Source organism: Triticum aestivum, chromosome 6A, assembly GCF_018294505.1.
Source record: "Triticum aestivum cultivar Chinese Spring chromosome 6A, IWGSC CS RefSeq v2.1, whole genome shotgun sequence".
Taxonomy (NCBI): Eukaryota; Viridiplantae; Streptophyta; class Magnoliopsida; order Poales; family Poaceae; genus Triticum; species Triticum aestivum.
This window is the reverse complement of record NC_057809.1, coordinates 276,926,179-276,998,267: the sequence shown is the minus strand read 5'-3', so window position 1 is coordinate 276,998,267 and position 72,089 is coordinate 276,926,179.

Sequence of the window (72,089 nt, the reverse complement as noted above, 5' to 3'; positions counted from 1 at the left end):
AAGAGCAATACATTTGTGCATGAACTAACAGTGTTGGTAAGAATTTAGGTGAATACCCTGATCTTGTTAGTTAGCTGTTTGTAACTAACATCATACACTCTTTTAATGATGATCAATAGATTGTTGTTTCCATCAAAAGACAAAATATTCCAAGAATGGCATGCTGTTTATAAATTTTCGGTTTACTGAAGGGTGAGCGAGGTTGGAGGACACGAGGGTGTATTATTCTAGGGTGGTGTCGGAGGATGCAGGGAGCAAACTGCCGCACTTAGAGCACCCAGGGCCCACCCCTCCCCCACTTTGTGCCCCTTGCCAGGACCCAAGAAAGTAGAAAAAGGTCAGCTGTCTGTCAGGACCCCGACTCAATGCCACATCGATCTAGCATGTAACACCTCATATCACTTTGCGGCATCACGCACGGTATTCCCACGGGTGTCGCCTTACCTTTGCCCGGGACCGTTTGCGTCTTTTGGCACACGTATATGATAGTGTCGCTAGCATCCATATGATAAGGAGCCCGGGCTGACATGGCTAGTCGTAAATCCAAAGTGGCACAGACTTACAGGGACATGCATCCATGACCCAGCATCGAACGTGTCGGTCATCAGCGAGTGAAACCAGGCTGTAGCACTGGGCTAGCAGGACTCCGGTGAACCGGGCTGTAGCGGGCTATCAGGACTCCGGTATTCATCGCGTGACATTTCCCCGAAGGGACAGACACAGGAACGAAGAAGGACACATGTCGGCCAGCCTAAGTGTTCCGGAGCAGTAGCAAGCTACCATGGCTCGGTGGAAACACTAGGAGACATTTCCCGGTAAGAGAGGCTACTAAAGATAAACAACTAGATTGTCAGATCCCACACATACCAAGCATTTCAATCATACACACAATATGCTCGATATGTGCAAATACAACAAGGCATCACAACATGACTCTATGACTCAAGTATTTATTCAATAGGCTCCGAGGAGCGAGATATTACAAACAGGGGTCCCACGACCCAACATTCAGAGCATACAAGTCAAAGCACAAGCGGAAGCTATCATGTCTGAGTACAGACATCTAGAAATGAAAAAGGCTGAGAAGCCTGACTATCTACCAGATCCTGCCGAGGGCACAAGATCGTAGCTGAGGTAACAAGCTAAACGTCGAAGTCCACGTGGAACTACTAGTGAGACTGAAGTCTCTCTTCAAAAACATAAAATAGGCAAACGTGAGTACAAATGTACCCAGCAAGACTTACATCAGAACTAACTACATATGCATCATTATCAACAAAGGGTTGGTGGGGTTTAACTGCAGCAAGCCAGCTTTGACTCGGTGGCTATCCTGAACTACGACTGCAAGTAACTCTTTTGAGGTGGCGCACACGAGTCCACATATTCACCATATCAATACACCACTATGGATCCGCTCCCGTCTCCCTACGAGAACGCCATCCATAGCACTCACGCCTATCTTGCGTATTTTAGAGTATCCACTTTCACTTGTCTATGAACTGATATAAGCAACCCAGAAGTCCTTTTCCGCGGACACGGCTATTCGAATAGATGATGTTAACCCTGCAGGGGTGTACTTCTTCATACATGTTTCCACCACTTAGCGTCTGCACACGACATGTGCTCGGCAGACTTCAAGCGAAAGCCGACGTGGGTGTAGACCACGACCTACCTAAACACTCAAGTCTCTAGTCCAGGTTTATCGCCTATTCGGGTTCCATCCATGAGGAGATCCGGCCGGAGTTTCGCTCACAGCCCCAAACGATGTGAACAGGGTTCCCGAGATACCAAATGGGCATCCGGTACACCGTGCCACGTACCTACCGCATCACAGCCCACCCCTACGGTCAGCGCTGTCCACGGCCTCCAGTAAGCTACAAACACCAGAAACTACTTGCAACTCCTGGACAGAGGACTAGGGTGAATAAGAAGTCGAGCGGGGTCATATTTCAGGGCCCAATGTATGGTAGTAGCTGAGTCATGGATCACAAACACAGAACTCAGTTCCTAAGGACGGCTTCAATGAGACAACCCACCATGTACTCCTACATGGCCTCTCACCGCTACCTTTACCAAATCGTGTTCACACACTTAGCTCACACACAGTAGGACATGTTCACACACCTCTGATTATCCCCGATGAATCAGACCTGACTCAACTCTAAGCAGTAGCAGGCATGACAAATAAACATGAATGAGTAGGCACAACAGGGCTCAAACAACTCCTACTCATGCTAGTGGGTTTCATCTATTTACTGTGGCAATGACAGGTCATGCAAAGGATAAAGGGGTTCAGCTACCGCAGCAAGTAACAGATGAATCGTGTTGTCCTAATGCAGTAAAAGAGAGCAGGAGCGAGAGAGTAGGATTGTATCGGAATGAACAAGGGGGTTTTGCTTGCCTGGCACTTCTGAAGATAATATTGAGTCTTCATCAGTGTCAACGATCACATCATCGGTATCACGTCTATCGAGAGGGGACAAATACCGGCAACATAGAAGGGAACACAATCAATGCAATGCACAATATGATGCATGATCATGACATGGCAAAATGAATGTGTTTGAGCTAATGCAACTAGCAACAGATTAAATGAAGTTGGTTTGAATACAAGATTCAAATTTAAACTCCATATGTGATTATTCAAATGTCATTTAATTGATTTGTGCTATACAGCAGCTATAAGTTGTTCTAACATGCATGAAAATGGTGCAGATGGATTCCTTGAATTTTTCTGATAATTTTTCATATATAAATTATTTAATTTGGAGTTACGGTTAATTTTCTATGAATTTTAGAAGTTTATACAATTTTCTGGATTTTCTGATTTATTTTAAATCCAGAAAATCATTTAATGCGTCAGCATGACATCACCTTGACGTCATCAGGTCAACGGGGCAGATTCAGGTCAAACCTGACCAGTGGGGTCCACTGGTCAGTGACACAACTAATTAACCAAGTTAGTTAGCCTTAAGTTAATTCTAACTAAACTGTTTGTGGGGCCGGGGCCCACTGGTCAGCGACTAATCAGCTAACTAACCTAGGTTAATTAGTGTTAAACTAATACTAACTAAAATGTCAGGGGGGGGTGGCCCACACGTCAGTGACACACGGGGAAGGTCAAACCTGGGTCAACTCGCCGGAGTTGACCCGCGACTCGTCGCCGGCGGAGCCAGAGACGGCGGAGGGGTGCGGGTTTCCTCCTCCGGCGACCAAATGGCCGGCGGAGAGCGTCTACGTGACGCGGGCGCTCGTCCGCGTCGAGTAGTGGCAGCGGCTGGGCCTAAGATGGCCGGAGTCGTCACCGGCGTCGAGCGTGGCGGTCGCCGGAGCTCGGGCGAGCTCGGGGTTGACGCTACGGTGGCCGGGGAGGCTCGTGCGGGGCACCTACGTGTTCCAGGCAGCGCGGGGAGGAAGCTGAGCACGACAGCCGGGCCACTAGGTGGCCGGAGGCACGTCGGCGGCGATCACAGACGGCGGCGGGTTTCGGTCATCAAGGGGGCGACGGCTACGGCAACCAAACGAAGAGGGAAAGAGGGGGAAACGGTGGCGGGGCTCACAGGGGTTGCGACGGTGGCCTCGGGGAGCTTGGGGAGGCGTCGGAGGCGGCGAATCGCCAGCGGTGAGCTTCGGTGGCCGGCGACGGAACGGCGATGGTGGCGGCGTTGCAGGGCTTCCGGAGGGCCGTGGGTCGGTGGAGAGGGAAGAGGGGGTCGAGGCGGAGCCTCGGGGCTAGTCGGGGGAGCGAGGGAGGCCCGGTGGCCATGGTTATGGCGAGCGGCGGCGACGGGCTCCGCTCGGTGAGGAGAACAGAGGAGGAGGAGGGGGTCCAGAGAGCAAGGGAGAAGTGAGAGGGGGTCGGGGCTGCGTGGCGTCGCGGGAGGGAACCAGGGGAGGAGGAGGCAGCCAGGCAGGGAGGAGGTGGCCGGGGCGCGTGGCCGCGCGCGCCGGGCGCGTGCCCGTCCTCCTGGCAGAGGAGGAAGGCGACAGGGGAGGGAGGCGACGGTGGGCTGGGCCAGCGGGAGGAGCTGGCCAGCTGGGCCGGCTACAGGTAAGTGGCCCAGGTAGGCTTCTGTTCTTTTTATTTTTTTCTTCTGTTTTGTTTTATTTAATTTATTTTGCCACTGTTTTGAATTTAAAATAATTCAAACAATGCCAAAAACTCCTCTGAATATTTTATATTGCTAAATGGACTTTTCCAAAAGCTTATAAAATATATCAGGGGTATTTAAAATTATATTCTAATTATATGAATATAATTCAAATTCAAATAGCTAATGAATTAAATCCAAAGTCCCAAAAATAATTCCTTAAAAATGTTCAATATTTTGGTTGGGACCAGAACCCTTACCAAAAATTATCAAACATTTAAGAAGAGCATTTTGGAGCAATGAATGAGATTTCTAGGGTTTTTGCCCCTCTTTTATTTAAGTTTTTGAGGCTTCCAAAATTCCCTCAGTTCAAATTTTCAGAATTTAAACATGATGCACACATGAGCTAGCCTAGAGCACTACCAGCAGCTAGGGATGTGACAACTCACCCCCACTAAACAAGAATCTCGTCTCGAGATTCAAGCGTAGGGTAAGGTGAAGGGTAAACGCAACTAGTATAATCTTCACGATCCAGGGTGCACTTCAGTTGAACGTTGATTCATTCACCATCTTTGACTCGAGGTCTTGCTTTGAGAAATCCTGCCAACATGACATGGAGGGAAGAAGGAGACTCTAGAAGGGCCGATCTTCTCGAAGATCGAACAACTCACGGAATGAGACATAGGACCATCTCCCGGGTTGAGACACGAGATACACATCAAGAGGGGTGGAAAGAAACGGATGACGAAGGTTCACTAGGTAGACAACAATTCCACACTTAAGAAGGTGGTAAACGATTGTCAATGTAGCGAGGAGTTGAGTTGCCATGATACCATAACGATACACCTTAGGGAAGGTGACTCGAAGATATATCCCCTTAAGTGGCAAAAAGAATTACTTTTGATACCGAGATCATTGAAACTCTTTATACCAGCCTAAGGCAATTCTTGAGTGATCGTTTGGAGGGGGTCGGTAGAATGGCATACTCGGACTTGGATGATGTGGATTACCTTGTTGAAGACAACGCAATGGATGATTTTTGCTTATCACCGGAAATGGAAGAGACCCATGGTAGAATGGCCCATTGGCGGTGCAAGCTGGGAACAAAATGCAAATGATGGGAATGATTCTGATAACTGAGGAAGAACCCAACAATAAAGAGTGAATTCACTGGTTGAAAAGGTCATAGCATTGCCGAGGAAACTGAGAGGAATCCCAGTTAGTGCCGATGATAACACTTCTCAGATTTCACCCTTGGCGGGGCCAAGGAGATAAAATCTGGATGATCGACCGAGAGACATTTAGCACTCCGCTTCTAATGTTCTCCTTGATGTGCTAGTGTAACCCATTCATAGATATGGTTTGATATCTAGAACATCAAGTAAAAAGGTCGGACTTCGGGAGCACAAGAATCCATAAGGAACAACTAGGGAGGTAAATCCTACAAAATCCTTATGGGGAGGTGGCCAACTTCCTCAATCAAGATATTATAATAACAGGTCTTTCGGCTGGGTGTGTTGGCCACGACATCCACTTTACCGGTTATCGCGCGACCAATATTATAATTCTTGGGAAATATTCCAACCATCATATCTGCCTGAGATTCAGATCTGGTTGGGGTCAGGATATTCCAGACTCATCGAGTCTAGGAAGAAAAACGAAAGTTTGCAACACAAATCGACGAGATGACGTTGCGAGATTCTCGAGAAATGAACTACGATAGTAAGCTCCAAAACATGAGCTGGTTCTGCTACAACATGTGAACACGATGTCCAAGACAAGCATGACCACAAAGTAGTCTTATAATAAAACACTACCGAGTTCAGGAAGGGGAACCATCATTAATGACATCGAAGTCTCCATGCGTGGAAGTCCAAAGAGTTCACCTTGGACAGACTCCTTTATCTTTGAACAACTCAATCAGTGGCTTGGTGTGCTAGGATATACATATAGAATGGAGGTTGCAAATCTCCAGACCATAGAATACTTCGCACGTATGCATGACTGACTTGGGATGATTCCAGACGAAGCAAAACTAACTTTCTCAAATTCACGGCGGCAACTTTCACCAAATGCACGTGTATAAGAGGAAGTCACTCCTTTCATCAAACAAATACTTCATGAGCTAGCATGAAGAAAATGCTTTCAAAAGTTTCCAACACTAGCTTAATGTTCAACAAAATCATGGAGGAGATAAGGATGTTGTCAATGGGCTCAACAACAATTCATCTAGGTTTCCTTTTAAAAGGAATTCCATAGTTAAGTGAACACGGTGATAGCATTGGTCATACCAAAGATGTAATGGTGCATGCTCGGGGGATCAACCACGAATAAGACAACATTACGAGCATCGTTGGTACTGATTTGATTTGACGATAGCCCACACTCAAATCAAAGAATTGATAAGACAATAGGTCCAGCAACTGATCACAGGGACCAATCAATGAAAATATCATCTTTCTTCAACACACACTACACAAGAATATCCCTTTGGAACAAACTAAGTTAGGCAAGCTTTTATCTTCCAATTCTCCAAGTTGTTGTCTAGCTTAACCAACTAGCTCAGGGATATCCAACACAGATTCTTGGAGAAAGGGTGGTTCACAAGAAACCAACTTGATCACGAGCTCAACATAACAGTCAGGGGACAACCTGGTAATACTTCCGAGAAGATATTCGGAAAATCACGAACCACTGGTATGTTACTAAGCTTGAGAACAGTCTTGCTTTTGAGGGCAAGACGACATGATCAAATGAGTGAGGACTTGAAATAATTCCTAACTCATTGGTCGAGGAGTGCACCAGAAAGATGGACAAGGTAGCACGATCAATCTTAGAATGATGATTCACTAACCAACACGCTAAGAATGAGGTTATCGTCCATTTAACTACCAAGCAACGAGGTTGCTGGGAGTATTGATTTCACACACCATAATTCATTTGTCGGTATTCCGGTTGCATCAACACGAGGGCCGAGGAATGACTAATGATGGTGAGAAGTATCACTACGTCAAAATTCATGAGAGTTGGTGCAGTTCTCATGACAATTCTGACATAAAGGGGGTAATACTCCAAGGTAGAACAGAACCAAAAGCTGGATTGGCATTTGATCTGCGGAATACAACTACTTTGACCCAATCCTAGATATGGATGAGGTACTGGAGTTTGTTTCTCCAAGTCATTCAGGATAGAATGGCTTGACGGACCACAAGAGTAATAGGCATCGATAAACGAACGCACGCATACTCTTGACTATCAATTGATAGACGAGGGCCAGAAAACAACTAAAGAGGGACAACTCAAATGAACATATGATTTTCCAAGTTGTGGATGCATGGACTAGCATGTCGAACGAATTCAACATATTTCTTCCGGATAACCCATGCAGAAAGGTAGAACTGGCAGAGTCACAATATATAATGGAGAACTCATCAAGAGCACTCTGGTTGTGATCGTTCAGTTCAACGAGGAACATCTGCCATAAGTAGTTCATGGTATTTGGAAGAGGAAGATACCACGGACTTCGAGGACTATCGCAAAGTTACTAATATCCTGAAGGAACTAGCAAACACTATCAACATGAAGTAAGTAGAGTGGATCTCGGGTTCAGAACCCAGGAATAGAATACCTACTAACTAAATGGCATCACGGGATGCTTTCGATAATGACGGCCAGAATCATCACACTGGAACACAATCATGGCTAAATTACTAGATGACTCCCTAAACACCTAGGGCCATAATAGTAACTCCAACATAATGTCAAGGCAATAGGATACCTCAACTCAACAATTAGTGTGATTGAGCTGGCATAAAGGAGCATCGAAACCAGAGGAAAAGGATTTTGCAAATGCATCAGACTATTTAGAAACCTGGAATGACTCGGACAGCATAACGGCTGTAAATGCTCAGAAAAAATTTGAGACATTCACAAAAATGGTGGCATAACCACTCAGAAGCACAATATCAGGGTCTCGAGATCAATAATTAACATATAGAGGTAGAAACTGAACTCAAGCTTAAATCCAACAATCTTATAAGTCTAAGGATTAGTAACACGTGATCCTAATAGAAAGAAGAGATAGCCTAGTTCTTAATCCCCGTAGAAGAGAAGATGACTCAGATCAGAAGGCCATGAGGTATAAGGAGTAAAAAGAGCCATACGTTCCAACCCACAATCAATTCCCTTATATAACTAAAGAATTTCTAGACTCAACTTCGACCAGTTTGGCTTGGTAATCCTACAGGCAGTCAAGCTCTGATACCAACGCTGTCAGGACCCCGACTCAATGCCACATCGATCTAGCATGTAACACCTCATATCACTTTGCGGCATCACGCACGGTATTCCCACGGGTGTCGCCTTACCTTTGCCCGGGACCGTTTGCGTCTTTTGGCACACGTATATGATAGTGTCGCTAGCATCCATATGATAAGGAGCCCGGGCTGACATGGCTAGTCGTAAATCCAAAGTGGCACAGACTTACAGGGACAGGCATCCATGACCCAGCATCGAACGTGTCGGTCATCAGCGAGTGAAACCAGGCTATAGCACTGGGCTAGCAGGACTCCGGTGAACCGGGCTGTAGCGGGCTAACAGGACTCCGGTATTCATCGCGTGACATTTCCCCGAAGGGACAGACACAGGAACGAAGAAGGACACATGTCGGCCAGCCTAAGTGTTCCGGAGCAGTAGCAAGCTACCATGGCTCGGTGGAAACACTAGGAGACATTTCCCGGTAAGAGAGGCTACTAAAGATAAACAACTAGATTGTCAGATCCCACACATACCAAGCATTTCAATACATACACACAATATGCTCGATATGTGCAAATACAACAAGGCATCACAACATGACTCTATGACTCAAGTATTTATTCAATAGGCTCCGAGGAGCGAGATATTACAAACAGGGGTCCCACGACCCAACATTCAGAGCATACAAGTCAAAGCACAAGCGGAAGCTATCATGTCTGAGTACAGACATCTAGAAATGAAAAAGGCTGAGAAGCCTGACTATCTACCAGATCCTGCCGAGGGCACAAGATCGTAGCTGAGGTAACAAGCTAAACGTCGAAGTCCACGTGGAACTACTAGTGAGACTGAAGTCTCTCTGCAAAAACATAAAATAGGCAAACGTGAGTACAAATGTACCCAGCAAGACTTACATCAGAACTAACTACATATGCATCATTATCAACAAAGGGGTGGTGGGGTTTAACTGCAGCAAGCCAGCTTTGACTCGGTGGCTATCCTGAACTACGACTGCAAGTAACTCTTTTGAGGTGGCGCACACGAGTCCACATATTCACCATATCAATACACCACTATGGATCCGCTCCTGTCTCCCTACGAGAACGCCATCCATAGCACTCACGCTTATCTTGCGTATTTTAGAGTATCCACTTTCACTTGTCTATGAACTGATATAAGCAACCCAGAAGTCCTTTTCCGCGGACACGGCTATTCGAATAGATGATGTTAACCCTGCAGGGGTGTACTTCTTCATACATGTTTCCACCACTTAGCGTCTGCACACGACATGTGCTCGGCAGACTTCAAGCGAAAGCCGACGTGGGTGTAGACCACGACCTACCTAAACACTCAAGTCTCTAGTCCAGGTTTATCGCCTATTCGGGTTCCATCCATGAGGAGATCCGGCCGGAGTTTCGCTCACAGCCCCAAACGATGTGAACAGGGTTCCCGAGATACCAAACGGGCATCCGGTACACCGTGCCACGTACCTACCGCATCACAGCCCACCCCTACGGTCAACGCTGTCCACGGCCTCCAGTAAGCTACAAACACCAGAAACTACTTGCAACTCCTGGACAGAGGACTAGGGTGAATAAGAAGTCGAGCGGGGTCATATTTCAGGGCCCAATGTATGGTAGTAGCTGAGTCATGGATCACAAACACAGAACTCAGTTCCTAAGGACGGCTTCAATGAGACAACCACCATGTACTCCTACATGGCCTCTCACCGCTACCTTTACCAAATCGTGTTCACACACTTAGCTCACACACAGCAGGACATGTTCACACACCTCTGATTCATCCCCGATGAATCAGACCTGACTCAACTCTAAGCAGTAGCAGGCATGACAAACAAACATGAATGAGTAGGCACAACAGGGCTCAAACAACTCCTACTCATGCTAGTGGGTTTCATCTATTTACTGTGGCAATGACAGGTCATGCAAGGATAAAGGGGTTCAACTACCGCAGCATGTAACAGTTGAATCGGTGTTGTCCTAATGCAGTAAAAGAGAGCAGGAGCGAGAGAGTGGGATTGTATCGGAATGAACAAGTGGGTTTTGCTTGCCTGGCACTTCTGAAGATAACATTGAGTCTTCATCAGTGTCAACGATCACATCATCGGTATCGCGTCTATCGAGAGGGGACAAATACCGGCAACACAGAAGGGAACACAATCAATGCAATGCACAATATGATGCATGATCATGACATGGCAAAATGAATGTGTTTTGAGCTAATGCAACTAGCAACAGATTAAATGAAGTTGGTTTGAATACAAGATTCAAATTTAAACTCCATATGTGATTATTCAAATGCCATTTAATTGATTTGTGCTAAACAGCAACTATAAGTTGTTCTAACATGCATGAAAATGGTACAGATGGATTCCTTGAATTTTTCTGATAATTTTTCATATATAATTTATTTAATTTGGAGTTACGGTTAATTTTCTATGAATTTTAGAAGTTTATACAATTTTCTGGATTTTCTGATTTATTTTAAATCCAGAAAATCATTTAATGCGTCAGCATGACATCACCTTGACGTTATCAGGTCAACGGGGCAGATTCAGGTCAAACCTGACCAGTGGGGTCCACTGGTCAGTGACACAACTAATTAACCAAGTTAATTAGCCTTAAGTTAATTCTAACTAAACTGTTTGTGGGGCCGGGGCCCACTGGTCAGCGACTAATCAGCTAACTAACCTAGGTTAATTAGTGTTAAACTAATACTAACTAAAATGTCAGGGGGGGTGGCCCACACGTCAGTGACACACGGGGAAGGTCAAACCTGGGTCAACTCGCCGGAGTTGACCCACGACTCGTCGCCGGCGGAGCCAGAGACGGCGGAGGGGTGCGGGTTTCCTCCTCCGGCGACCAAGTGGCCGGCGGAGAGCATCTACGTGATGCGGGCGCTCGTCCGCGTCGAGTAGTGGCAGCGGCTGGGCCTAAGATGGCCGGAGTCGTCACCGGCGTCGAGCGTGGCGGTCGCCGGAGCTCGGGCGAGCTCGGGGTTGACGCTACGGTGGCCGGGGAGGCTCGTGCGGGGCACCTACGTGTTCCAGGCAGCGCGGGGAGGAAGCTGAGCACGACAGCCGGGCCACTAGGTGGCCGGAGGCACGTCGGCGGCGATCACAGATGGCGGCGGGTTTCGGTCATCAAGGGGGCGACGGCTACGGCAACCAAACGAAGAGGGAAAGAGGGGGAAACGGTGGCGGAGGTCACAGGGGTTGCGACGGTGGCCTCGGGGAGCTCGCGGAGGCGTCGGAGGCGGCGAATCGCCAGCGGTGAGCTTCGGTGGCCGGCGACGGAACTGCGATGGTGGCGGCATTGCAGGGCTTCCGGAGGGCCGTGGGTCGGTGGAGAGGGAAGAGGGGGTCGAGGCAGAGCCTCTGGGCTAGTCGGGGGAGCGAGGGAGGCCCGGTGGCCGTGGTTATGGCGAGCGGCGGCGACGGGCTCCGCTCGGTGAGGAGAACAGAGGAGGAGGAGGGGGTCCAGAGAGCAAGGGAGAAGTGAGAGGGGGTCAGGGCTGCGTGGCGTCGCGGGAGGGAACCAGGGGAGGAGGAGGCAGCCAGGCAGGGAGGAGGTGGCCGGGGCGCGTGGCCGCGCGCGCCGGGCGCGTGCTCGTCCTCCTGGCAGAGGAGGAAGGCGACAGGGGAGGGAGGCGGCGGTGGGCTGGGCCAGCGGGAGGAGCTGGCCAGCTGGGCCGGCTACAGGTAAGTGGCCCAGGTAGGCTTCTGTTCTTTTTATTTTTTTTCTTCTGTTTTGTTTTATTTAATTTATTTTGCCACTTTTTTGAATTTAAAATAATTCAAACAATGCCAAAAACTCCTCTGAATATTTTATATTGCTAAATGGACTTTTCCAAAAGCTTATAAAATATATCAGGGGTATTTAAAATTATATTCTAATTATATGAATATAATTCAAATTCAAATAGCTAATGAATTAAATCCAAAGTCCCAAAAATAATTCCTTAAAAATGTTCAATATTTTGGTTGGGACCAGAACCCTTCCCAAAAATTATCAAACATTTAAGAAGAGCATTTTGGAGCAATGAATGAGATTTCTAGGGTTTTTGCCCCTCTTTTATTTAAGTTTTTGAGGCTTCCAAAATTCCCTCAGTTCAAATTTTCAGAATTTAAACATGATGCACACATGAGCTAGCCTAGAGCACTACCAGCAGCTAGGGATGTGACACTGTCCCTCAAACTCATTCCATATATGGAGAAGAAATGAGGTTGTTCAGACAGTCTGCTACATCAGACACGGCTCACGTCAGACCCGGTTTTTTTTCTTTATTATCTCTCCATCCCAACCAATAATATGCTTGTGATCCATAATTTGGGGGACCTGACCGCATGGGTAGACAAATGAGGTTCAAAGTGGACACGTCCAGACATTGTTCGGATGTGTCAGCTGACATACAGGGGGTGGGTCATATTTTCCCAGTCCAATTGTAGATGTTTTTATCCGTTTAGTATGAGAGGTTAGGATAAATCAAACCATAACTTCTTAACGATACGTGCGTTGCACGTGCACGCTTACTATAATGCAGAAAACAACAACTGGCACTTGGCACCATGTTAATTGGTTAGTACCAAAAAATGAAATAAAATGACTATAAAATGAGTATAAAACATCCAAGATTGATAATATAACAACATGGAACAATCAAAAATTATAGATACATTGGAGATGTATCACATGTGTCGGTTACCCTTGATGAAAGCACTTCCATGGCGTGTCATTTATTGTGATGGAAGTGAGCACTTCTGTCATGATACTTTTGGTATTGTTATGGAACACTTCTACGATAGCACATGTATGACTATCTTGATTCTCTCATAAAATCGTCATGGATGTACATGCATGACAGAAAATGTGACCTACTGTGACAAACACGTATCCTCACGGAAGTGTATTTTTTTGTAGCAGAAAGCCACCCTTGTCGGGCAGGAGAGCCTAGCCAGGTCGAGGTCGCGCCTAAGGACAAGTCCAGTTCGCCCTGGCAAGGTTGTCGGGGCCGCTAGGACCAGGACGCACCAAGCTCCTTTGTCAAGAAACCTTCACCAAGACGCCACTACTCCACCTCATCGCATCCAAATCATTAATCAGTGCGGTGTCAAAGTTTCAAGCAACCAGGTGGATCCTACCAAGCACGTGGCAGCATGATAAAGAAGAGGTTAGCTTTATTGACACCCGTCTAGAGGACGCGTCACGCTAATAAGAAGAGGCAGATAAACGGCGTGACAGGCTTGCCGGGCTTCAACCTCAACATGACACCTAGCAGTGCATTTAATGCACTTTGTCCTAACTGCCAGAGTTAGGTATGATAACACTATTAGCTATCTAATCACATCTAAATGATTGTTTTTCCATTGTGGTCGCCCCTTTGATGACCCACAAGTATAGGGGATAAATTGTTGCTATTTCCGATAAGTAAGAGTGTCGAACCCAACAAGGAGCAGAAGGAAATGACAAGTGGTTTTCAGCAAGGTAATGTCTGCAAGTGCTGAAATTGTAAGTAGTAGAGTAGTTTGGTAGCAAGATAATTTGTAACGAGCAAGTAACGATAATATCAAAAGTGCAGCAAGGTATCCCAATCCTTTTGAGTCAAAGGACAGGCCAAAATGGTTTCTTATGACAAGCAAAGTGTTCTTGAGGGTACACGAGATTTTCATCTAGTCACTTTCACCATGTTAGTTTGATTCGCTACTTTGATAATTCGATATGTGGGTGGGCCGGTGCTTAGGTGCTGTTCTTACTTATAAAAACCTCCTACTTATGATTAACCCTCCTGCAAGCATCCGTGACTACGACAAAAGTATTAAGAATAAATTCTAACCATAGCATTAAACTTTTGGATCCAATCGGTCCCTTACAGAATAGTGCATAAACTGGGGTTTGAGCTTCTGTCACTCTCGCAACCCATCATCTAATTGGTACTCCACAATGCATTCCCTTAGGCCAAAATATGGTGAATAGTCATGTAGTCGACGTTCACATGAGACCACTAAGGGAATCACAACATACATGCTATCAAAATATCAAACACATATCAAGTTCACATGATTACTTGCAACATGATTTCTCCTGTGACCTCAAGAACAAAAGTAACTACTCACAAATGATAATTATGCTCAAGATCAGAGGGGTATTAAATAGCATAATGGATCTGAACATAAATTCTTCCACCAAATAAACCATATAGTAATCAACTACACGATGTAATCAACACTACTAGTCACCCACAAGCACCAATCTATAGTTCTGGATTGAATACAAGAGATGAACTAGGGTTTGAGATGAGATGGTGTTGTTGAAGATGTTGATGGATATTTCCCTCCCCAAGATGGGAGAGCTGTTGGTGATGATGATGACTACGATTTCCCCATTTGGGAGGGAAGTTCCCCTAGCGGAATCGCTCTGCCAGAGGGCAAAAGTGCTCCTACCGAAGTTCCGCCACGAGACGGCGGTGCTCTGTCCCGAAAGTCCTCTCCCTATTTTTTTCTTGGTCAAAATGACTTATATACCAGAAGATGGGTGCTGGAGGTGGGCCTGGGTGAGCACAACCCACCAGGGCACGCCTGGCTCCCTGGCATGCCCAGGTGGGTTGTGCCCACCTGGTGGGCCTCCTCTGGTACTTATTTGCTCCAATATTCTTCATATATTCCATAAAAATTCTCCGTGAAGTTTCAGCTTGTTTGGAGTTGTGTAGAATAGGTTGCCTGACGTAGCTTTTCAAGGTCCAGATTTCCAGCTGCCGAAATTTTCCCTCTTGGTGTATACCTTACATATTATGAGAGAAAAGGCATTAGAATTACTAGAAAAAGCAATATTATGGATAAAAACATCATAAATAACAGTAGGAAAACATGGTGCAAAATGGATGTATCAACTCCCCCAAGCTAAACCTCGCTTGTCCTTAAGCGAAAACCAAAATCGAAAAACATGTGCACGTGCTTAGAGAGAGAGAGAGAGAGGTGTCGATAAAAACAAAATACGGACATAGAAGCATCATTTTCATTATTATAATAGCAACAAACTTAAACATAAGACTTTTATCAAAGAATTTTTATCATAGACTTCTCGTGAATAAGTGATAATTCATCACACTATTGAAGTATAAAGTAAAAACTCTATTAGAAACCAACAAAATATGTTCTCAGTCAACTTACAACTATAGTACATCATCTTTTCAGGAAGGGTCACATGTCGGATAGAGGCAAAGGTGTCCCGTCTTTCGATGAGATGGTGGCTATCATTTTGGAGGAAGTCGACTTTGACGATCCGACTATGAATGTGCGAGGATGTCGCGCCTTAGCAATCGCTAAACCAACTCCGAGAGGTTATTGACCACGCCGGAGCACGATCAACCTGACCACGAAGGTCTATTTCCTGCAGGCAAACGAAGAACAAGCAAGAAACTGAGATTGCAATATGGATATTGCGAATATAAGATGAAAGCTTTATTGATCAAGGTGGGGTTCTCTGATGCCTTTGTTTGGTCGTTGAACTCAAAAGAAGTACTCAAAGTTGCAGCTCTTCACTCTCCGGCTTCTGCGCCGGCTGCTGGGGCCCGCCGGCTGGTGGGTCCCGCCGGCTACCGGCTCCTTGGTCGATAGGCAGGCCCCACTGTCCAGGGCCTTGTCGGTGGCTGGTTACTATTGCTCAATCTTGGTGACGAGGGCTTTGCCGAGGTAAGCGTGGCTACAGTGCTGTCGTCCGGCAGGTGACCACTGTAGCCTCACCGCGTCTTGTCTCCTTAATGGGGCGTCTCCTTCGAGGGGGTGGCAAGCCGGCTGGAGAGAGCCGGCTCCATCTTGGGCCGACTGGGGGAGGCCAGGCCGCCTTCGGGTGTCTCTGCTCGAAGGGGCCCACCGCCCGTGGGTCGTACTGGTAGCCCGTCGTGGATGACATCAGGGTCAACGTGGCAATAGTGTTGCGCCGAACGGGTCATGGCCACCCGAACGGCGCACTGTGCCAGGCGCGCTCTGGGATTCGGGGGTGGCAGGCTTCACTGTTGCCACGCCCTGTCACATCGCCGTTATGTGGATGCAGACTTCGAGGGTACGGTCTTGACCGCTTTATGGGAGCCGGCTCCTTGGAGTCGGCCTTCTCGCAGCCGGCTCCTCGGAGCCGGCCCTCCCGCGGATTTCTTCATGAGGGTTGAAGTCGGCCCGCCTTCCAATAGACGGCCTGGGAGACAGCCGGCCAGGGGAAGGCGGCCCCATGTCTTGGATTCTTGAGAGCCAGATGGGCTCGTAATTTTTTCAGAAAGGCCAGGGGGAGCCGGCTAGGCTACCCGTGGTCACTTACTCCGACAGCCCATACCCTATACTCAATTATCTTTTAGTGATGAAGAAGGAGGTGGTGGTGATGATGTAGAGGGTTTGCCTTTCTTCCTTAGCTTGAGGGTGGAATTTTCCACCTTCAATTCACTGACCTCCTGCTCGAGCTCTAGTACCCTCTTACATAGGTCCTGCTTGCATTCCTGCAAAAGGCGAAAAGGTATAAACTGAACCTTAGGCCTCTTTGCTTTATTGGGGAGGATTGACTTCTTGATTTCCACATGCATGTCCCCAGGTTGAGGTAGCAGAGGTTTGTCTTCATCTGAGCTCGTCTCACGCTTCTCCCTAGGATAATAGTCTTCCTCTTACTTCGTGGTCCAGCCATAATGCTCCACATCCCCATAGGACTTGGAGTTTGTGATGGAATCAGCAGCATAGCTCTCACCCTCGGAGTCTTGGGACGACATATTTTCAGATTTGACAAGAAAGAAGCAAGAAAAGAAAACAGAAGATTTCTCTGTGATACGGTGCTCAACAGGTTCGAGGGGTATATAAAGATTTTTTTTCTTGGGAAACAAGCAAGATGTAGAAAAACGGAGTCGGGAAGGTACCCCAGGTGGGCACAACCCACCTGGGCGCGCCTGGCGCCCTGGTGTCTTGTGCCCACCAGGGTACGCTTCCTGGAAATTTCTTATTTTCCTATTTTTCTAAATATTCCAAAACTGACAAAAAATATTTTTGCGAAATTTTCAGAGTCCGTTTACTTACCGTATCACGTACCTCCTTATTTTCACGATTCCAGAGTGTTCCGGAAGGACTCTTTTATGTGTTCTTCTGGTGTCATAGTTTGGATAATATTACTTTTAACATTAACGGGTGTACCTGAGATATAATGTTTTATTCATTGCCCGTTAACAACCTTCGGGTTAGTACCTTTGTCATTATTTATTTTGATGGCTCCAGAACGATAAACCTCCTCGATGACATAGGGGCCTTCCCATTTCGAGAGGAGTTTTCCTGCAAAGAATCTGAAACGAGAGTTGTACAAAAGAACATATTCTCCTACTTTAAACTCACGCTTTTGGATTCTCTTTTCATGCCATCTTTTGACTTTTTTCTTTAAAAAATTTGGCATTTTCATAAGCTTGGGTTCTCCATTCATCTAATGAGCTAATATCAAATAACCTCTTTTCACCGGCAAGTTTGAAATCATAGCTGAGTTCTTTGATTGCCTAATATGCTTTATGTTCTAATTTTCAAGAGGCAAATGACAATATTATGCATAAACCATTTTATAAGAAGACATACCCATAGGATTTTTATATGCTTCTCTATAAGCCCAAAGTGCATCATCTAATTTCTTAGACCAATTCTTCCTGGACCTATTGACAGTCCTTTGCAAGATTAATTTTATTTCTCTATTGCTAAGTTCAACTTGACCACTAGACTAGGGATGATAAGGTGATGCAATTCTATGGTTAACATCATACTTGGCAAGCACTTTATGAAAAGCACCATGAATAAAGTGTGAACCACCATCAGTCATTAAGTATCTAGGGACTCCAAACCATGGGAAAGTAACTTTCTTAAGCATTTTAATAGAGGTGTTGTGATCAACACTACTGGTTGGAATAGCTTCTACCCATGAGTAACATAATCAACAGCAACCAAAATATGTGTATACCCATTAGATGAAGGAAAAGGTCCCATGTAATCAAATCCCCAAACATCAAATGGTTCAACAACAAGTGAATAATTCATAGGCATTTCTTGAACTTACCGATATTACCTATTCTTTGGCATTCATCACAAGATAAGACGAACTTACGGGCATCCTTGAAAAGAGTAGGCCAATAAAATCTAGATTGCAATACCTTGTGAGCAGTTCTGTCTCCAGCATGATGCCCTCCATAAACTTCATAGTGACACTTCCGTAGGATTTGTCCCTGCTCATGCTCAGGTACACAAGTCTAATAACACCATCTACTCCTTCTTTATAAAGATGTGGGTCATCCTAAAAGTAGTGTCTTAAATCATAGAAGATTTTTTTTCTTTTGTTGATATGTAAAACTAGGTGGTAAATATTTAACAACTATGTAATTAGAATAGTCAGCATACCATGGAGTGGTGTGAGTAAAATTTATTGCAGCTAACTGCTCATCAGGATAAGTATTATCAATAGGTAGTTGGTCATCAGACACATTTTCAAGCCTAGACAAGTTATCAGCTACGGGGTTCTCAACTCCTTTTCTATCAGTGATATGTAAATCAAATTCTTGTAGCAAGAGAACCCATCGAATAAGACTAGGTTTAGCATCTTTCTTTTCCATAAGATATTTAATAGCAGCATTGTCGGTGTGAACAATTACTTTTGAATCAACAATGTAAGGTCTAAATTTATCACAAGCAAACACCACTGCTAAGAATTCTTTTTCAGTAGTAACATAATTCCATTGAGCACTGCCTAGAGTTTTACTAGCATAATGAATAACATTCAGCTTCTTATCAACTCTTTGTCATGGAACAACACCAACAACATAATCACTAGCATCACACATAATTTCAAAAGGCAAGTTCCAATCAGGTGGTTGAACAATAGGTGCAGAAATTAAGGCTTTCTTGAGTGTTTCAAAGGCTTCTATACAATCATCATCAAAAACAAAAGGAATGTCCTTTTGCAAAAGATTCGTAAGAGGCCTAGAAATTTTAGAGAAGTCTTTGATAAATCTCCTATAGAAACCAGCATGACCTAGGAAACTACAAATACGTTTGATATCTTTACAACATGGCATTTTCTCAATTGTATCAACCTTAGCTTTGTCCACTTCAATACCTCTTTCAAAAATTTTATGACCCAAGACAATGCCTTCATTAACCATAAAGTGGCACTTTTCCCCTGTCAAGACAAGATTTGTTTGTTCACATCTCTGCAAAACTCGATCAAGATTGCTCAAATCAAAAGAATTCCCATAAACAGAGAAATCATCCATGAAAACCTCAACAATCTTTTCACAAAAGTTAGAGAATATAGCAGTCATGCATCTTTGAAAGGTAGCAGGTGCATTGCATAAATCAAAATGCATACATCTATAAGCATGAGTTCCAAAGGTACAAGTAAAAGTGGTCTTTTCTTGATCAGGTTGAGAAACAGGTATTTGTGAAAAACAGAATATCCATCAAGGAAGCAAAAATGTGTGTGATTAGATAATCTTTCTAGCATTTGATCGATAAAAGGCAGAGGGTAATGATCTGTTCAAGTTGCTTTGTTTAATTTTCTAAAATCAATTACCATTCTATAACCTATAACAGTTCTTTGTGGAATAAGTTCATTCTTATCATTAGGAACAACAGTAATACCTCCCTTTTGAGGGACACAGTGAACATGACTTACCCGTCTACTATCAGCTATAGGCTAGATTATACCTGCTTCCAAAAGTTTAATATTTCCATTCTTACCACTTCTTTCATCTTCGGATTTAACCGACGTTGGTGATCAACAACGGGTTTAGCATCAGGTTCCCTATTAATTTTGTGCTGACATAGAGTGCGACTAATGCCCTTTAAATCATCAAGACTATATCCAATAGCAGCTCGGTGCTTCCTTAGAACTTCCAATAATCTTTCTTCTTCATGTTCTGAAAGGTTAGCACTAATAATAACAGGATATATCTTCTTTTCATCAAGATAAGCAAATTTCAAAGTGTTTGGCAATTGTTTTAATTCATACACAGGATCACCTTTAGGTGGATGAGGACCTCCTAGAGTTTCAATAGGCAAATTGTGTTTAAGAAGAGGACGTTGTTCAAAGAAAATCTTATCTATTTCATTTCATTGATGCATATGTAAATCATTTTCATGTTCTAGCAAATATTGTTCTAGTGGATCAGTAGGAGGCACAACAATAGAAGCAAGACCAATTAATTCATCTTTACTAGGCAATTCTTTTTCATGAAGTTTTCTACTAAACTTGGAAAAATTAAACCCATGAGACTCATCACCGAAACTAACACCGACAATTTGTTTCTCACATTCTATTTTAGCATTAATGGTGTTCAAGAAAGGTCTACCAAAGATAATGGGACATAAGTCATCTTGTGGGGAACCAAGAACAAGAAAGTCAGTAGGGTATTTTATTTTCTCACACAAGACTTCAACATCTCTAACAATCCCAATTGGTGATATAGTGTCTCTATTAGCAAGTTTGATAGTAACATCTATGTCTTCTATCTCTGCGGGTGCAATGTCATTCATAATTTCTTGATATAAGGAATAAGGAATAGCACTCATGCTAGAACCTATGTCACATAAACCATGATAACAGTGATCTCCTATTGTAACTGAGACAACGGGTGAGGGAGTCCTGGATTAGGGGGTGTTCGGGTAGCCGGACTATACCTTCAGACGGACTCCTAGACTATGAAGATACAAGATTGAAGACTTCGTCCCGTGTCCGGATGGGACTTTTCTTGGCGTGGAAGGCAAGCTTGGCGATGCGGATATTCAAGATCTCCTACCATTGTAACCGACTTTATGTAACCCTAACCCTATCCGGTGTCTGTATAAACCAAAGGGTTGTAGTCCGTAGGCAATCAACTCCATATACAACAATCATACCATAGGCTAGCTTCTAGGGTTTAGCCTCCTTGATCTCGTGGTAGATCTACTCTTGTACTACCCATATCATCAATATTAATCAAGCAGGATGTAGGGTTTTACCTCCATCAAGAGGGCCCAAACCTGGGTAAAACATCGTGTTCCCTGCCTCCTGTTACCATCTGGCCTAGACGCACAGTTCGGGACCCCCTACCCGAGATCCGCCGGTTTTGACACCGACATTGGTGCTTTCATTGAGAGTTCCTCTGTGTCGTCGCCTTTAGGCCCGATGGCTCCTTTGATCATCAACAACGATACGGTCCAGGGTGAGACTTTTCTCCCCGGATAGATCTTCGTGTTCGGCAGCTTCGCTCTGCGGGCCAATTCGCTCGGCCACCTTGAGCAGATCGAAAGCTACGCCCCTGGCCATCAGGTCAGGTTTGGAAGCCTAAACTACACGGCTGACATCCACGGGGACTTGATCTTCGACGGATTCGAGCCACAGCCAAGCGCGCCGCACTATCTCGATGGGCAGGATGTAGCCCTACCGCCGAACAACGCCTTGGAGGCCGCACACGCATCGGTTTCGACCATTGATTCGGAGCATACTGCGCCGATCGAGGATCAGCGGTTGGACGCTGCCTCAGGGGCTGCGATCTCAGAGGCGATCGAGCCAAACTCCAGCCCCGCACTCCGCATGGCCCATGACTCCGAGAAGCCGGATTCCTCTCCGAACTCCGAGCCCCCCGCGCCCCTGCCGATCGAATCCGATTGAGTGCCGATAATGGAGTTCACCGCCGTGGACATCTTTCAGCATTCGCCTTTTGGCGACATCCTGAATTCTCTTAAGTCTCTCTCTTTATCAGGAGAGCCCTGGCCGGACTACGGTCAGCGAGGGTGGGATACTGACGATGAGGAAATTCAAAGCCCACCCACCACCCACTTTGTAGCCACTGTCGACGATCTAACCGACATGCTTGACTTCAGCTCCGAAGAGATCGACGGCATGGACGACGATGTAGGAGACGAACAGGAACCAGCACCTGTAGGGCGCTGGAAGGCCACCTCGTCATATGACATATATATGGTGGACACTCCAAACGATGGAGATGGCGATGGAACAGTGGGGGATGACGCCCCCAAGAAACAGCCAAAGCGCCGGCGTCAGCGCCGCCGCTCTAAATCCCGCCAAAGCAAAAACGGTGATTCCGGCACGGGAGATAATACTACCCTGGATAGCGCCGAAGAACACCCACCTCAGCAAGATTCGGCACAGGAAGATGGAGAAGCCAGCCCTCATGAGAGAGCAGCAGACCGAGAGGTCGAGGATGATAACTATACGCCTCCCTCCGAAGACGAGGCAAGCCTCGATGATGACGAATTCGTCATACCATCAGACCCCACCGAACAAGAGCGTTTTAAACACAGGCTTTTAGCCACGGCAAGCGGCCTCAAGAAAAAGCAGCAACAGCTTAGAGCTACCCAAGATTTGCTAGCTGACAGATGGACTGAAGTCCTTGCGGCAGAAGAGTATGAACTCGAACGCCCCTCCAAGAGTTACCCGAAGCGCAGGCCGCTACCCCGATCAGAGGAGGAAGCACCTACATCACCAGTGCATGACATGGCAGACCGGCCACCTCGCGGCCGCGACAGAGAGGCCTCTCGGCCCTCCGCCCAAGCCATGCCCCAACGCCGCTCAACTAAGGCACGGGAAAATGCGCCTGACCTGCGAGATATACTGGAGGATAAGGCAAGACAAACAAGATCGATCTACGGATCGCGCAGGCACCCTACGAACTGTGACAATGATCTTCACTCCGGATACAACAAATCCGGCCGGGCCGAACACAACAGACATAGCTCTTCCGAGCTGCGTTGTAATATAGCCCAGTACAGAGGCGCCGCACACCCGCTATGCTTCACGAATGAAGTAATGGATCATAAAATCCCAGAGGGTTTCAAACCCGTAAACATCGAATCATACGATGGCACAACAGAGCCGGCGGTATGGATCGAGGATTATCTCCTTCACATCCACATGGCACGTGGCGATGATCTACACGCCATCAAATATCTCCCGCTCAAACTTAAAGGACCGGCCCGACATTGGCTTAATAGCTTGCCAGTAGACTCAATCGGTTCTTGGGAGGACCTGGAAGCCGCATTCCTCGACAACTTCCAGGGCACTAACGTGAGACCGCCGGATGCCGACGACTTAAGCCACATGAGTCGGCAGCCAGAAGAATCGGCCAGACAATTCTGGACACGGTTCCTAACAAAGAAGAACCAGATAGTCGACTATCCGGACGCAGAGGCCCTAGCAGCCTTCAAGCATAACATCCGCGACGAGTGGCTTGCCCGGCACCTGGGACAGGAAAAGCCGAAATCCATGGCAGCCCTCACGACACTCATGACCCGCTTTTGCGCGGGAGAAGACAGCTGGCTAGCTCACAGTAACAACTTGTCAAAGAACCCTGGTAATTCGGATACCAAGGACAAAAGTGGTACGACACGTCGGAATAAGCAAAAAACGCCGCATTAACAGCGACAACAATGAAGTCACGGCAGTCAATGCCGGATTCAAAGGCTATAAATCCGGTCAGCGGAAAAAGCCATTCAAAAAGAATACTCAGGGCCCGTCCAGTTTGGACCGAATACTCGATCGCTTGTGCCAGATACATGGCACCCCCGAAAGGCCAGCCAATCACACTAACAGGGATTGTTGGGTGTTCAAGCAGGCAGGCAAGTTAACGGCCGAAAACAGAGACAAGGAGTTGCACAGCGACGACGAGGAGCCCAAGACGCCGAACAACAATGGACAGAAGGGCTTTCCCCCACAAGTGCGGACGGTGAACATGATATACGCAACCCACATTCCCAAGCGGGAGCGGAAGCGTGCGCTACGGGACGTATACGCGATAGAGCCAGTCGCCCCAAAGTTCAACCCATGGTCCTCCTGCCCGATCACTTTTGATCGAAGGGACCATCCCACTAGCATCCGTCATGGCGGCTTCGCCGCATTGGTTCTCGACCCAATCATCGACGGATTTCATCTCACAAGAGTCCTCATGGACGGCGACAGTAGCCTGAACCTGCTTTATCAGGATACAATGCGGAAAATGGGCATAGATCCCTCAAGGATTAAGCCCACAAGAACGACCTTTAAAGGCGTTATACCAGGAGTAGAAGCCAACTGTACAGGCTCAGTAACACTTGACGTGGTCTTCGGATCCCCGGACAATTTCCGAAGCGAAGAGTTAATCTTCGATATAGTCCCATTTCGCAGTGGCTATCATGCCCTGCTCGGACAAACCGCATTCGCAAAGTTCAATGCGGTGCCACACTATGCATATCTCAAGCTCAAGATTCCAGGCCCTCGAGGAGTAATTACGGTCAACGGAAACACTGAACGCTCCCTCCGTACGGAGGAGCATACGGCGGCTCTCGCAGCGGAGGTACAAAGTAGCCTTATTAGGCAATTCTCCAGTCCGGCCATTAAAAAGCCAGACACTGCCAAGCGCGCCCAGAGTAACCCACAGCAGGACCGCCTGGCACACTCTGAGCAAGCGTAGCAACGTGGCCCCAACCCCAGCTTTCGCGGCATAGCGGAACCAGTACCACGCGTACATAACTACGCCCTTGAAATACCATGGGCACAGGGGAAGGGGCACAATAATTGCACGCCCAGAATACGGCTTAAAACGTACTAGGGGCTGCCAGATTCTTTTTTTTATTTTTTTCTTACTTTCAGGACTCCATACTTCGGACGACCTGTTCGGCAATTCGACTGCCACACAAACGATGCAAGATCCAGGGAGGCAGACAAGCCATGCCGCATTATGGAACTCCCAGGTGGTCTCTGTTACGAGCGGTATACCTGTTTTAAATACAACTCCGTGGCCTGCCCCTGGTCAGGACATACTGAATAGTCCAATATCTTTTGCTTACCGCACTATTTGTATCGTTCGGCTTTGATAAATAGCCTGTCTATAAACAATGCATAGCTTTTGTCTATTTTCTGCATTACTCTCTTTTATATATGTTCATTAATGACATGTTGCACCCGTACACTGTGGTACGACAAGTACGCCAGGGGCTTCAGTACCCTTTAATATGGTGTGAGAAGTCCGTACGCTTTCACAAGTGCGGCACCTCGAACTTATAGCACTATATGCATCGGCTCCGAATCATGATTTGGGTCAATAGTTGGGTTTGCCCGGCTCCTATGTATTGGTGCCTTACGTTCCGCTATATCGGCTAAGGTAGCACTAGGAGAACCACTACGATTGTGCCCCTGTTGAGCTGGGTTAAGCACCTCAGTGGAGAAAGCTAAAATTGACTGTCATGATGAGGCAAGAGACCGGTCGCTGTTCGAGAGGTTTTTTCGAGTCCCTAAAGACTTATGCTGCTTCGAGCGAGCAGCCGGATTTGTCCGGCCAAGGCGTGGATAGCGCCCCGAACTCGATCTTCCGAACTAGGGGCTTCACCGAAATTTAAAATTATAAAGTTCTATGGCTAAGTGAGAGTGTTCAAGCATTATAGTCCGATTGCCTGGTTCGTTGTGCTGAGCGCCTCCCTCGAAGGACCCAACTATGGGAAAAAGAGCGCTCAGGTTTATCCCGAACACCCCAGCACTAGTGGCATGGGGGCAGAAGCCGACGACTGGCCATCTCTCAATTTTTTGATAAACGGCCGCACACAAAAAAATATTTAAAATTCAACAAGCATTGCTTAAGCGCCTATGAACAAGTTTTCAGTGCACATGATAAAAACGAGCGAGTTTATTCAAAAATTACATCCTTGGTACATTCATCCGCCACAAGGTGGGCACCCACAAGAACATCCTTGTAATAGTTCTCGGGCTTGTGATGCTCCTTCCCCGGCGGCGGCCCGTCCTTCACAAGCTTCTCGCCGTCCAGCTTACCCCAGTGCACCTTTGCACGGGCAAGGGCCCAACGGGCACCTTCGATGCAGACGGAGTGCTTGATGACCTCGAGCCTTGGACAGGCCTCCACAAGCCGCCGCACCAGCCCGAAGTAGCTCCCAGGCAGGGCCTCTCCCTGCCACAGCCGAACTATGAAACCCTTCATGGCCTGTTCGGCCGCCTTGTGGAGCTCGACCAGCTGTTTCAGCTGGTCGCTCAAGGGCACAGGGTGTCCGGCCTCAACATACTGAGACCAGAACACCTTCTCCGTCGAGCTGGCCTCTTTAGCTCGGTAGAATGCAGCGGCGTCGGATATGCTGCGGGGAAGATCTGTGAATGCCCCTGGAGAACTCCAGATTCGGGTAAGTAACAAGTAGTTTACTTTTATATTTCTTCTTTGCATAAAGAATGCCTTACCCGCTGCTATCTTCTTAATATCCTCCAACTCTTGGAGGGCCTTTTGGGCTTCGGCCTTGGCAGACTTGGCAGTCTCAAGGGCCGCCGCAAGCTCGGATGCTTGGGTCTTTGACTCAAGCTCCAAACTCTCATGTTTTTTCATGAGAGCCTAAAGCTCTTGCTGCACCTCGCCGACCTGAGCCCCAAGTTTCTCTCGCTCGGTGCGCTCGGCGGCCGTTTTCTTTTCGCCCTCGGACAGCGCCTGCTTGAGGGTCGCCACCTCAGTCGTGGCCCCTATAATAAGAAGTGCAATCCTGTTATTTTTTGCAATCACGCCTCTCTATAGGCATTTTTTCTGTAAGGTATTTCCTACCTTCTTTTTCCTCAAGCTGCCGCTTGGCAAGGCCGAGCTCTTGCTCGGTCCGCTTGAGGTCCTATTTCAGTACACCCACCTCCGCAGTCAGTGCGGCGGTGGATAGCAGCGAAGCCTGCACACGCATATTGACTCTTTATTGTTAGACTCCTGCGAAATTTAATAGATCCTTTATTCGGCTTTTCTTTCCGAATGCCAAACAGAGCATCAGGGGCTACTGTCTATGCGGTACTGTATATTTTTTTTTTTACTTACCTTCTGGATCAACGTACTCATAATAGTACGGTGCTCCTCGTCGATGGAGGCGCTGTCAAGCACCTCAAGCAGATTGTCCGGCACCTCCGGTTGGACGGAGGCCGCTGGCTCAGAAGGCTTGCTCCTCTTGGAAGGAGTTCGCCTACCGCGGTCCGGAACTGTTGAAGATTCCGGCGTGGTGTCCGGCACAAAGCCGGACTTGGAGCCCTGGGGGGGTCTTGTCCCCTTTACTCCTGGAGTCCGGGAGGTCGCCTTGCGGCTCCTCCAGGACCACCTCCTCCTGCCCCGGAGCTCATTGTGACGCCACTTCGGCGTCATCCGTAGTGTGGGGGGAGACAGCGGGCGGAACTAAGTTCACGTCCGATGAATCCAGGGAGCCGCTCGACGAGTCGTTGAGTTCGGCCCGGGGCGGGCTGCATAATTATGTTCGACATTAGGGAAGGCTGTGCAACAAAGCAACGTCATGAGTTACTCTGATATCCAAATACTTACGATTTCGTCGGACGCTTGGCCCTATCTGGCCACTCCTCTCCGTCCTCTTCAGCGTCGGGGGAGTAGTTCGGCGGAGGGGTCTTCCTCTTCCTGGACCCTTCGGCCTCCTCCATTGGGGCGGCCTTCCTTTTCTTTCCTCCCCCCGCTGGAGGGGGAGAGTGTTCTTCTTCCTCCTCCTCGTTCTCACGGGAGGAGAGCGTCTCGGACTCGTCGGATGATGAGTCCGACACTGCCACATTGCGGGTACTCTTTCGAGTCCCCGTGGCCTTCTTCTTCTTGGCCTTCTTCTCCGGCACCACATAAGGCGCCAGAACCAGCAGCTTCACTAGGAGAGCAGGGGCTGGGTCTTCGGGCAAGGGAGCCGGACAGTTAATCAATCCGGACTGCGCCTGCCAAGCCTGTCAAAGGTGAGGGAGTTTAGACCCCACATAGAGTCAAACTATGAAAAAAGCTTAACATCCTGTAAAAGGTGAAAATAGCTTACCTCACTAGCATGACGCCGCGAGCTGTATCTTCGGTCCTCGGAAGCGGATGTGGGAGCCTCGGCGCCTTTGGTTAGCACCTTCCAGACGTCTTCATATGTTGTGTCGAAGAGCCTGTTAAGGGTTTGGTGCTGCGCCGGGTCGAACTCCCATAGATTAAAGTCCCGTTGTTGACACGGGAGGATCTGGCGGATGAGCATAACCTGGACTACATTGACGAACTTGATCTTCTTGCTCACAAGGGACTGGATGCATGTCTGCAGTCCGGTCACCTCTTTTTCATCGCCCCACAAGAGTCCCGTCTCTTTCCAGGACATAAGCCGCGTGGGGGGTCCGGATCGGAACTCGAAGGCTGCTTCCATTTCGGATCACGCGGCTCGGTGATGTAAAACCACCACGATTGCCACCCCTTCAGGGTCTCCACGAAGGAGCCCTCGAGCCATAGGACGTTGGCCATCTTGCCCGCCATGGCGCCTCCGCACTCCGCCTGGCTGCCGCGCACCACCTTGGGCTTGACGTTGAAGGTCTTGAGCCAGAGAACGAAATGGGGGCGGGTGCGGAGGAAAGCCTCGCACACGACAATAAACGCCGAGATGTTGAGGATGAAATTCGGGGCCAGATCGTGGAAATCCAGGCCGTAGTAAAACATGAGCCCCCGGACAAATGGGTGGAGTGGAAAACCCAGTCCGCGGAGGAAGTGGGGAAGGAATACTACCCTCTTTTGGGGCCTTGGGGTGGGAAGAAGCTGCCCCTTCTCGGGAAGCCGGTGCGCGATGTCTTTGGACAAGTATCCGGCCTTCCTTAGCTTTTTGACATGGCCCTCCGTGACGGAGGAGACCATCCACTTGCCTCCCGCTCCGGACAATGCTGGAGAAGGTTGAGGTGAGAAGTGCGGGCTTGGGCGCTGGAGCTCGAGTGCGCAGGAGATGGGTAGGCAAAGGAGGAAGAAGGCGTAGGTAAAAAGGCGGATCCTTATCCCCTTATATGGGCGGATGCGATTGTGCGTCCCCACCAGCCTAGTAAAACTCGCTTGCCTCCCAAGCACCGTGATAACTGGCACGGTTGGGTTACCCACGTCCGTATTGATGAGAATCCCGTAAAGGGGGTACACGATATCTGCTTTGACAAGACGTACCAAGGAAACCGCCTCGCAAAACACGTTGAGGTGGAAAAGTGAAAATGATTCGAGTGAAGGACTTGGTTGTAGTGTGTTGACGCACTGCGGAATATGTCAGCAGATTTGATTTGTGTTAATATTATTCTTTCTATGGCAATATATGGAAGCTTATTTTGCAGAGCCGGACACTACTCTTGGTGTTTACAATCTTCTATGAAGGACATGGAGGAGGAACCCGCCTTGCAATGCCGAAGACAATTTTCGCGCCGGACTCGTCGTCATTGAAGCCTGGTTCAGGGGCAACTGAGGGAGTCCTGGATTAGGGGGTGTTCGGGTAGCCGGACTATACCTTCAGCCGGACTCCTGGACTATGAAGATACAAGATTGAAGACTTCGTCCCGTGTCCGGATGGGACTTTCCTTGGCGTGGAAGGCAAGCTTGGCGATGCGGATATTCAAGATCTCCTACCATTGTAACCGACTTTATGTAACCCTAACCCTATCCGGTGTCTATATAAACCAGAGGGTTGTAGTCCGTAGGCAATCAACTCCATACACAACAATCATACCATAGGCTAGCTTCTAGGGTTTAGCCTCCTTGATCTCGTGGTAGATCTACTCTTGTACTACCCATATCATCAATATTAATCAAGCAGGAGTAGGGTATTACCTCCATCGAGAGGGCCCGAACCGGGGTAAAACAAAGTGTCCCCTGTCTCCTGTTACCCTCCGGCCTAGACGCACAGTTCGGGACCCCCTAGCCAAGATCCGCCGGTTTTGACACCGACAACGGGCATGCCAGGAACAGGTATATGTTTATCCTTTTTATCATGTTTTGCAATTCTAGCAGCTTCTGCATAGAAGTAGATAACATGCCCATCTACATTTCTTCCAAGAGATCCTTAACCATAGCAATACTAGGTTCTACTTTAATTTGTTCATCGGGTTTAGGTGTTCTAATATAGCTTTTGTTGACTACAATTGAAACTTTGGCATGTTCCTTTATCCTAACAGGGAAAAGTGGTTTCTTAATATAAGCAGTAGGAACAACTAGATCAACATTATAAATTATAGTTTCTTCTTTAACTGGTATTGGTTCTTTAATTTGTTATTTAATAGGTGGGTGATATTTAAACCACTTCTCTTTAGGGAGACCAACGTGAGTAGCAAATGATTCACAAAAGGAAGCTACTATCTCAGAGTCAAGTCCATATTTAGTGATAAATTTTTCAAAAGCATCGGTATTCATAAAAGATTTAGCACAATCATACTTAAGTTTAATATTTGACTCTTTACCTTTGTCGAGTTCCCAATCTTTAGAGTTGCATTTAATTCTTTCCAAAAGACCCCACCGGAATTCAATAGCCTTCTTCATAAAAAAACCAGCACAAGAAGTATCAAGCGTGGTTTGATCATTACGAGAAAGTCGAGCATAAAAATTCTGGATAATAATTTCTCTTGAGAGCTCATGATTGGGGCATCAATATAACATTGAATTCAGCCTCCCCCAAGCTAGAGAGATACTTTCTCCTTCACGAGGCCAAAAATTATATATATAATTCCGATCACAATGAACTAGGTGCATAGGATAATTTTTTTGATGGAACTCCAGTTTCAATCAATTCCAATTCCAGGATCCAATATCATCGCATAGCCTATACCATGCCAATGCTTTTCTCGTCAAAGATAAAGGGAAAACCTTCTTCATAACTTCATCTCTGGCTAAACCTGCAAGCTTGAACAATCAACAAATTTGTTCTACATATATCAAGTGCATATCAGGATGTTCGGTTCCGTCTCCTGCATAAGGATTAGCTAGCAGTTGTTCTATCATACCCGAAGAAATTCATATTCAATATTTTCAATAGGTGCAGTAGGTTGAGGGGTAGTGTAACATCCCAAATTTGCAATTTGGAATGTTATACACTAGATCATCATGCATATCATATTTTCTTGCATTTTGGTTTATCCTAGAAATTTCACGCAACTCAAGGACCTTCGGAGAGAGTTGGAGATTTCGTTATTTTCATATTTGAGTTTTCTCAAATTTTGAAAAGAGGATCATTTGATTTATTTATTTCATCTTCAATTATTTTCCTATATCAAAAATAAGAGAGGGAATAATATGACTTTCCCAAATTTAGGAAAAATGAAGATTTAATGAATAAATCAAATTTTGGTTTTTCCGGAGTTTTATTTGCATTTTATTTGGATAGGGAAAAATGCGCGTTTTCAAAAATTGCATTTTAGGTCCGGAGAAAAGTTCATTTTGTGCGCGAAAACCATTTTGGATAGGGAAAATTTACTTTAGGTTTTTCGGAGTTCGTTTAGTTTCTTTTTCTTTTGTTTTCTGTGCGCGAAAACCGTTTAAAAAAAAGGGAGCCTCCCGCCAGGCCAGCCGGGCCAAAGGCCCAACCAGCCGGCCACCGCCCCAGCCTCCCTGCGCGCGTGCACCAGGCGTAGGCCGCCGCCTCACCTCGTCCTAGCTGAGTCCGGTTGCACTCTTGGCTAGCCCCCTTTCCTTATTTCGTTTTCCTTTTTCCTTCTCTTTTTCTTGCCCCCTACCCCAAGTCTCCTCTCCCCTCACCAATATAAATACCCCAACACCCCCCCTCCAAATCATCAAATCAAACCCCAAGCCCCAAGCCCCAAGCCACGCCCCACCCCGCGCCCTACACCACGCCACCCCACACCCGCGCCACCCCCTTGCCCACGCCGCCGCCGCACCTTGCCCACGCCGCCGCCGCCCTACGCCACGCCGCCGGAGCCTCTCGCCGGAGACCTCGCCGGAGGTTGCCCACGTATCTTTTCCTCGGATCGTTTTCTTCTAATCGTTCCGACTCTTTTCTTCTCCTCTGATTCGTTTTCTAGATCGGTTTTTTGTTTCGGTTTTCTTCTCCGAAACCCTAGATCGGATTCGTTTTCTTTTCCGATTTAGTTGCCTTTGGACCGTTCGCTGGACCGTTCGTCCTAACGAACGTGATCACCGGATTCTTCTAGGTTAACGAATGTCCGTTCGTATAACCGTTCTTCTTTTTCTTCTCATCGGATTTATTCCGCGATCGCGATCTCAGATCCGATCTTCGTTCTAGTTTATCTTCTCGCTCGTTTATCGGAATCAGGTGATTCAAGCGCCTGGAGTTTCATTTCGAAACCGCCGTTCCATCTAATCAACTTAAACAAGTTTTTGCCCCGGTAAAATTTGACCTAGTTTCAACTTGCTAGAACCGAGTTGTTTTCTTCCGCCGTTTGTTTTCCGTCGTTTGTTCGGTTCGTTCTTTCTTTGCAACCGGAGTTCTTAAGTTGAACTTTCTGGTTCGATCTCTTGTTCGATTTTTACCTGTGCATTGGATGAGTACTTATTGTGTGCTTGTTGTTTGTCTGCGATTAGATCACCCGGATTGCGCCGCCTGTAACTTCAAAACCCTAGGTCTCGCGGATCATCAGCAAGGCAAGTAACACTTTGATCATACCTTTTCTACAACCCAGTTTTATTGCATTAGATCAATCCTCACACATTGCATGACTAGGATCTAATTAAATTGTGGGATGGGAAGTAGATGAGGTAGTACCTATTACCTGTTTATTATGAAACCTTTGGGAGTTACTTCTACGTTTGCTTATTATGCCATGCTATGCTAGTAGACGTGGATTGGGTGAGTGATATCCATGACAGATGTGAGTTTGTTAATTTTAATGGTTTATCTAAGGTGGCAACTTAAACACACATCTGGGTGGATTGAGGCACCTGATGTCTATCAGGACTTGCCTGTTTTTTTTTCGGACCGCCACCCAGGCTCAAAGGGATCATAAGATAATTCATGCTAGAAACTTCCGTGTGCAGCCACATGCTACTATGGGCTCTGGCATTGTTGACTAAGTTGTGCGAACTCTTACGGGGTGGACTAGCAGATGTAGGGGTTGTAGGTGGTACGGTCTACCCCACATGTAAGGTGCTAGCGCTTCCGAAAGACTGTGTCTCGGTCATCCGTCTTCTCAAACACCATGTAGTGCGAGAAACCAAACGGAGGCGATCGAGTCTTGTGGGGAAAAGTGCGCAAACCTCTACAGAGTGTACAAACTAATCATGATTAGCCATGTCCCCGGTTATGGACAACTTGAGTATCTAGTACTTGAATATCATGTGAATCTCATCATGTTACTTCTAATTAATGTTGTTGGGTTTTAATTGTTCACATAATTGGGATCGGAATGCTGTCAACCATTCTCGATGTTTAACAACCACCATGATAGTTAAATAAATCTATTCCTTTGCAGTTGGGAAAAATTGGCTTTACGCAAAATTGTAACCATAGAGCTTTCCACCAGCCATATATGCATATAGTATAGTTGTTTCATTCCATTACTCTCTATGTGTTACATTGCCAGCATATTCCATGTGCTGACCCGTTTTCGGGCTGCAACTTCTCATGTTGCAGACTTTTCAGACGACGAGTAAGGTGCTTTTAGGTCGTGGTTCTATACTCAGTGATGCCGTTGGAGTTGATGGACCCATTTATCTTCCGAGTCTTCCGCTGTTATTGACACTAGATGGCCTTAAGCCATTTTTATTGTAATAAGTTCTTTTTGGGACAATGATGTAATAAGTGTGTGATTGCCACTCTGCTATAAATCCTTCGATGTACTGTGTGGTGTCAGCATTACTGATCCAGGGATGACACCTGAGCACAGAGCGCTTGATCCATTCGGGTCGGGTCGCGACAGAGATTGTATCAGAGCACACGCTGAATATAGGACACGACCACTAAGTTAAAGCCATAGATCACCATTCTCTTCTCATTTTCTAACTCCTCATATTTTCTACTCTTCTAGGATGACGCACGTGAAGATTAAGTACGCTCAACCGGATGAAGGCACACCATTTGGATTTCACTTGAAGGAAGTCACCAAGTACCTGAACATTGGATTACCAAGCTTCACGGGAACCTTCAACGCCACTCTGCCTGAAGAGGAGCGCTGGAAGATTCAAGCTCACATTCCGGGAAGGACATTCGTGCCAATCACAAAGCCCATAGATAGTATTTTCAATACACCAACCTGGAGTCTGGGAAGAAGCATGGCAGCTCATATCACCATAGGACGCATTGGAGAAGTTTATCAAGAAGACCTCAAGGACACTATCTACCAGATTTGCGGACGCCGAGATGAACAATGGGAGTTAGTCAGCACCAAGAAGGATAGGTTCATTGCATCTTCCATCCAGGAGTTAAACCAGCACATTCGACGCCACGAGAACCAGATGTGCAATGATATGGTAGAGTTGAAGAATGCGAAGGCAAGGATCATCGAGCTAGAAGGAGAACTGAAGTCTACACGCAAGGACTACATGGACGAGATCGTAGCTCTAGCAAGGCACAATGGCGATCTTAAGCAGGAGATTGAAGAACTCAAGAGGAAGTTAGCATCCCAGGAGGAAGACGAGTACGTCGCATGTCCGGACAACTACATCATCATCGACGACACCGATTCGGATCCAGGTGAACCCGACTTTGAAGACGAAGCAGGAGCAGATATCATGGAGTCTTCCACCGATTCAAATTTCTAGATGACCACCAGATAGCAGTAGTATTCCCCCATGTAAACACAATAGTTCGAGCACATTTGCGATAGTTTTAGACCGATTGTAAGCCCTTGTTTGATTGAATGAAGTGATTTTGTGTGCATTTGCTCATGTGCATTGGGGTAGTGTTTTCTCTTTAGACCTCACTCTATTCTTAATTCTCGTCTTTTCTAAACCCTCAGATGCCTCCAAGACGTGACAATGGATCCCCACCAGAGCTCACTCAGTTGATCCAGCAACAGAATCAATTGATGCAGATGTTAGTCCAGAACCAGCAGAACAACAACAACCCACCACCACCACCACCTGTTGACCACTTAGCCCGTTTCCTTAGGCTGAATCCGCCGGTGTTTTCCAGTAGCACCGAGCCGATAGTAGCAGACGATTGGCTCCGCAAGATAGGCAGGGAGTTGACCACTGCAGGATGCACGGATGGTGAGAAAGTGAAGTTTGCCGCTCACCAGCTTGACGGACCCGCGGCATCATGGTGGGAGAATTTCACAGCCACCTACCCAATTGACACTGTCACATGGGATCAGTTTCACCAGGAGCTATGGCCATGAAGAAGCGTGAGTTTCACAACTTACGCCAAGGAGGAAGAACAGTTGGCCAGTATGTTGACGAATTCAGCAAGTTAGCACGTTATGCCCCAGATGACGTTGCTACGGATGCAGCTAAGCAGGAGAAGTTTTTGGAAGGACTGAATGATGAACTAAGCATGCAGTTGATGGTAGCGAGTTTCAACAACTACCAGGAGTTGGTAGATCGTGCCATCATGATTGAAGGAAAGAAACAGCAGATTGAGAACCGCAAGAGGAAGTATGGATAGGGGAAGTATAACTCTGGAGCCCAACAGAAGCCCCACTTTACCCCTAAACCGGGATTTCAGTTTCAGCACACCCATGGAGGAGGTAGCTCGCACAACCATAATGGCCACAAGAATGGTAATGGGAATGGAGGAAGCAACGGCCAGAACCGTACCATCCCATCGACCCCAACCAAGAGAGACCTGAGTCAAGTCACCTGTTTCAAGTGTTCCAAGACCGGACATTATGCCAATGAATGTCCTGAAGGCCAGAATGGAAATGGCAATGGAAGCTCTGGGAAGAAGCCGAACCCTTTCAATAGAGGACAGGTGAACCACGTTAATGTGGAGGAGGTTGAAGATCAGCCCGATGCAGTAATCGGTAAGTTTCTGGTTAAGTCATTTACTGCACTCGTTCTTTTTGATACTGGTGCATTGTGTCAGGACCCCGACTCAATGCCACATCGATCTAGCATGTAACACCTCATATCACTTTGCGGCCTCACGCACGGTATTCCCACGGGTGTCGCCTTACCTTAGCCCGGGACCGTTTGCGCCTTTTGGCACACGTATATGACGGTGTCGCTAGCATCCATATGATAAGGAGCCCGGGCTGACATGGCTAGTCGTAAACCCAAAGTGGCACAGACTTACAGGGACAGGCATCCATGACCCAGCATCGAACGTGTCGGTCATCAACGAGTGAATCCAGGCTGTAGCACTGGGCTAGCAGGACTCCGGTGAACCGGGCTGTAGCGGGCTAACAGGACTCCGGTATTCATCGCGTGACATTTCCCCGAAGGGACAGACACAGGAACGAAGAGGGACACATGCCGGCCAGCCTAAGTGTTCCGGAGCAGTAGCAAGCTACCAAGGCTCAATGGAAACACTAGGAGACATTTCCCGGTAAGAGAGGCTACTAAAGATAAACAACTAGATAGTCAGATCCCACACATACCAAGCATTTCATTAACATACACACAATATGCTCGATATGTGCAATACAACATGGCATCACAAAATGACTCTACGACTCAAGTATTTATTCAATAGGCTCCGAGGAGCGAGATATTACAAACATGGGTCTCATGACCCAACAATCAGAGCATACCAATCAAAGCACAAGCGGAAGCTATCATGTCTGAGTACAGACATCTATAAATGAAAAAGGCTGAGAAGCCTGACTATCTACCAGATCCTGCCGAGGGCACAAGATCGTAGCTGAGGTAACAAGCTAAACGTCGAAGACCACGCGGAAATACTAGTGAGACTGAAGTCTCTCTGCAAAAAACATAAAATAGGCAAACGTGAGTACAAATGTACCCAGCAAGACTTACATCAGAACTATCTACATATGCATCATTATCAACAAAGGGATGGTGGGGTTTAACTGCAGCAAGCCAGCTTTGACTCGGTGGCTATCCTGAACTACGAATGCAAGTAACTCTTTTGAGGTGGCGCACACGAGTCCACATATTCACCATAGCAATACACCACTATGGATCCGCTCCCGTTCCCCTACGAGAACGCCATCCATAGCACTCACGCTTATCTTGCGTATTTTAGAGTATCCACTTTCACTTGTCTATGAACTGATATAAGCAACCCAGAAGTCCTTTTCCGTGGACACGGCTATTCGAATAGATTAGGTTAACCCTGCAGGGGTGTACTTCTTCATACATGTTTCCACCACTTAGCGTCTGCACACGACATGTGCTCGGCATACTTCAAGCGAAAGCCGACGTGGGTGTAGACCACGACCTACCTAAACACTCAAGTCTCTAGTCCAGGTTTATCGCCTATTCGGGTTCCATCCATGAGGAGATCCGGCCGGAGTTTCGCTCACAGCCCCAAACGATGTGAACAGGGTTCCCGAGACACCAAACGGGCGCCCGGTACACCGTGCCACGTGCCTACCGCATCACAGCCCACCCCTACGGTCAGCGCTGTCCACGGCCACCAGCATACTACAAACACCAGAAACTACTTGCAACTCCTGGACAGAGGACAAGGGTGAATAAGAAGTCGAGCGGGGTCATATTTCAGGGCCCAATGTATGGTAGTAGCTGAATCATGGATCACAAACACAGAACTCAGTTCCTGAGGACGGCTACAATGAGACAACCCACCATGTACTCCTACATGGCCTCTCACCGCTACCTTTACCAAATCGTGTTCACACACTTAGCTCACACACAGTAGGACATGTTCACACGCCTCTGATTCATCCCCGATGAATCAGACCTGACTCAACTCTAAGCAGTAGCAGGCATGACAAACAAACATGAATGAGTAGGCACATCAGGGCTCAAACAACTCCTACTCATGCTAGTGGGTTTCATCTATTTACTGTGGCAATGACAGGTCATGCAGAGGATAAAGGGGTTCAGCTACCGCAGCAAGTAACAGATGAATCGATGTTGTCCTAATGCAGTAAAAGAGAGCAGGAGCGAGAGAGTAGGATTGTATCGGAATGAACAAGGGGGTTTTGCTTGCCTGGCACTTCTGAAGATAACATTGAGTCTTCATCAGTGTCAACGATCACATCATCGGTATCACGTCTATCGAGAGGGGACAAATACCGGCAACACAGAAGGGAACACAATCAATGCAATGCACAATATGATGCATGATCATGACATGGCAAAATGAATGTGTTTTGGGCTAATGCAACTAGCAACAGATTAAATGAAGTTGGTTTGAATACAAGATTCCAATTCAAACTCCATATGTGATTATTCAAATGCCATCTAATTGATTTGTGCTAAACAGCAGCTATAAGTTGTTCTAACATGCATTAAAATGGTACATATGGATTCCTTGAATTTTTCTGATAATTTTTCATAGATAAATTATTTAATTTGGAGTTACGGTTGAATTTCTATGATTTTTAGAAGTTTTGGGCATTTTCTGGAATTTTCTGATTATTTAGAATTAAAACAATTCCAGAAAATTAATTATGACATCAGCACTGCGTCATGCTTGCGTCAGCAAGTCAACAGGGCTGCCCCGGGTCAAACCTGACCAGTGGGGTCCACTGGTCAGTGACACAGGGACTAATCCCGCGTTGACCCGGGCTGGTTAGCTCTGACTAAGCCCTGGGGCCCACTGTCAGTGGCCTAGGGGGTTGGTTAGCGGGGGTAGTTAGGCCCTAATGACTGGCCACGTCGGCTCCTGCCGGAGTTTCGCCGGCGGCGACCATTAGCGCGGCGGCGAGAGTGGTTTTGGCCACTCCGGCGACCAAATGGGCCGCGGAGGGCATCTAGGAGGAGCTGGGGACGAGCCGAAGCTCCTGGTGGAGTCAGTTGCACTCGGGGCGGCCGGAATCGGTGCCGACGGCGAGCGAGGCGGCGGCCGGAGCTCGGGTGAGCTCGGAGTCGGCGTTAGGGAGCACGGCAGGAGGGGCTGGGGCGTGCTACGGACTCCTGGGAGTGCTCTGAGTACGCCTGCGTGCTCGGTTTGAACGGAGGTGAACCAAAACGACGACGGCGACAAGTCCGGCGCCGGTGAGGTCTCGGTCTCGACGGAACTATGGCCTAGGGCTCGCAAACACGAGGGGAGAGAGAGGGGGTCTGCACAGAGGCTCACCGCGGAGCTGTAGGGAGGGTCAGTGGGCTCGGGGGCGCGCCGGAGTGGCCGAATTCGACGGAGAAGATCCTCGGCGGCCGGCGAGGGGGAAAACGTCGGGGGCGGCGTTCCGGGGCTCTTCTGGTCACGTGAGACGACAAGGAGGACGAGGGAGGACTTGCGGAGCTCTGGGAGGCGTCGGGGAGGCGAGAGGGGGATGGTGGCCGCGGCGAACGGCGTCGGTGGCGACGGCTGTGTTCGGGTTCGGGCGAGAGAGAAAGAGCAGAGGGGCGGGGCCTCGAGGAAGAGTGAGAGGGGTCCGAGGGGGCTGCGTGGCGTCGCGGGAGGGAACCAGGGGAGGAGGAGGCAGCCAGGCAGGGAGGAGGTGGCCGGGGCGCATGGCCGCGCGCGCCGGGCGCGTGCCCGCGTCCTTCTAGCGAGGGAAGAAGACGACAGGGGGGGTAGCGGTGGCGGGCTGGGCCAGCGGGAGGAGCTGGGCCGGGCAGGTAAGCAGGTAAGTGGCCCAGGTGGCCGTCTCCCTTTTTTATTTTTGCTCTGTGTTATTTTTTTAATCATTGTTTTCTATTTGTTTTAATCTGTTTTGATTTAGTTCAAACACTAAATCATTTTTGTTTCTTCCAATAATTTTTGCAGGGACTGAAAGTAATATTCTAGAGCCCCTCACAAAATATCAGAATTATTGAAGCATTAAAAATATATATAACATATATTTGCTCCAACTCAAATACAATATATATTAGTTCAAAGATCCAAAATGACATGGAAAAATGTGCATCATCTCTGGTTACTGTTTCCAGCATTTTTCCAAAGATGATGAACATTATTGAAAGCCACTTGGATTGACTGAAAATATTTTAGGTGAACCTGGTGAATTCTTAAAATGCTAGGGTTTGGACAATCCCCATTTCAACTTTCTGTAAAAGTAAACATGATGCATCACCAAAGGCTAGTACTGGTGCAATGCCAGAAGCTAGGGATGTGACAACTCACCCCCACTAAACAAGAATCTCGTCTCGAGATTCAAGCGTAGGGTAAGGTGAAAGGTAAACGCAACTAGTATAATCTTCACGATCCAGGTTGCACTTCATAGAAACGTTGATTCGATCACCATCTTTGTCTTGTCGTCTTGCTCTGAGAAATCCTGCCAACATGACCTGGAGGGAAAGAGACTCTAGAAGGGTCGATCTTCTCGAAGATCGAAAAACTCACGGAATGAGACATAGCAACATCTCTTGAGCTGGGAGACGAAGCACAGATTTGAAGAAATGGAGTGGAACAGATGACGAAGGTTCACTAGGTAGACAACGATTCCACGCTTAAGAAGGTGGTAAACGATTGCCAACGTAGCGAAGAGTTGAGTTGCCATGATACCACGACGAAACATCCTGGAGGAAGGTGATCGTAGAGTATTACCTTAAGTGGCAAAAAGAATTACTTTTGATTCAGAGATCATTGAAACTCTTTAAACCAGCCTAAGACAATTCTCGAGTGATCGTTTGGAGGGGGTCGGTAGAATGGCATACTCAAACTTGGATGATGTGGATTACCTTGTTGAAGACAACGTAATGGATGAATCTTCTTATCACCGTAGGTGGAAGAGACCCATGGTAGAATGGCACATTGGCGGTGCAAGCTGGTAGCAAAAATGCAAATGCTGGGAATGATTCTGGTAACTGGGGAAAAACCCAACAATAGGGAGTGAATTCACTGTTTGAAGAGGTCATAGCATTTCCGAGGAAGTTGAGAGCAAACCTAGTTAGTGTCGACGGTAACACGTAGCGCTTGTGCGTGCTCTCAAGAACTTGAGCAATTCCACAATCATCAAGGTTTTACCAATATCCGTGTCAAGGATCCTGGCAACACAACTTGCTACCATAATGGCTAATGATGGATGATGCAGATGCAAAGGAAGATAACACCTTCTCAGATTTCACCTTAGCGGGGCCAAGGAAATAAAAATCTGGATGATCGACCGAGAGACATTTAGCACTCCGCTTCTAATGTTCTCCTTGATGTGCTAGTGTATCCCATTCATAGATATGGTTTGATATCTAGAACATCAAGTAAAAGGTCGGACTTCGAAACACAGAAATCCATAATGAACAACTAGGGAGGTAAATCCTACGAAATCCCTATGGGGAGGTGGCCAATTTCCAAATAAGATACTATAATAATAGGTCTACCGGATGGGTGTGTTGGCCACGACATCCACCTTACCGGTTATCAAGGGACCAATATTATAGTTCTTGGGAAATGTTCCAAACCATCATATCTGCCTGAGATTCAGATCTGGTTGGTGTCAGGATATTCCAGACTCATCGAGTCTAGGAAGAAAATGAAAGTTTGCAACACAAATCGACGAGATGACGTTGCGGGATTCTCGGGAGACGAACTACGATAGCAAGCTCCAAAACATGAGCTGGTTCTGCTACAAACATGTGAACACGCTGTCCCAGACAAACATGACCACGTGGTAGTCTTATAATAAAACACTACCGAGTTCTGATTGGGAACCATAATCGAGGATATGGAAGTCTTGTGCATGACCTAGGATTAGCACATCAACTCCTTTTCCGTGAACAAAACAATCAGTGGCTTGGTGTGCTAGGGTATACATATGGAATGGAGGTTGCAAGTCTCTGAACCACAGAATTCTTCGCACGTGTGCATGACTGATTTAGAATGGTTCCAAGAAAACAACATTGACTTTCTCGAATCCACGGCGGCAACTTGCATCAGATGCACATGAATTAAAGGAAGCCACTACCTTCATCCAAACATATGCTTCATGAGCTAGCATGAACAAATGCTCTCAAAAATTTCCAACACTAGCTTAATGTTCAACAAAATTATGGAGGAGATAAGGATGTTGTCAATGGGCTCAACAACAATTCATCTAGGTTTCCTTTTAAAGGGAATTCCATAGTTAAGTGAACACGGTGATAGCATTGGTCAGACCAAAGATATAATGGTGTATGCTCGAGGAATCAACCACGAGTAAGACAACATTACGAATATCGTTGGTTCTGATTTGATTTGATGATAGCCCACACTCAAATCAAAGGATTGATAAGACAATAGGTCCAGCAACTGATCACAAGGACCAATTAATGAAGATATCATCTTTCTTCAACACACACACATACACAGAAAGATATCCCTTAACATGAACTAAGTCAGACAGGCTTTTATCTTCCAACTCTCCAAGTTGTTGTTTGGCTTAACCAACTAGCTCAGGGGTATCTAACACTGATTCTTGGAGAGAAAGTGGTTCACAAGAAACCAACTTGATCACGAGCTCAACATAACAGTCAGGTGACAGCCTGGTGATACTTTCGAGAAGATATTCGGAAAATCACGAACCACCGATATGTTACTAAGCTCGAGAACAATCTCGCTTTTGAGGGCAAGACGACATGATCAAATGAGTGAGGACTTGAAATAACTCCTAACTCATTGGTCGAGGAGTGCACCAGAAATAGGGACTAGGTAGCACAATCAGTCTTAGGGTGACGATTCAACAATCAACACGCTAAGAACGAGGTTATCGTCCATTTAACTACCAAGCAATAGAGTTGCTAGCAGTATTAACTTCATACACCATAGTTCATTTGTCGGCATTCCGGTTACAATAACACAGGATCCGAGGAATGAGCAATGATGGCAAGAAGTATCACTGTACCAAGAGTTCATAGGATGGTGTGCAATTCCTATAACAATCTCGATATCAAATAAGGTAATACTCCAAGGTAGAACAGGATCAAAGGCTGGATTAGCAATTTGATCTGCGGGGCACAACTTCTTTGACCCAATCCTGGATATGGAGGAGGTACTGGAGTTTGTTTCTCCTAGTCATTCTGCGATAGAATGGCTTGACGGACCACAAGAGTAATAGGCATCGATAAACGAACGCACGCATACTCTTGGCTATCAATTGATAGACGAGGGTCAGAATGCAACTAAAGAGAGACAACTCAAGGAACATATGATTTTCTGAGTTGTGGATGCATGGTTTAGCATGTCGAACGAATTTCACATGTTTCTTCCGGATAACCCATGCAGAAAAGTAGAACTGGCAGAGTCACAATATATAACGGAGAACTCATCAAGAATAATCCTGTTGTGATATTTCAGTTCAACGAGGAACTTCTGCCATAAGTAGTTCATGGTATTTGGAAGAAGAAGATACCACGGACTTTAAGGACTATCGCAAAGGTTACTAATAACCTAAGGGAGCTAGCAATTCCTATCAACATGAAGTAAGTAGGGTGAATCTCGGGTTCAAAACCCAAGGAGTAGAATACCTACTACTAAGTGGCATCACGGGATGCTTTCGAGAATAAAAGCCAGAATCATCACACTGGGGATCACAAAACATTGCTAGATTACTAGGTGACTCCCTAAACACCTAGGGCCATAATAGTATCTCCAACATATATGTCAAGGTAACGGAGTACCTCAACTCACTGATTAGTGTGGTTAATCTGGCCCACGGGAACATTGAAACAGGAAGAAAGGTTTTGCAATTGCATCAGACTACTTAGAAACCTGGGATGACTCGGACAGCATAACGGCTGTAAATGCTCAGAAAAGATTTGAGACATTCGCAAAAATGGTGGCATAACCACTCAGGGGCACAATATCAAGGTTTCGAGATCAACAATTAACATACGGAAGTAGTAGGAACTGAACTGAGACTTAGATCCAACAATCTTATAAGTCCACTGATTAGTAACACGTGGTCCTAATAGAAAGAAGAGATAGCCTAGTTCTTAATCCCCGTAGAAGAGAAGATGATGACTCAGATCAGAAGGCCATGAGGTATAAGGAGTAAAAGAGCCTTACGTTCCATCCCACAATCAATTCCCCTACATATAACTAAAGAATTTCTAGACTCAACTTCGACCAGTTTGGCTTGGTAATCCTACAGGCAGTCAAGCTCTGATACCAACGCTGTCAGGACCCCGACTCAATGCCACATCGATCTAGCATGTAACACCTCATATCACTTTGCGGCCTCACGCACGGTATTCCCACGGGTGTCGCCTTACCTTAGCCCGGGACCGTTTGCGCCTTTTGGCACACGTATATGACGGTGTCGCTAGCATCCATATGATAAGGAGCCCGGGCTGACATGGCTAGTCGTAAACCCAAAGTGGCACAGACTTACAGGGACAGGCATCCATGACCCAGCATCGAACGTGTCGGTCATCAACGAGTGAATCCAGGCTGTAGCACTGGGCTAGCAGGACTCCGGTGAACCGGGCTGTAGCGGGCTAACAGGACTCCGGTATTCATCGCGTGACATTTCCCCGAAGGGACAGACACAGGAACGAAGAAGGACACATGCCGGCCAGCCTAAGTGTTCCGGAGCAGTAGCAAGCTACCAAGGCTCAATGGAAACACTAGGAGACATTTCCCGGTAAGAGAGGCTACTAAAGATAAACAACTAGATAGTCAGATCCCACACATACCAAGCATTTCATTAACATACACACAATATGCTCGATATGTGCAATACAACATGGCATCACAAAATGACTCTACGACTCAAGTATTTATTCAATAGGCTCCGAGGAGCGAGATATTACAAACATGGGTCTCATGACCCAACAATCAGAGCATACCAATCAAAGCACAAGCGGAAGCTATCATGTCTGAGTACAGACATCTATAAATGAAAAAGGCTGAGAAGCCTGACTATCTACCAGATCCTGCCGAGGGCACAAGATCGTAGCTGAGGTAACAAGCTAAACGTCGAAGACCACGCGGAAATACTAGTGAGACTGAAGTCTCTCTGCAAAAAACATAAAATAGGCAAACGTGAGTACAAATGTACCCAGCAAGACTTACATCAGAACTATCTACATATGCATCATTATCAACAAAGGGATGGTGGGGTTTAACTGCAGCAAGCCAGCTTTGACTCGGTGGCTATCCTGAACTACGACTGCAAGTAACTCTTTTGAGGTGGCGCACACGAGTCCACATATTCACCATAGCAATACACCACTATGGATCCGCTCCCGTTCCCCTACGAGAACGCCATCCATAGCACTCACGCTTATCTTGCGTATTTTAGAGTATCCACTTTCACTTGTCTATGAACTGATATAAGCAACCCAGAAGTCCTTTTCCGTGGACACGGCTATTCGAATAGATTAGGTTAACCCTGCAGGGGTGTACTTCTTCATACATGTTTCCACCACTTAGCGTCTGCACACGACATGTGCTCGGCAGACTTCAAGCGAAAGCCGACGTGGGTGTAGACCACGACCTACCTAAACACTCAAGTCTCTAGTCCAGGTTTATCGCCTATTCGGGTTCCATCCATGAGGAGATCCGGCCGGAGTTTCGCTCACAGCCCCAAACGATGTGAACAGGGTTCCCGAGACACCAAACGGGCGCCCGGTACACCGTGCCACGTGCCTACCGCATCACAGCCCACCCCTACGGTCAGCGCTGTCCACGGCCTCCAGCATACTACAAACACCAGAAACTACTTGCAACTCCTGGACAGAGGACAAGGGTGAATAAGAAGTCGAGCGGGGTCATATTTCAGGGCCCAATGTATGGTAGTAGCTGAATCATGGATCACAAACACAGAACTCAGTTCCTGAGGACGGCTACAATGAGACAACCCACCATGTACTCCTACATGGCCTCTCACCGCTACCTTTACCAAATCGTGTTCACACACTTAGCTCACACACAGTAGGACATGTTCACACGCCTCTGATTCATCCCCGATGAATCAGACCTGACTCAACTCTAAGCAGTAGCAGGCATGACAAACAAACATGAATGAGTAGGCACATCAGGGCTCAAACAACTCCTACTCATGCTAGTGGGTTTCATCTATTTACTGTGGCAATGACAGGTCATGCAGAGGATAAAGGGGTTCAGCTACCGCAGCAAGTAACAGATGAATCGATGTTGTCCTAATGCAGTAAAAGAGAGCAGGAGCGAGAGAGTAGGATTGTATCGGAATGAACAAGGGGGTTTTGCTTGCCTGGCACTTCTGAAGATAACATTGAGTCTTCATCAGTGTCAACGATCACATCATCGGTATCACGTCTATCGAGAGGGGACAAATACCGGCAACACAGAAGGGAACACAATCAATGCAATGCACAATATGATGCATGATCATGACATGGCAAAATGAATGTGTTTTGGGCTAATGCAACTAGCAACAGATTAAATGAAGTTGGTTTGAATACAAGATTCCAATTCAAACTCCATATGTGATTATTCAAATGCCATCTAATTGATTTGTGCTAAACAGCAGCTATAAGTTGTTCTAACATGCATGAAAATGGTACAGATGGATTCCTTGAATTTTTCTGATAATTTTTCATATATAAATTATTTAATTTGGAGTTACGGTTGAATTTCTATGATTTTTAGAAGTTTTGGGCATTTTCTGGAATTTTCTGATTATTTAGAATTAAAACAATTCCAGAAAATTAATTATGACATCAGCACTGCGTCATGCTTGCGTCAGCAAGTCAACAGGGCTGCCCCGGGTCAAACCTGACCAGTGGGGTCCACTGGTCAGTGACACAGGGACTAATCCCGCGTTGACCCGGGCTGGTTAGCTCTGACTAAGCCCTGGGGCCCACTGTCAGTGGCCTAGGGGGTTGGTTAGCGGGGGTAGTTAGGCCCTAATGACTGGCCACATCGGCTCCTGCCGGAGTTTCGCCGGCGGCGACCATTAGCGCGGCGGCGAGAGTGGTTTTGGCCACTCCGGCGACCAAATGGGCCGCGGAGGGCATCTAGGAGGAGCTGGGGACGAGCCGAAGCTCCTGGTGGAGTCAGTTGCACTCGGGGCGGCCGGAATCGGTGCCGACGGCGAGCGAGGCGGTGGCCGGAGCTCGGGTGAGCTCGGAGTCGGCGTTAGGGAGCACGGCAGGAGGGGCTGGGGCGTGCTACGGACTCCTGGGAGTGCTCTGAGTACGCCTGCGTGCTCGGTTTGAACGGAGGTGAACCAAAACGACGACGGCGACAAGTCCGGCGCCGGTGAGGTCTCGGTCTCGACGGAACTATGGCCTAGGGCTCGCAAACACGAGGGGAGAGAGAGGGGGTCTGCACAGAGGCTCACCGCGGAGCTGTAGGGAGGGTCAGTGGGCTCGGGGGCGCGCCGGAGTGGCCGAATTCGACGGAGAAGATCCTCGGCGGCCGGCGAGGGGGAAAACGTCGGGGGCGGCGTTCCGGGGCTCTTCTGGTCGCGTGAGACGACGAGGAGGACGAGGGAGGACTTGCGGAGCTCTGGGAGGCGTCGGGAGGCGAGAGGGGGATGGTGGCCGCGGCGAACGGCGTCGGTGGCGACGGCTGTGTTCGGGTTCGGGCGAGAGAGAAAGAGCAGAGGGGCGGGGCCTCGAGGAAGAGTGAGAGGGGTCCGAGGGGGCTGCGTGGTGTCGCGGGAGGGAACCAGGGGAGGAGGAGGCAGCCAGGCAGGGAGGAGGTGGCCGGGGCGCGTGGCCGCGCGCGCCGGGGGCGTGCCCGCGTCCTTCTGGCGAGGGAAGAAGACGACAGGGGGGGGTAGCGGTGGCGGGCTGGGCCAGCGGGAGGAGCTGGGCCGGGCAGGTAAGCAGGTAAGTGGCCCAGGTGGCCGTCTCCCTTTTTTATTTTTGCTCTGTGTTATTTTTTTAATCATTGTTTTCTATTTGTTTTAATCTGTTTTGATTTAGTTCAAACACTAAATCATTTTTGTTTCTTCCAATAATTTTTGCAGGGACTGAAAGTAATATTCTAGAGCCCCTCACAAAATATCAGAATTATTGAAGCATTAAAAATATATATAACATATATTTGCTCCAACTCAAATACAATATATATTAGTTCAAAGATCCAAAATGACATGGAAAAATGTGCATCATCTCTGGTTACTGTTTCCAGCATTTTTCCAAAGATGATGAACATTATTGAAAGCCACTTGGATTGACTGAAAATATTTTAGGTGAACCTGGTGAATTCTTAAAATGCTAGGGTTTGGACAATCCCCATTTCAACTTTCTGTAAAAGTAAACATGATGCATCACCAAAGGCTAGTACTGGTGCAATGCCAGAAGCTAGGGATGTGACACATTGCATTCATACATATCAAGGGGATTTGTGGATAAATATAACCTGCCAACCTTAGGTCACCCATGTTAGTAAGCTCACCAGGAGCGGAGTTCATGGCTAGACGATGGTGTGATCGGTTACCATTAAGGATTGGTAACTATGTGTTTCCCTCAAACCTAATAATATTGGAATCTCAAGGATTGGATGTGATATTAGGCATGGATTGGTTGTCGATGTATGGAGGAAACATCGATTGTGCTAGTAAGTCAATTTTGGTTACCACACCAGAAGGAAGAAGGATCAAGTATGTATCCCGGCATGTGCCAAATAGAACACAAGTAAACTGCCTAACAGGAGTTGTCCAAGAAGAAGTACCAGTGGTAAAGGATTTTCCTGATGTATTTCCTGAGGAATTACCAGGCATGCCACCGGATAGAGACATTGAGTTTTTGATTGAGTTATTGCCAGGTACAGGCCCAATATCGAAGCGACCATACCGGATGCCAGCAAAGGATTTGGTAGAAATTAAGAATCAGATTAAGGAGTTATTGGATAAAGGTTACATTCGCCCAAGTTCTTCGCCTTGGGGATCACCCGTACTTCTAGTGGAAAAGAAGGATGGATCATTAAGGATGGTTGTTGATTATCGGGGATTGAATGAAGTAACCATCAAGAACAAGTACCCACTGCCAATGATCAACGATCTGTTTGATCAGTTGCAAGGAGTTGAAGTGTTTTCCAAGATCGATTTGTGATCAGGGTACCATCAGTTGAAGATTCGAGAGCAGGACATACCTAAGACAACATTCACCACGAGATATGGACTATATGAGTATACTGTTATGTCATTTGGATTGACTAACGCACCTGCCTATTTTATGAACCTGATGAACAAAGTGTTTATGGAGTTTTTGGATAAGTTCGTCGTAGTGTTCATTGATGACATTCTGGTTTATTCAAAGAATGAAGAGGAGCATAAGGAACATTTGCGTTTGGTTTTGGAGAAACTAAGGGAACATCAGTTATACGCCAAATTCAGCAAATGTGAGTTTTGGTTGAAGGAAGTTGGATTCCTCGGACACGTTATATCCGGAGAAGGTATAGCAGTTGACCCCACAAAGGTTGAGACCGTAACCGAATGGGAAGCATCAACAACAGTTGGAGAGATCCGGAGTTTTCTTAGACTCGTAGGATACTACCGGAGATTCATTGAGAACTTTTCAAAGATTGCAAAGCCTATGACGGAGTTGTTGAAGAAGGATACTAAGTTCAAATGTACTAAGGAGTGTGAGGCTAGTTTCCAGGAGTTGAAGAAACGTTTGGTTACCTCACCAGTATTGATTTTGCCAGATCAGACCAAGGATTATGAGGTGTATTGCGACACTTCACGTCGAGGACTTGGAGCAGTGCTTATGCAGGAAGGAAGAGTTGTTTCGTATGCTTCACGGCAACTGAAGCCTCATGAGTTGAATTATGCCACGCATGATTTGGAGTTAGCAGCCGTAGTGCATGCATTGAAGACGTGGAGACATTTCCTCATTGGAAATCATTGTGAGGTGTACACGGATCACAAGAGTTTGAAGTACATTTTCATGCAGAAGGAGTTGAACCTCAGACAAAGGAGATGGTTGGAACTCATCAAGGATTATGACCTGAGATTGCATTACCATCCCGGAAAAGCTAATGTAGTAGCTGACGCATTGAGACGTAAGAGCCATGTCAATATGGTAATGACAGGAGAAGTACCTAAGGAGTGAGCAGAAAACCTTCGTGAACTATGTTTGGAAATAGTTCCGAGAGGCTATGTAGCAGCATTGGAGATTCAGTCAATCTTGATGGATAAAATCAGAGAAGCTCAGAAATCTGACAAAGAGATTGCTGCTATAAAGGAGAAACTTAGCAAAGGAAAAGCTAAGGGATTTCGTGAGGATGAGCATGATACCTTATGGTTTGAGGACCGTGTTTATGTGCCCAATGACCCGGAGATCAGGAAGTTGATTTTGCAAGAGGCACATGATTCACCATATTCGATTCATACAGGGAATACAAAGATGTATTTGGATTTGAAGGAAACATTCTGGTGGACCGGAATGAAGAAGGATATTGCAGCATATGTAGCAGTTTGTGACGTATGTCAGAGAGTAAAGGAAGAGCATCAAAAGCCAGCATGATTGTTACAACCATTGCCGATACCCGAATGGAAGTGGAATAAGACAGGCATGGATTTTATCACAGGAATACCCAGGACAAAATCAGGCTATGACTCGATATGGGTAGTAGTTGATCGTTTGACAAAGGTAGCACATTTTATTCCAGTTAAGACCACTTACACCAGTGCTAAGTTGGCAAAGATATACATGACTAGGATCATTTGTTTGCATGGAGTTCCGAAGAGTATCGTATCAGATAGAGGAACCCAATTTACCTCAAAGTTTTCGAATCAGTTGCATGAAACTTTAGGAACCAGACAAGAGTTCAGCACAGCTTTTCATCCGCAGACAGATGGACAGACTGAGAGAGTCAATCAGATTTTGGAAGATATGCTGAGAGCTTGTGCACTAGATTATGGATCTAGTTGGGACGATAACTTGCCGTATGCGGAGTTTTCTTATAACAACAGTTACCAAACCAGTTTAAAGATGGCACCTTTCGAAGCTTTATACGGAAGGAGGTGCAGGACACCGTTGTCATGGGACGAAGTTGGAGACCGTCAATTCTTTGGACCAGATTTGATTAAGGAATCTGAACGGAAAGTTAAGTTGATTCGCAATAGGCTCAAGGTAGCCCAGTCCAGGCAGAAGAGCTACGCAGATTCTAAACGCAAGGAGACAGTTTACGAAACCGGAGACAGAGTTTATCTTCGAGTATCCCCACTTCGAGGAGTTAAGCGCTTTGGAGTTAAGGGGAAGTTAGCACCGCGTTTCGTTGGACAATATAAGATCTTGTAACGTATGGGAGCAGTCGCTTATAAGTTGGAATTACCAGAGGGACTGTCAGGAGTTCATGATGTATTCCATGTTTCTCAGCTGAAGAAATGTCATGCCGAAATGGCGGAGGTACCGCTAAGAGATACCGTGCCGCTTGAAGCGATCCAGTTGAAGGATGACTTAACGTATGAGGAGAAGCCAGTCAAGATTCTCGATTATGCCAGCAGAGTTACTCGCAGCAAGGTTATCAAGTTTTGTAAAGTTCAGTGGAACCATCACTCAGAGGATGAAGCCACCTGGGAAAGAGAAGAAGATTTGCTCAAGGACCACCCTCACCTATTTTCTAGCCAACCCGAATCTCGAGGGCGAGATTCATCTTAAGGGGGGTAGGTTAGTAACATCCCAAATTTGCAATTTGGAATGTTATACACTAGATCATCATGCATATCATATTTTCTTGCATTTTGGTTGATCCTAGAAATTTCACGCAACTCAAGGACCTTCGGAGAGAGTTGGATATTTCGTTATTTTCATATTTGAGTTCTCTCAAATTTTGAAAAGAGGATCATTTGATTTATTTATTTCATCTTCAATTATTTTCCTATATCAAAAATAAGAGAGGGAATAATATGACTTTCCCAAATTTAGGAAAAATGAAGATTTAATGAATAAATCAAATTTTGGTTTTTCCGGAGTTTTATTTGCATTTTATTTGGATAGGGAAAATGCACGTTTTCAAAAATTGCATTTTAGGTCCGGAGAAAAGTTTATTTTGCTCGACTCATTTTTAGGAGTCGGGGAAAATTTACTTTAGGTTTTTCGGAGTTCGTTTAGTTTCTTTTTCTTTTGTTTTCTGCGCGCGAAAACCGTTTAGAAAAAAGGGAGCCTCCCGCCAGGCCAGCCGGGCCAAAGGCCCAGCCCGCCGGCCACCGCCCCAGCCTCCCTGCACGCGTGCGCCAGGCGCAGGCCGCCGTCTCGCCTCGTCCTAGCCGAGTCCGGTTGGACTCTAGGCTAGCCCCCTTTCCTTGTTTCGTTTTCCTTTTTCCTTCTCTTTTTCTTGCCCCCTACCCCCAAGTCTCCTCTCCCCTCACCAATATAAATACCCCAACACCCCCCCTCCAAATCATCAAATCAAACCCCAAGCCCCAAGCCCCAAGCCGCACCCCACCCCGCGCCCTACACCGCGCCACCCCACAACCGCGCCACCCCTTGCCCACGCCACCGCCACACCTTGCCCACGCCGCCGCCGCCCTACGCCACGCCGCCGGAGCCTCTCGCCGGAGACCTCGCCAGAGGTTGCCCGCGTCTCTTTTCCTCGGATTGTTTTCTTCTAATCGTTCTGATTCTTTTCTTCTCCTCTGATTCCTTTTCTAAACCAGTTTTTCGTTTCGGTTTTCTTCTCCGAAACCCTATATCGGATTCGTTTTCTTTTCCGATTTAGTTGCCTTTGAACCGTTCGCCGGACCGTTCGTCCTAACGAACGTGATCACCGGATTCTTCTAGGTTAACGAACGTCCGTTCGTATAACCGTTCTTCTTTTTCTTCTTGTCGGATTTATTCCGCGATCGCGATCTCAGATCCGATCTTCGTTCTAGTTTATCTTCTCGCTCGTTTATCAGAATCAGGTGATTCAAGCGCCTGGAGTTTCGTTTCGAAACTGCCGTTCCGTCTAATCAACTTAAACAAGTTTTTGCCCCGGTAAAATTTGACCTAGTTTCAACTTGCTAGAACCGAGTTGTTTTCTTCCGCCGTTTCTTTTCCGTCATTTGTTCGGTTCGTTCTTTCTTTGCAACCGGAGTTCTTAAGTTGAACTTTCTGGTTCGATCTCTTGTTCGAGTTTTACTTGTGCATTAGATGAGTACTTATTGTGTTCTTGTTGTTTGTCTGCGATTAGATCACCCGGATTGCGCCGCCTGTTACTTCGAAACCCTAGGTCTCGTGGCTCACCAGCAAGGCAAGTAACACTTTGATCATACCTTTTCTACAACCCAGTTTTATTGCATTAGATCAATCCTCACACATTGCATGACTAGGATCTAATTAAATTGTGGGATGGGAAGTAGATGAGGTAGTACCTATTACCTATTTATTATGAAACCTTTGGGAGTTACTTCTACGTTTGCTTATTATGCCATGCTATGCTAGTAGACGTGGATTGGGTGAGTGATATCCATGACAGATGTGAGTTTGTTAATTTTAATGGTTTATCTAAGGTGGCAACTTAAACACACATTTGGGTGGATTGAGGCACCTGATGTCTATCAGGACTTGCCTGTTTTTTTTTCGGACCGCCACCTAGGCTCAAAGGGATCATAAGATAATTCATGCTAGAAACTTCCGTGTGCAGCCACATGCTACTATGGGCTCTGGCATAGTTGACTAAGTTGTGCAAACTCTTACGGGGTGGACTAGCAAATGTAGGGGTTGCAGGTGGTACGGTCTACCCCACATGTAAGGTGCTAGCGCTTCCGAAAGACTGTGTCTCGGTCATCCGTCTTCTCAAACACCATGTAGTGCGAGAAACCAAACGGAGGCGATCGAGTCTTGTGGGGAAAAGTGCACAAACCTCTACAGAGTGTACAAACTAATCATGATTAGCCGTGTCCCCGGTTATGGACAACTTGAGTATCTAGTACTTGAATATCATGTGAATCTCATCATGTTACTTCTAATTAATGTTGTTGGGTTTTAATTGTTCACATAATTGGGATCGGAATGCTGTCAACCATTCTCGATGTTTAACAACCACCATGATAGTTAAATAAATCTATTCCTTTGCAGTAGGGAAAAATTGGCTTTACGCAAAATTGTAACCATAGAGCTTTCCACCAGCCATATATGCATATAGTATAGCTGTTTCATTCCATTACTCTCTATGTGTTACATTGCCAGCATATTCCATGTGCTGACCCGTTTTCGGGCTGCAACTTCTCATGTTGCAGACTTTTCAGACGACAAGTAAGGTGCTTTTAGGTCGTGGTTCTATACTCAGCGATGCCGTTGGAGTTGATGGACCCATTTATCTTCCGAGTCTTCCACTGTTATTGACACTAGATGGCCTTAAGCCATTTTTATTGTAATAAGTTCGTTTTGGGACAACGATGTAATAAGTGTGTGATTGCCACTCTGCTATAAATCCTTCGATGTACTCTGTGGTGTCAGCATTACTGATCCAGGGATGACACCTGAGCATAGAGCGCTTGATCCATTCGGGTCGGGTCGCGACAGGTAGCTAATTATGGATCCGGTCGAGGTGAAGATACCCCAAACAAACCCCTCAAAGGATTGTTTTCCATAGTAACAAGTGACAATAAATTTCAGCACACTATATAATTGTTTCCTTACCAAAGGAATTTCACTCCCCAGCAACAGCGCCAGAAAATAGCTTTGATGACCCACAAGAATAGGGGATCAATTGTATCTCTTTTCGATAAGTAAGAGAGTCGAACCCAACGAGGAGCAAAAGGAAATGAAAAGTGGTTTTCAGCAAGGTAATGTCTGCAAGTGCTGAAATTGTATGTAGTAGAGTAGTTTGATAGCAAGATAATTTGTAATGAGCAAGTAACGATAATAGTAGCAAAAGTGCAGCAAGGTATCCCAATCCTTTTGAGACAAAAGATAGGCCAAAACGGTTTCTTATGATAAGCAAAGCGTTCTTGAGGGTACACGGGATTTTCATCTAGTCACTTTCACCATGTTGGTTTGATTCGTGTTCGCTACTTTGATAATTTGATCTATGGGTGGACCGGTGCTTAGGTGTTGTTCTTACTTGAACAAACCTCCTAGTTATGATTAACCCTCCCGCAAGCATCCGCAACTACGAGAAAAGTATTAAGAATAAATTCTAACCATCGCATTAAACTTTTCGATCCAATCGGTCCCTTACGGAATAGCGCATCAAACTGCGGTTTAAGCTTCTGTCACTCTGGCAACCCATCATCTAATTCCTACTCCACAATGCATTCCCTTAGGCCCAAATATGGTGAAGTGTCATCTAGTCGACATTCACATGACACCACTAAGGGAATCACAACATACGTACTATCGAAATATCGAACACATATCAAGTTCACATGATTACTTGCAACATGATTTCTCTCGTGACCTCAAGAACAAAAGTAACTAGTCACAAATTATAATCATGCTCAAGAACAGAGGGGTATAAAATAGCATAATGGATATGAACATAAAATCTTCCACCAAATAAACCATATAGTAATCAACTACAAGATGTAATCAACACTACTAGTCACCCACAAGCACCAATCTATAGTTCTGGTAACAAGATTGAACACAAGAGATGAACTAGGGTTTGAGATGAGATGGTGTTGTTGAAGATGTTGATGGCAATTGCCCTCCCCAAGACGGGAGAGTTGTTGGTGATGATGATGACAATGATTTCCCCCTCCGGGAGGGAAGTTCCCCCGGCAGAATCGCTCTGTCGGAGGGAAAAAGTGCTCCTGCCCAAGTTCCGCCCCGAGATGGCGGCGCTCCGTCTCAAAAGTCCTCTCCCTATTTTTTCTAGGTCAAAATGACTTATATACCAGAAGATGGGAACTGGTGGTGGGCCTTGGTGAGCACAACCCACCAGGGCGCGTCTGGACTCCCTGGCGTGCCCAGGTGGGTTGTGCCCACCTGGTGGGCCTCCTATGGTACTTATTTGCTCCAATATTCTTCATATATTCCATAAAAATTATACGTGAAGTTTCAGCTTGTTTGGAGTTGTGCAGAATAGGTAGCCTGACGTAGCTTTTCCAGGTCCAGATTTCTAGCTGCCGGAATTCTCCCTATCTATGTATGCCTTGCATATTATGAGAGAAAAGGCATTAGAATTACTCCAAAAAGCATTATTATGCATAAAAACATCATAAATAACTGTAGGAAAACATGATGCAAATGGACGTATCACCATTCAACTATAAAAGGAGGCCCAAGGCAACCTAGCAAGGGGTGGAAAGTTTTCGACCCCCGACACTTGTACGTGCATAGTTGCACTCCACCAGGCACCCTTGTTAGGCTAGTGCACTTCATGTCTTCGTCTTCCTCAAATTCAATCCACCACAGCGTGAGTAGGGTTTTACGCTGCAAAGTGGCGCGAACCTGGGTAAAAGAGAGTTTGATAGAGGCGAAGGTGTCCCGATGTTTCGATGATATAGATATTGTTTTCTGTGGGAGTCGACTTTGACGATCCGACTACGAACATGCGAAGACGTTGCGCCTTAGCAATCGCTAAACCAACTTCCGAGGGTTATTGACCACGCCGGAGCACGATCAACCAGACCACGGGGGTCTATTTCCTGCGAGCAAACGAAGAACAAGCAAGAAACTGAGATTGTAATCTGGATATTGCGAATAAAAGATGAAATCTTTATTGATTGAGGTGGGGTTCTATGACGTCTTGGTCTGGTCGTTTGACACAAACGAAGTACGCGAACTTGCAGCTATGGCAAACTTTTAATCTAAACAAAACCCAAAGTCTAAACGATGCCCTAAGGGCTGTATATATGGAGGAGATAGGGGGAATTTCGTGGCCCTTGGTGGAGGGGTCCGAAACCAACCCTAACTCTTGTTTCCCCACACATACGGACTCTAAAAACAGCCTATACTTAAGTACTTCGAAAATACATGGGCCTGGCCAATAATAAGGTGACACATCACCTAGAATAGCCTCTGGACGAAACTTCTGAAGTGGCATGTTGTATATTTCGTCTAAGGCTTCATGCACTCATTATGGTTGCTTCAAAGTCCTGGAATCATCACTTGTAACTCCGTTCTTGTTCCCCTTGCGCATACCATCATCTCCATGCTTGAACTTTCTCCAAGGTTCATCTTCCTTGTCCAAGCTAGGCCCTTCATTTGTAAGCAAAACAAATGTATCCAATTTAGGAAGCATCATATTCTCATGAACATTGCAATCGTTACCAAGAAACGAATGTACCTGATAATTCAATTGGCGTGCGCGAGCTCTAGTAATTGGTCCAGTATGTATAACAGTAGGGGCTGTGGGTGTAACAATGGTACTGATGTCCTCATCCACCTCCTCTTCTTGAAATGAAGTCGTCCTCGACGAAAGCTCATCTTGCTCACCCAAATAAGGCTTCAAATCTGCAATGTTAAAAGTGGGACTAACCCCAAAATTTGCAGGCAGCTCAAGTTTATATACATTATCATTTATTTTCTCTAACACCTTAAAAGGACCATCAGCACGTGGCATTAGCTTTGATTTGCGCAAATTAGGAAATCTATCCTGATGCAAATGTAACCAAAGAAGATCTCCAGGTGCAAACACAACAGGTTTTCTACCCTTATCTCCAGCAAGTTTATATTTAGCATTCATACGCTCAATGTTTTCCTTAGTTAACTCATGCATTTTGAAAATCAATTCAGCATGTTCTTTAGCATCAAAATTAACCTTCTCCGAAGATGGAAGAGGCAACAAATCAATAGGTGCATGAGGTAGGAAACCATACACAATTTCAAAAGGGCACATCTTAGTAGTAGAATGCAATGAACGATTATAAGCAAATTAAATATGAGCCAAGCATTCTTCCCACATTTTCTTATTGTTCTTCAAAACAGCCCTAAGCATAGTAGGAAATGTTCTATTGACTACTTCAATTTGTCCATCAGTTTGGGGGTGACAAGTAGTACTAAACAGCAGTTGTGTCCCCAACTTAGCCCATAAACATCTCCAAAAGTGGCTAAGAAATTTAGTATCATGATCTGAAACAATAGTATTTGGCACACCATGCAAGTGAATAATTTCACGAAAGAACAAATCAGCAACATTAAAAGCATCATCGCTTTTATGACATGGTATAAAGTGTGCCAGTTTCGACAACCTATCCACGACAACAAATATGCTATCCCTCCCCTTCTTTCTTCGATGTAAACCTAATACAAATTCCATAGATATATCCTCCCAAGGAACACTAGGTACATGCAAAGGCATATATAAACCATGAGGATTGAGTCGTGACTTAGCTTTTTGACATGTAGTGCAGCGACCAACAAAACGCTCAACATCCCGTCTCATCTTTGGCCAAAAGTAATATGTAGCAAGTATATCCTCTGTCTTCTTGATTCCAAAGTGTCCCATTAATCCTCCTCCATGCGCCTCCTTCAACAACAAAAGACGAACAGAGCTAGCTGGAATGCATAGCTTGTTAGCACGAAACACAAATCCATCATTAAGAACGAACTTGTTCCAAGTTCTCCCTTCCTTACAATTCTGCAATACATCTTTAAATTCAGCATCATGCACATATTGATCTTTGATGGTCTCCAGACCAAATATTTTAAAGTCAAGTTGTGAAAGACTAGTATAACAACGAGACAATGCATCAGCAATAACATTTTCTTTACCCTTCTTGTATATAATGACATAAGGGAAAGTCTCAATGAATTCAGCCCATTTAGCATGTCTACGGTTCAGTTTTGCTTGACTTTTAATGTGTTTCAAAGATTCATGATCATAATGTATAACAAACTCCTTGGGCCATAAATAATGTTGCCATGTTTCTAAGGTCCGAACAAGAGCATATAATTCTTTATCATAAGTAGAATAGTTCAGACTAGGCCCACTCAATTTTTAAGAAAAGTATGCAATAGGTTTGCCATCTTGTAATAACACACCTCCTAATCCAATTCTACTAGCATCACAATCAAGCTCAAAAGTCTTATTAAAATCAGGAAGTTGGAGTAAAGGAGCATGTGTCAACTTCTCTTTCAATACCGTGAAGGCTTCTTCCTGTGTGGTACCCCAAACAAAAGGCACATCCTTCTTTATAAGCTCGTTGAGAGGTGTAGCAATGGTGCTGAAATCTCTCACAAAACGCCTATAGAAATCAGCGAGGCCAAGGAAACTCCTCACTTGTGTGACCGTTTTGGGCTGCGGCCAACTCTCAATAGCTTCAATCTTGGCTTTATCAACTTCAATTCCCTGTGGAGTAACAACATATCCAAGAAAAGATACTCGATTGGTGCAAAAGGTGCACTTTCCAAGGTTACCAAACAAATGTGCATCATGTAGAGCAATAAAAACAGCACGTAAATGTTCCAAATGTTCCTCCAAAGATTTGCTATGAATAAATATGTAATCAAAGTAAACTACCACAAATCGTCCAATGAAAGCACGTAAAACTTCATTCATTAATCTCATGAAAGTACTAGGTGCATTAGTTAACCCAAAAGGCATGACTAACCACTCATATAATCCAAACTTAGTTTTAAATGCTGTTTTCCTTTCATCTCCCAATTTCATACGAATTTGATGGTATCCACTACGCAAATCAACTTTGGAGAATATTGTAGAGCCACTCAATTCATCAAGAATATCATCTAGCCTAGGAATAGGATGACGATAATGAATAGTAATATTATTAATGCCTCTACAATCAACGCACATACGCGACGTACCATCCTTTTTTGGCACTAAAATGATAGGAACGGCACAAGGACTAAGGGATTCGCGTATATAACCTTTGTCGAGCAATTCTTGTACTTGACGCATAATCTCCTTCGTCTCCTCTGGATTGGTACGGTATGGTGCACGGTTGGGTAATGATGCACCGGGAATTAAGTCAATTTGATGCTCAATCCCTCGAATAGGTGGTAATCCCGGTGGCACGTCTTGTGGAAAGACGTCAGCGAACTCCTGCAAAATGTTAGTGATAGCAGGAGGCAAAGAGCAAGGCACGTCCTCGAATGAAAATAATGCCTCTTTGCACACAAAAGCATAGCAAACAGAGTTGCTGAAATCTAGATCATCAATATTAGATTTGGTGGCAAGTAAACATGCACTTTTCAGTTTAATTTCAGAAGCAACACTAGATGGTTTATTATTAGGCTTCATTTGTTGCTCAAATTCTTTTGCCACAATCTGATTGTCACTCTTATTTTTCTCCTGTTTTACTTTAATAGATCTATTAATATCATCTTTCAAAATGGAATCAGGAGTCATAGGAAGCAAAGTAATATTTTTATCCTTATGAACAAGAGTATACTGATTGTTTCTACCCTGGTGTACAGAATTTTTATCAAATTGCCATGGTCTACCAAGTAATAAGGAACATGCTTGCATAGGTACCACATCACAAACAACATAATCAGCATATGTGATGTAGGGTAGAACCCTAATCGGCCGATCTTTCACGAAAGGAGCGGATCCCGCGAAGAACATGAGGGGAAAACGAGGGAAATCACAAGGGGAAACACAAGAGAATCACTCAACAACAAGAAATAGTCACACATGTGGTAGATCCTCGAGTACATAAAGTAAGATACACGATCCACAATCAACTAGGGAAGATACACGGTAACCGGTCTTCTTCGTGAGGAGGTCTTCAAGTTCTTCTCCAAAAGGAGGTCTTGAATCCAAAGGGATCTTCTCCGAAGAGGCCGCGATCTCTCTCGTGGAGTAGATCCGATGTGGATGAGCAATGCTCTATCTCTAAAATGAGCTAAACCAATGCTAACACTAGAAAGTTGTACGGGGTGGATTACAAATAGTCTAGGGGGGAGAAGGGATACAAGGGCCTCGGCCCTTCACTGTGCGCAGACAGGGGAGGCCGGACGTCAGGGCTGGTCGGGTCGGATGTCCGGGCTTTCAGGCGTCGCTGGATTTCCGAGCTGGGGGGGGGCGGATGTCTGGGCTGGAGCGGTGGCATTTGTTGCTCTCGGGCTTTGAGGGGCCGGATTTCTGGGCCAGCGGCCGGATGTCCGGGGGCTCGGGAGAGGCCGGATGTCCGGGCTATCGGGGCTGGATGTCCGGGGCCTGTAGCTTCTGGCGGCTGTGCTACTAAAGTGGATGACACTCCAGGGGCCGGCTGTCCGGGGCCTTGGCTGGATGTCCGGTGCCTGGGATTTTCCCTTGGCTCCTTTCGTTGGTTCTCCTCATCCGTGGACTTGGGGACTTGTACATCTTCATGCGCGTCTTCGGGAGGGCCCTCTTGGTTCCTAATCATGCACAACACCTCGGACTTTGGTAGTAGCCATGTCTCATGCATAGAAAGTGGGAGTTCGGAGAAGAGTGAGTTCACCTTATCTTCGATAGCCTTGGCTCGGGCTCGTGTCATTGGTCCAAGTGGTGTCGTTGGAGGTGTACGTGCGTCCATGGGGATGACCTTGGGATGCTCTGCATCATCTCCCCTCCCTTGGGGAAGATCCGTCCTCGGATCGAAATCCTCATCACCATGGTAGGGCGAGAGATCTTTATGTTGAAGATGTCGCTCACGGAGTACTTGTCACGAGGGATGTCGATCTTGTATGTGTTGTTGTTATAGCGTGCAAGCACCTTGAATGGTCCATCCGCGCGTGGTCGAAGTTTGGACTTGCGTTCTTGGAGAAAGCGGTCCTTGCGAAGGTGTAGCCACACGAGGTCTCCAATGTTGAATATCATAGGGTGCTTGTTGACATTGAGCTTGGTCGCAAGGTGTTGTACTTGACGCTCGATGGTGTTTCTTGTATCCTCATGCGCCTTCTTGAGATGGGTCACTCGTGCACTTGGGTCCAAATTGATGCGCTCGTGCACACGGTCCACAACGACAAATATGGAATCTTTCCCATTTCGAGTTCTAGGCAAACCAAGTACAAAGTCCATGCTAATGTCTTTCCATGGTTGGTATGGAATTGGTAAAGGCATATAGAGGCCATGAGATTGAGCTTTGGACTTAGCTTTGCGACATGTAGAGCATCGGTTGGTGAAACGATTGACGTCCCAAAACATCTTTGGCCAAAAGTAGTTCTTCGAGAGCGTGGTGAACGTCTTGTCGCGTCCCAAATGTCCCATTAAGCCTCCTCCATAAGATTCCTGCAAAAGCAACAAACCAAGAGAGGACTCGGGGATGCAAAGTTTTTTAGCTCTCAGAATATATCCATCTTTGATGTAATAGTGTTCCCAAGATGTATTCGACAAACACTTGGCATAAGGAGTAGCAAAAGTAGCATCATGCTCATACAAGTCTTTGATATGCTCGAAGCCAATGCCGTCTAACTCAAGTTGTGTAACAAGCATGCATATGTGGGAAAGAGCATCCGCTACAATGTTTTCTTTACCCTTGATGTACTTGATGACATAAGGAAAAGACTCAATAAATTCAATCCATTTAGCATGAGGCTTGTTCAACTTGGTTTGTCCCTTTGGATACCTGGGAGTCTCATGATCGGTATGAATGATAAACTCATGGGGACGAAGGTAATGTTCCCATTCATGCAAAATGCGGACTAAAGCATATAGCTCTTTGTCATAGATGGGATAATTGAGTTGTGCTCCGGAAAGTTTCTCACTAAAGTAAGCTATGGGGCGCTTCTCTTGCGTTAACACACCTCCTATGCCATTGCCACTAGCATCGCAATGAATCTCAAAAGGCTTGTCGAAGTTGGGTAAAGCAAGCACGGGAGCATGAGTAAGCAAATTCTTAAGCTCATTGAATGCGGTATCTTGGAGTGGTTCCCAAACAAAAGGCGCATTCTTCGTGCTCAAAGCATGCAAAGGCGAACCAATGGTGCTAAAATCCTTCACAAAGCGACGATAGAAACCCGCAAGGACAAGAAAACTACGCACTTGATGCAAGTTGGTTGGTTGCGGCCAAGTCTTAATAGCATTGATCTTGGACTCATCAACATGAACACCCTTAGAAGAAACAACAAAACCCAAGAAAACAAGCTTATCAACACCAAAAAGGCATTTCTCCATATTAGCATAGAGGCGCTCTTTTCTAAGAGTTTGCAAAACGGTGCAGACATGGGTGACATGCTCTTTGATAGATTTGCTAAACACAAGAATGTCATCAAAGTAAACCACAACAAATATACCAATGTAACGGCAAAAGACATGATTCATAAGGCGCATGAAAGTTCCCGGTTCTTCCGAAAGACCCATAGGCATGACTAACCACTCATACAAACCAAACTTGGTTTTGAAGGCGGTTTTCCATTCATCACCCTCTTGTATGCGGATTTGATAGTAACCACTCTTAAGATAAATTTTGGAAAATATAGTGGCACCGCTAAGATCATCAAGCATATCATCTAGGCGTGGAATGGGATACCTATAGCTAACGGTGATAGCGTTGATAGGTCTACAATCGGAGCACATGCGAAAGCTACCGTCACATTTTGGCACAAGAATGACCGGGATGGCACAAGGGCTCAAGCTTTCACGCACATGTCCATGGTCGATGAGATGTTTTACTTGCCTATGTATTTCTTTGGTTTCTTCAGGGTTGACACGGTATGGAGCTTTGTCTGGAAGGGGTGCTCCGGGGATGAGGTTGATTCGGTGCTCAATGCCTCGTAGAGGAGGTAGACCCGGAGGTAGCTCATCGGGGAAAACATCTTGAAATTCCTGCAAAAGAGAAGACAACACGAGAGGAAGAGTGTGAGAAATGTTAGTTTGTGGTGCATTGTCCTTGCACACGAGGACGTAGTGTAGGACACTAGATGGGTTCTCACACACTTCTCTTATTTCACGTTTAGTGGAAAATAGAACTAGGTTTTTATTTTCTCTCATCGTGGAGGCACTCGATTTGGGCTTGTGGCGCTCACTCTCTTTTTGGTGGCTCGCTCTCTCACTATGATCTCCACGATGGGTGGCTTGCTTGTCGGCGATCACTTGACTTGGTGACATTGGACGGAGGACGTACTCCTTGCCCTTCATCTTGAAGATGTAGTGGTTCGTACGGCCGTTGTGGACGACTCCTCTATTGAATTGCCATGGCCGTACAAGGAGAAGATGGCAAACGATCATTGGAACGACGTCGCACTCCAAGTTGTCTTCGTAGGCGCCGATTTTGAAGGAGACTTGTACTCGGTGCTCGACTTGGATGGTGCCAGAGTCACTAAGCCATTGCACTTTGTATGGATGTGGATACTTTGTCTTCTGCAATTGGAGCTTGGAGCAAAGTTCTTCACTTGCGAGATTATGACAACTTCCTCCATCGATGATGACCTTGACGGATCATCCATTGATGCCGACATTGGTGTGGAATATGTGGCATCTTTGGTCTTCTTCTTGGTGATGTTGGAGAGTCAAAACTTTGGAGACAACAAGTGCGGGACTTGAGTCTTTATCGCAAAAGACTTGTTCTTCTTCATTGTTCACTTGGCGGTGCATGGCGACTTGCTCAAGGGGTTCCATTTCACCTTCACTCATGGAGTCATAAGTGCCATCGTCGTTGAAGACCATGGTTCGCTTGTTGGTGCACTCATAGGACTTGTGGCCTCGGCCTCCGCAAGTGAAACACTTGAAGGAACGCTTGTAGAAGACGAAGCTTTCTTGGAAGTCAACTTGTCGATGTTGGTAGTACAAGGCTTTGTAGTCGGTGTTGGAGTCGTTGAAGCTTGGTTGTTGGAGAAGCCGTAGGACTTGGATGAGAACTTGGCATACATGAAATCATCTTGCACTTGGCGTTCCGCTTTGGTAGCTTGGTGCACGAGCTCGATGAGATTTGAGTCTGGTTGGAAGTCAGCGATCTTCTTGATGGGATGATTGAGTCCATTGAAGAAGCGTGCCATTGTTTGCTCATCATCTTTCGTGACATTGGCTCGTATCATTGCAATATCCATCTCCTTGTAGTATTCTTCAACGCTCTTTGTTCCTTGCTTGTGTTGTTGGAGTTTCTTGAAGAGGTCGCGGTTGTAGTAGGTAGGTACGAAGCGTGCTCTCATGACATCCTTCATTTGTGCCCAAGTAGTGATGGGTGGTTCACCTCTTGCCTCTCGGCGCTCTATGATTTGTTCCCACCAAATGAGCACATAGTCTTGGAACTCAAGGGATGCCATCACGATCTTCTTCTCTTCTTCATAATTGTGAAAACAGAAGATCTTGTCAACCTTCAATGCCCATGAAAGGTATTCTTCGGGATCGTTGCTTCTGTTGAACTTGGGCATGGTGAACTTGAGCTTGCCATAATGTTGTTCTTCATTGTGTTGAGTTCGGGGATGATGATGCCCATGTTGTTGATGATTGTTCAACTCGTGGTGCTCTTGGCGCGGAGGGTTGTCATCGGCATGTTGTTCTTGTCGTGGAGGATCTTGTCGAGATCGAGGAGGAACTTGACGATGCACGCGAGCTTGAAATCTTTGTTCTTGAATTTCTTCGCAGAGTGCTTCCTCTTGTTCACGGGCTTGTCGGCTTCGGTCGGCTACGTCTCGACTCGAATCGCGTAGAGCTTGTTGCACTGCAAGTGCATGAGCGTCATGGAGTTTTTGTTCTTGACGTTGTGCCTCGGCGTCTTGAGCACTTTGGTGTAGACGCGCTCACTCTTCCTCTTCATGTTGGTGTTGTCGTGGCCGTTCTCGTGCTAGCGCAAAGGCTTCTTGAGTTTGACGTTGTCGGCGCTCTTGAGAGTCGGTGTCGCGTAGGGGATTGAGGCTTGCTTGACGATCGGTGCACGCGGTTCGGCGAAGATTGTTTGATGTCGGTGTACTTGAGCCGGAGAGGGTGAAGTCAGAGTGTCAGCTCGAACGACTCCTTCTTGAAGTGGAAGAAGAGCGGTTGAGCAACAAAGCACGAATTTCGTCCAGCCTTGCGTCATTCTCTTGCTTGTGATCATCGAGCTTGTGTCGAAGTAGTCCCTTGTACGTTGCTCGGAAAGTCGCAAGTCGGCGGCAAGGTTGTCGATGTGTTCACTCATAACTTGTTTCTCTTGATGCAAAGCACGTTGTGCACCAAAGAGGTGACTCTTGGTGATGAACGAGTTCATGTTGTCGTCTTGCTCCATGAAGAGCGGTTTGGTAGAAGTACTTGGCCTGTCCATCATTCCAAGACAAATGTGAGTGGTAGAAAGAGAAGAACGAGTACCAAATGTACCTTGACCGAAGTTGAAAGTGGATCGAGGATCACTCCAATGTAGGACAAGTAAATAGCACAATTGGTACTAGCTCTTGTCAGTTTCTCACACCTGCACAAGTAAATCTTTTGGTGGAGCTTGGTTAGGATGGTGGCACAAAATTTGATGCAATTATAAGTGAGCTTCAATAATGTTGGAAAAGATTCGCAAGATGTAATGTAACAAGTAGACCAAGCATATAAGGTACACGGAAACACACATGCAAAAAGATAAGTGGGGTTGGGCAACCAAGGATGAGCCAAAATGTGGAATCCACAAAAATGCTCTTGTTTCACAACACTAGAGAGACGCTAGCACGATTGCACAATAGGCGGATACAAGAACTTGTGCACAACATACTTAGCAAAAATGCAATGACTTCTATCCCAAGTATGCTCTATGCAAGGTGTTGCTATGATATGATCCAAGGTGATCGAGTATGACAATCTTAATGTTGTGAGATGCTATGGTTCTTGCTTAAAAGCTCTTTGCTTATCTTTTCTCTTTGCTTAAAAGCTTGTTTGGCTCTTGGATGTTTGAGCTCTTTTTGTCATGCAATGCTTGACGAACCAAGATAGCAAAGGAGTATGCGATGACAAGTTTGTGACACGAGAGATGATACCAATATATGCAACAATGATGTATGTATGCTATGGGAAGTATGAGCACTAATGTGCACAAGTCTCGTTGCCGGCAATACTCAATGGCTAGTCTATATGGGTAAGCAACGCAAAGGAGTAAGGCTATGATGGCTATCAATGTAATGGCAAGAGTGATATGTCCAATACCAAGATGAGGTTACCGGTCTTGCTTCCGGTATGGTGTCAAAGTGATGGCACGAATACCAAGGTGTAGTCGAGGTGGTCGTTGTTGCTGATGATGTAGGACAGCGATGATGATGTAGGACTCGTCCGTGGCGAAGGTGAGCGGCGGTGATGTCGATGTCGATGTCGAATCGTACCTAGATAGCCGAAACACAAAAGGATACGGTACCGCAACTCAAACTCTCAAACCTCGAAGTAGCAAATGTGTCGGAGAGCGAAATGGCCCAAAATGGTTGGGTTATGCGGAAGTGATGGAGGTATGCAGAAGTATATTTGGTATATGGTGGGCACCGGAACAAAATTTGGGGAAAATTGGACGGAAAAACGGGGCGGTGGATGGAGATGTTGTTGCCAGGGGTCAGATGTCCGGGTGGAAGGCCGGATGTCCGGGCTCTGGATCTGGGGACGAACGGGATGAACACCGCGTGGAGAGGTCAAATCCGGGCGAAATTTGGAGGAATTGGTGGATGGAAATTGGGGGAAAAGGATGGGAAGCTAGATCCACTAAAAACGAAGCAAATCCACGGATCCAAACCAACAAAATCTCAACACACCAACAAATCAAAAAAAAATTGGGGCTATTTTTGGTGGGGAATTTTCGAATTAGGACGAAAAACAACAAAACAAGGCTAGAAACACAACAGGGAGGCTCCGAAATCGTGATAGCTCATGATACCAAGATGATGTAGGGTAGAACCCAATCGGCCGATCTTTCACGAAAGGAGCGGATCCCGCGAAGAACACGAGGAACACGAGGGGAAAACGAGGGAAATCACAAGGGGAAACACGAGAGAATCACTCAACCAACAAGAAATAGTCACACATGTGCTAGATCCTCGAGTACATAAAGTAAGATGCACGATCCACAATCAACTAGGGATGATACATGGTAACTAGTCTTCTCCATGAGGATGTCTTGAAGGTCTTCTCCAAAAGGAGGTCTTGAATCCAAAGGGATCTTCTCCGAAGTGGCCGCGGTCTCTCTCGTGGAGTAGATCCGATGTGGATGAGCAATGCTCTATCTCTAAAATGAGCTTAACCAATGCTAACCCTAGAAAGTTGTACGGGGTGGAGTATAAATAGTCTAGGGGGAGAAGGGATACACGGGCCTCGGCCATTCATTGTGCGCAGACAGGGGAGGCCGGACGTCCGGGCTGGTCGGGCCGGATGTCCGGGCTTTCAGCCGTCGCCAGATGTCCGGGCTAGGGGGGCCGGATGTCCGAGCTGGAGCGGTGGCATTTGTTGCTCTCGGGTTCGGAGGGGCCGGATATCCGGGCCAGTGGCCGGATGTCCGGGGGCTCGGGAGAGGCCGGATGTCCGGGCTGTCGGGGCCGTATGTCCGGGGCCTGTAGCTTCTGGCGGCTGTGTTGCTGAAGAGGATGACGCTCCAGGGGCCGGCTGTCCAGGGCCTTGGCCGGATGTCCGGGGCCTGGGAGATGCCCTTGGCTCCTTTTGTTTGTTCTCCTCATCCATGGACTTGGGGACTTTTACATCTTCATGCGCGTCTTCGGGAGGGCCCTCTTGGCGCCTAATCATGCACAACACCTCCGACTTAGGTAGTAGCCATGTCTCATGCATAGAAAGTGGGAGTTCAGAGAGAAGTGAGTTCACCTTATCTTCTATAGCCTTGGCTCGGGCTCGTGTCATTGGTCCAAGTGGTGTCATTGGAGGTGTAGGTGCGTCCATGGGGATGACCTTGGGATGCTCCGCATCAATATGTAGAGATACTAAAATGCACACGAACAGTACGTGTTACATTAACCTTGTCGCTGTTGTTGAACCATTGGATGTAGTAAGGATGTGGATGTGGTCTTGTGGTGAGAGATAGCTTCTCCACCATCTCCATGCTAGCCAAGTTATTGCAGCTCCCTCCATCTATGACGACACGAACAGAACGTTCCTTCACAACTCCCTTTGTATGGAACAAATTATGCCTCTGATTTTGCTCAGCTTGTGTAACCTGCACACTCAAAACACGTTGAGCAACTAAACATTCATACCTGTCAGCATCTTCAGCAGCCATGTATTGCATCTCATGATCAGAATCATCTCCACCGTGTTCTTCATGTGTAACAAGAGCCAATGTCTCCTCATCATAGTCACTAGCGGACTCATACCCACCATCCTCAGTAACAATCATCACACGCTGAGATTTGCATTCTCTCGCAAAATGTCCTCTTCCCTTACAACGACGACAAATAATATCACTTCTGTGCCCTGCTGATGCCATGGAAGAAGAAGAGCTCTGCGCCGGCCCGGCAGGTGTGCTCTTGGCAGATAGTGGTGGTTGTGCCTGCGTTCTTGTATCACGGCTGGAGGTGGCACCTAATGGAGATGCTGGTGCAGTGGAAGTAGAGGATGCACGTGGTGTCCATGATGAAGATCGACCTGCAGAAAAGTTAGTTCACGCAAATGCCTGTCGATCCTGCACTTCACATTCAGCTTTACAAGCAAGATGGAATAAACGAGTGATATTGGTATACTCCTTGCACTCTAGAATAGTCTGAATCTCTCTATTTAATCCACCCATAAAACATGCAAGCATAGCTTCATTATCCTCAACAATACCACATCTAATCATGCCAGTTTGTAATTCCTGATAATATTCTTCTACAGAATTTTTTCCTTGTCTTAAACGCTGCAATTTTTGAAGTAATTCACGTTGATAATATGGTGGAACCCAACGAGTTCGCATAGCAGTTTTCAAAGCAGCCCAAGTAGCTGGAATAGGATATAATCTACAATGCTCAGACCACCAAACACATGCAAAACTAGTGAAAGCGCAAACAGCAGCAGGAACACGTCTCTCCTGGGGATATTGTAAACATGTAAAACATTGTTCAGTTTCTAACTCCCAAGTAAGATATATATCAGGAACATATCTACCCTCAAATGGTGGAATATTCAATTTCAGTTTAGGAAGATGGTCATGATCTCGTACCTCATATGGTTGTGCAGCCCTACCGTTGCGATGATATGCCTGAGGACGACTTGGTGGTGGTGGTGCTGGTGGTTGCACGCAGTTCTGATTTTGATCAACCTCATCCTCGTAATGGTCCTCCACCTCTGCAGTAGCAGCAGGAGCTACAGAAGCATCAATAGCGGCACCAGAATTTTGCCCAGGGTCAATGGGAATGCGCTGTGCTCGTCCCACTTGATTTGGAAGGCGACATTGTTGTTGTTGTTGTTGTTGTAGAGGTGTGTTAGGTGCAGCCGGTGGTGGTGGTGGAAGACGCGCGAGCAATTCATTAAACTTGTTATCGAGCTTTGTTTCGAACGCCTTCTCAAAGCCATCTATCTTCTCCATGGCCTCATCAAATCTATTTAGAACATCTTCCACCTATCCACTCATCATTTGCTGAAACTTATCATGTAACTCTTTGTTTGTCATGTTCTCCCAGTCAGTCTCGTCGACTTGTGATCCTGCCATGGTTAGCAGCAATAGAAACACACAAGAATATGATCCTATAGACTACTAGGAAGTGGTGGTGATGGTGTGGTGGACAGTCACAAATCCATCAAGCGAATCTCAAATTCTTACCAGTTCTTACCAAGCAGCAGGCGGTGATCGGCAACTGTCGTAGTCAAACGCACGACGTAGATGTATGTGGAGCAGGGTGATACGTCTCCAATGTATCTATAATTTTTGATTGCTCCATGATATATTATCTACTGTTTTGGACTATATTGGGCTTTATTTTCCACTTTTATATTATTTTTGGGACTAACCTATTAACCGGAGGCCCAACCCAGAATTGTTGTTTTTTGCCTATTTCAGTGTTTCGAAGAAACGGAATATCAAACGGAGTCCAAACGGAATAAAATCTTCGGAAACGTGATTTTCTCACCGAACGTGATCCAGGAGACTTGGACCCTTCTCCAAGGAACAAAAGAGGCGTTCACGAGGGTGGGGGGCGCCCCCCCCCTAGGGCACGCCCCCTGCCTCATGGGCCCCTCGTTGCTCCTCCGGCATACTTCTTCCTCCTATAAATACACACGTACCCCAAACAATCAGGACAGGAGCCAAAAACCTAATTCCACCGCCGCAACTTTCTGTATCCACGAGATCCCATCTTGGGGCCTGTTCCGAAGCTCCGCCGGAAGAGGGCCGTCATCACGGAGGGCTTGTACATCATCCTAGCCCCTCCGATGAAGTGTGGGTAGTATACCTCAGACCTTCGGGTCCATAGTTAGTAGCTAGATGGCTTCTTCTCTCTCTTTGAATATCAATACAAAGTTCTCCCCCTCTCTTGTGGAGATCTATGCGATGTAATCTTCTTTTTGCGGTGTGTTTGTTGAGACCGATGAATTGTGGGTTTATGATCAAGTCTATCTATGAATAATATTTGAATCTTCTCTGAATTCTTTTATGTATGATTGGTTATCTTTGCAAGTCTCTTCGAATTATCCGTTTGGTTTGGCCAACTAGATTGGTAGTTCTTGCCATGGGAGAAGTGCTTAGCTTTGGGTTCGATCTTGCGGTGTCCTTACCCAGTGATAGAAGGGGCAGGAAGGCACGTATTGTATCGTTGCCATCGAGGATAACAAGATGGGGTTTATTTCATATTGCATGAATTTATCTCTCTACATCATGTCATCTTGCTTAAGGCGTTACTCTGTTTTTAACTTAATACTCTAGATGCATGCTGGATAGCGGTCGATGAGTGGAGTAATAGTAGTAGATGCAGAATCGTTTCGATCTACTTGTCATGGACGTGATGCCTATATACATGATCATGCTTTGATATTCTCATAACTATGCTCAATTCTGTCAATTGCTCAACAGTAATTTGTTCATCCACCATAGAATACTTATGCTCTTGAGAGAAGCCACTAGTGAAACCTATGGCCCCCGAGTCTATTCTCATCATATCAATCTCCATCACTTCAATCTTGCTTTGCCTTTTACTTTGCCTTTACTTTTTACTTTGCATCTTTATACCAAAAATACCAAAAATATTATATCTATCAGATCTCACTCTCATAAGTGACCGTGAAGGGCTTGATAACCCCTAATCGCGTTGGTTGCGAGTAGCTATCGCAAAGTGCAGGTACGAGGGACTTGAGCGTGGGCTCCTACTGGATTGATACCTTGGTTCTCAAAAACCGAGGGAAATACTTACGCTACTCTACTGCATCATCCCTTCCTCTTCGGGGAAAACCAAAGCAAGATCAAGACGTAGCAAGAA